Raw genomic sequence first — 72,089 nt, forward strand, 5'->3', positions numbered from 1 at the left:
AGGCAGGAGGGAGAGTCAAAGAAGGCAGAGAGGCGAAAGAAAGAGGAAAAAAGAATGACAGCTAGGAAGCAGCAAAAGGAAAAATAACCTTAAATCAGAGTAGAATAAAGAATCAGACAATACCACCAATGTCAAGTGTCTAACATGCCTCCCCTATCCCCCCCCCTTATCTGTATTCACCTTGGTATATCACCTTTGTTACATTAAAGGAAGCATAATACAATGATTCTATTAGTTACAGTCTCTAGTTTATGCTGATTGCATCCCTCCCCCAATGCCTCCCCATTTTTAACACCTTGCAAGGTTGACATTTGCTTGCTCTCCCTCGTAAAAGAACATATTTGTACATTTTATCACAATTGTTGAATACTCTAGATTTCACCAAGTTACAAAGTCCCAGTCTTTATCTTTCCTCCTTTCTTGTGGTGTCTCACATGCTCCCCACCTTCCTCTCTCAACCGTATTCATAGTTACCTTTGTTCAGTGTACCTATATTGTTGTGCTACCATCCCCAAAATTGTGTTCCAAACGACGCACTGCTGTCTTCTATCACCCTGTAGTGCTCCCTTTAGTATTTCCTGTAGGGCAGGTGTCTTGTTCACAAAGTCTCTCATTGTCTGTTTGTCAGAAAATATTTTGAGCTCTCCCTCCTATTTGAAGGACAGCTTTGCTGGATATAGGATTCTTGGTTGGCGGTTTTTCTCTTTCAGTATCTTAAATATATCGCACCACTTCCTTCTTGCCTCCATGGTTTCTGCTGAGAGATCCGCACATAGTCTTACTAAGCTTCCTTTGTATGTAATGGATCGCTTTTCTCTTGCTGCTTTCAGGATTCTCTCTTTGTCTTTGACATTTGATAATCTGATTATTAAGTGTCTTGGCGTAGGCCTATTCATATCTCTTCTGTTTGGAGTACGTTGCGCTTCTTGGCTCTGTAATTTTATGTCTTTCATAAGAGATGAGAAATTTTCATTAATTATTTCCTCTATTATTGCTTCTGCCCCCTTTCCCTTCTCTTCTCCTTCTGGGACACCAATGATACGTACATTATTGTACTTTGTTTCATCCTTGAGTTCCCGGAGACGTTGCTCATATTTTTTCATTCTTTTCTCCATCTGCTCCTTTGCGTGTAGGCTTTCAGGTGTTTTGTTCTCCAGTTCCTGAGTGTTTTCTTCTGCCTCTTGAGATCTGCTGTTGTATGTTTCCATTGTGTCTTTCATCTCTTGTGTTGTGCCTTTCATTTCCATAGATTCTACTAGTTGTTTTTTTGAACTTTTGATTTCTGCCGTATACATGTCCAGTGTTTCCTTTACAGCCTCTATCTCTTTTGCAATATCTTCTCTAAACTTTTTGATTTGATTTAGCATTAGTTTAAATTCCTGTATCTCAGTTGAAGTGTACGTTTGTTCCTTTGACTGGGTCATAACTTTGTTTTTCTTAGTGTAGGTTGTAATTTTCATATTTTTTCATTCTTTTCTCCATCTGCTCCTTTGCGTGTAGGCTTTCAGGTGTTTTGTTCTCCAGTTCCTGAGTGTTTTCTTCTGCCTCTTGAGATCTGCTGTTGTATGTTTCCATTGTGTCTTTCATCTCTTGTGTTGGGCCTTTCATTTCCATAGATTCTACTAGTTGTTTTTTTGAACTTTTGATTTCTGCCGTATACATGTCCAGTGTTTCCTTTACAGCCTCTATCTCTTTTGCAATATCTTCTCTAAACTTTTTGATTTGATTTAGCATTAGTTTAAATTCCTGTATCTCAGTTGAAGTGTACGTTTGTTCCTTTGACTGGGTCATAACTTTGTTTTTCTTAGTGTAGGTTGTAATTTTCTGTTGTCTAGGCATGGTTTCCTTGGTTATCCAAATCAGGTTTTCCCAGACCAGAACAGGCTCAGGTCCCAGAGGGAAGAAATATTCAGTATCCGGTTTCCCTGAGAGCTTGTCTTAGAAAATTGCTCCACCCTTTGATGCCTCAGGTCACTGTGCTTTTCTGCCCAGCAGGTGACGCCTGTTAGCCTATAATTCTTGACTGGTGTGAGGAGGTATGGCCGTGTTCCCCCAGGCTCTGGGGTCTGGTTCTGAATGGAAAGGGCCCCACCCCTTTCCTCCTAGAGAAGACAGAGCCCCCAGGTGGAGGTCATTAGCATTTCAATGGTCTCTCTCTCTGCTTGTGCTGTCTCCGCCCTTCCCCGAGTCACAGCCCTGGAAACTGAATATGACTGGGGCTTTCTCCACTGAGCCGAAAAAGAAACAGATAGTCCCCTTCAGACCCAGTCCAAGGCGACCCTCCGGCTCTCCAAGGTCAGTCGTCACCCAAAGCCTCTGTCTGTTTTTTGGGGCTGCGTACCTGTAGTGAGCAGTTCACACTCCCTACTTAAAACCCCAGTTGGAGCTCAGCTGAGCTATATTCGCTTGCTGGGAGAGAGCTTCTCTCTGGCACCATGAGGCTTTGCAGCTCAGACTATGGGGGAGGGGGTCTCACAACTTGGATCCGCAGGTTTTACTTACAGATTTTATGCTGTGTTCTCGGGCATTCCTCCCAATTCAGGTTGGTGTATGATGAGTGGATGGTCTTGTTTGTCCCCCCGCAGTTATTCTGGATTATTTACTAGTTGTTTCTGGTTTTTTATAGTTGTTCCAGGGGGACTACTTAGCTTCCACTCCTCTCTATGCCGCCATCTTGCCCCGCCTCCAGTGTTAGCATTTTTAATGTAACCTTAAAACTGTAAGCAAGTTGTGAATTTGAGTTTTGGTCTCACAGAGGAGCAATATGTAAAGTATGCACCCAGACTTGGAGGCACCATACCCCAGGTATCTTGGAGGATGTAAATCCTAAAGGAAGTAGTAATTAACTGAGATAACAAACTAATGAAGTTCTTCAGACCCCTGTTACTTTCTCCAAGAGGATTATGTTTCTTTGTCTCCAACATGTATTATGGGGAGGCAGATTTGGGAAGTTTCCCCTGCTCTCCTGCTGGCGTAAATAAACCTTCTTTTCTTCTAGAGCCTGTTCGATGTGTGTGTGCATTAAGCTGCACTGAGTGATGAACCCAGATTTGGGGGGGGCCTCATCTTCAAGACAGATCGTCCTGTGAACGGAGGATTGTCAGAACACTACAGACTTTGAGAGAAAGCAAGTCCTGCCAATAACTTGATGTTGACTGTCCAGCCTCCAAAACCATGAGACAATAAATTTCTATTCTTTAAGCAAACCCATTGTGACCAGGATGAAGTCTCACCAAAAACAAAAAGTTGTTCCATCTAACTTCTGCTTCTGCTTGAGTCATGCTTAGTTCCAGAAAAATAAAGCAAACAAACAGCTGCAAGAAGCTGTTAAGAGATGCAGCTCCTGCAGCCATTGCCCTAAGGCTCCTCAGTGAACCACAAGGTCCCCAGCCAATGAAACAGCAAGAATCCATCTTGTTGCTAGCCACGAGCTCCTGCCTTGCCACACCGGGGAAGCCCCTTCCTGGAGTCTGCGCACTAAGCCCCCAACCTTACTTTACCTTTCCTCATTTTAATAGTAAATTCTCCACCTCTGCACAGATTTTAGGCTCCATTTTCTTAACAGGCGATAAATGTGAAAATATGTTCTAGCATTCCTGCTTGCATCAGCCACCTGAGCATGCATCCCTGATGCCCTACAAAGAACCATAGCTTTGGGACATGAGTCTACCCTTCTCCATTCTTTGGCCAAAGAAGAAAGTTCTGCTTTACTTCACCAAATCCGGTTTTGTCCTGTTGGTGTGATCAACCCGGAACAGGAGGCTGGTTTCAAGGGTCCAACCCTCCCAGTAACACCATCATGTGTCATTTGTTATAGCAGCCCTGGCAAACTATGGACAGTTATAATGGGGCACTTGTCCATTATCTAGAAGTAAAGGGAGTCATGAAAGGATTGTAAGCAAAAAGATGACGAGATTATATAGATCTCAGGAACATCCCTGTGTCTGCCTGAATGAGAAAGATTGAATGGGGCCCAGAGCAGAGGCAGAGGCTTCAGGGAATCTTTGTAGAGACCCAAGCAGAGATGAGACAATGATCTCCCCACCCCACCCCCCATCATGGCGTCTGGGAGTGCTAACACTATAGCTGGTTTTGGCTGTTCTAGAATTTCATATCAATGGAGACATAGATTATGTATGCTCTTTTTAAAGCTCTTTTCAGGCAGCCTAGTGCTTTAATGATTCTCCCCAGTTGTTGCCTGTAATCAGGAATCCATTTCTTTTATTAACCAGGGATACCTCTTGCCCCAAGGGATCGTCCAGGTTGCATAGCCTCAGGCAGAGCAGACTGCACTAAGCTGGAGTCTTCCTGCAGAGCTCCCTCCTGTTCTGGTCTTGACTCCAAACTGGCAGCCTTGTGAGTTACCCGATAAATGCCCCTTAGCACTGCTCCCAAGGACAGCCTATGAGGCCTCTAAATTGCAAAGAAGTCTCCAAGCACCATGCCTCTTTATTTGTGCAAGAATGTGTTCCTTACATTAGAGGGAATGCCTACGCATGCTTCAAACAACTTGACCCTGTCAGATCTTCCCCACAGGGCCAGGCACTGGAGACTTTTGTGATCTCCCACCTCTGGGCATAACTATGAGTTACGAGGACCATCCACACCAGGGCCAGCACTGCCCTAGTCTCTAGGCCTGCCTTTTAGACTCACAACAGCCTACTGGTAGCTACAATGACCCCATCTGAAGTTTTAGAAGTAGGCTCAGAGGGGTCATGTAACTTGTCCCAGGAATTCCAGTACAACTTCAGGGCCTGAGATCTTTCCATGGCACCAGCACTCCCTCAGAGCAAGCTTCTGCCCTCCACTCTCTTTCTCCCTTCCTCCCAGACAAGACTGGCTCCTAGCCAGTCCTCGGGAGCAGGAGTGGTACTGGGCATCCATGCAGACAGGTCACCGTCCTCAAGCAAAGGGCAGAAACTGGAAAATGCCACTGGAGACTGTGAAGGCATGTGATGAGCCCACCCGGGTCATCTGCAGAGTCGCCCATCAATCACTGGAGTGGCCTCCAGGTCTAGAGGCCTGTGACTGTCACAAAGACCAGAGCCAGAGAAAGGCTGTGGTGGCCAGTGGCACCATTTATACTTCCTGGGCTGGTGAAGCCTGGGCTTACCTGTATATTGCCTAATTTGTTTCTCAAACAACTCCCACCTGACACATGAGCAAATGGCCCCAGAAAGGTGAAATGGCTGGCCCATGAGCAGGCAGCCAGTTGGCGGCAGGGCTAGCTCGGCTAGCTCACTCCCAGTCCCCATGCTCTCCATGACCACATGTGCCCCTTCTCACTGCCTCACCAGAGCTCCTGCCAGGCCTCACGTACTCCCTGTACAGCACATAGAGCCAGGGACACAGAGCTGAGCCAGAGTCGTTTTATTACAATCAACTTAGTAAAGCCTGAATCTCTGGGTTCAGGTGTCTGGAGTCCAGGAGAACAGAGCAGGAAGCTAGGTCTTGCGTTAGGAGCAAAGACATGAGTAGAAAGGATTCTTCTCCCCAAATGTTCAGTTTCAAAGGGCTTTCTTAACATGCAGCTTCAGTGTGCACACAGCTTGAAAGATGCCTTCCCTGCTGATGGAGACAGTGCCCTGGGAGCAGGTAGGATGAGGGCTGGAGGTGCCTTGTGGGCAGGTCCTGGTTCCACAGCAGGGTTTCTGAACCTCCCGAGAAGGAAACCTGTATCTCCTTTGCCAACCCCTACTCTCCTGTTCCTGAGATTTCCTGACTTTGGCATCCCAGAACAATGTCAAATGTCAGCAGAACATTTGATGTACATTCTTCAAAAATCAAAACATTTCCCTTAGAAGCATAGTGAGACAGATTGTTCTAGGTAGAGCCTAGAGTTTGAACATATCAGTCAGCAAAAGGCGTCAGGGCCCAAGGGGGCTTTTGCAGCTGAAGGACTAAAGAAGGCACCAGGCAAGGTCTGAGACATGAGCTTTTATTCGGGGGCTACTTACAGGAATAGAGCGGGAAGTCAGTGATGCTGCTCTGAATTTCGGCCAGCTCAGAGCTCAGTGGGAACATCCTCTGCATTTTGAGAGGAAATGGTCAAGCCAGTAATAGGGCCTTGAGACAAAGACATTCCCATGTGTATGAGAGCGTAAGTGTGGGAATGGGAGTCTTGAAGCACAGGGAAGGATTGATTGTATTCAACAGGAAAGAGGAGAAGATAATAGGTTACCTTGTAGATAACAAAAGTGATACCATCTCAGGGAGTTCAGGAAGGAGATAAGCTACAGATTACATTTAGCACAGGAGGCCTGGATTTACAAGGAGGGTAGGTTAAAACTTAACCTGTGTGCACAGTCTTCAAGGCCCTTAGGGAAGGCCCTGGGCCCCGGGCTCCCACATAAGGATTGTCAATGGGCATGCATCCAGACTGAGCTAAGTGCAGCACACTACAAAAACCACCCCAGAAATGTCACGTTATAAAACAGCTTGGAAAACCAGGAACAACACACAAACAGCACCCATGTTGCTTCAACCTGAGTTGAGGGGTCCGAGAAGACCATGAGGCCTCTAGCAGGCAAGGACTGCAAGGTTTCAGCTACCCCTTGTGAAAATGGAATGGTTAATGACTAAACGAACCATCTTGGTTTGCTTAAGGTTCCGCTTTATCCAGGGAACTATGAAGAAGAGAAGGAGGCTAGCTGAGTTGACATACCAATGATCCTTTGTGGTGGCAAAGAGACCTCTGCCCCTGTGAGGAAAAGGAGTCAAGGCTGGTGACAGAGAGTCTGCTGACATTCACCAGATGGCCCAGATTTTGTGCAAATGTCCTGCTCCTGGGGCTTGCTGATTAACTAACCATTTGCCCAAATGTCCTGCTCCTGGGACTTGCTGATTAACCAACCATTTGCCCAAAGACGTTCCATCTCAAATACCTACCCCCACCCCTCCTCTCCCCTGCAAGGCCATATAAGCCATCCCCAAACTGCAATTCTGAGCAGGCCTCCATTGTGAGAATGCTCCACATGCATGTTGCTTTTACTCAATAAAACTCTTTCCTTGCCTTTACAGCAAGTCCCCTGGTTATTTTTCACTGACATTTCTGGTGTCAGAAACAGGATCCAATTGCAAGCTCTGTTGTAATCCTCCCACTGCTTTAGAGATGAGCTTCGTACCTGCTGGAGCTCCGTCCTCTTGGAGACCATCGGTGGGATGAGTCCAAAGCTCCAAGTCAGATCTTCAAACTCCAGAATCTTTTGGTTAGGGTCGAAATCTGGTTGAGTAATAGCCTGGTAAGGCCTTTGCAGATTCATTACCTAACAACAAGGTAAGAACTCTCTGGTTGACTCTTTTATTATTCATGGGGAACATCCTGTCCAAAGGGCCGCTTATTATATGTATAAGAATTCTGATGGCAACGGTTGCAATTATATTAATAAATGAGTTTAACCTCTGGTGACCTGAAGTTTGCATGGCCACAGTGGGGATGTTTTGATCAGGCCAAACTTAATTATCTCAAGGGAAAATTCAACAGTCCCAAATTTAAAACTAAGGTTGCTGAGTGGGATGCTTTTAACAAATGGCTCTTAGAGACTACTTGAAAGGGAACACAAGGCTCAATTAGAATCAGTTAAGGAAACAATGAAGGACTTAAAGAGGCAAACCTATGACCTAGTTCAGCAAACTGAAAGGAAGATCTGTGCTACCACTGGCTGCTTCAGCTCTCCTTCCTGAGGTGCTGCCCAAACCCCTTTCTCCTCCCCTCCCTTAATCTGATCTCCTGTGCAGTCCCTGCCAGGGCCTTTGAAAACTAACCCATCTAACCCAGCCCCAAGGTCCCCATTCAAACCCAAATCCTTTTTTCCCTAGACCCAAAGCATAAGCCAGGGTGGGGAACCCGCTGGAGTAATCCCGGGGTGTCCTGCTTCTTGGATGTGGGGAGAGGTCACCGGATTGCTTGACTGCTGTGAACCTGGGAGTGAGTGTGGGGGATGAAAATGCCTGAGGGAACACAGCATGTGTTACAAGAACAGAAGATTAGCTAGTAGACTTGCTGCCACTGCAGTCAGCTGGCCCTCGTCATGTGCGGTAGGATCATCTGCAGCAGGCTGTCTTCAGAAAGACAGAACCTGAAAATTAAAGGAAAAAATATGCAGATTTCCACCTCTGCTTTAGCGACAGGCTTGTGAGAACAGCTAGATAAGAGAGATAATGATATGGAGATGTCAGCCTGTGGGTTTTTAAAAGTAAGAGGTTGGGGCGGGGGCGGGGGGGGGGGGACCCCAGCCAAAGTTTAGAGCTAACTTAGCTAAAAAGAAGTGGAATCCAAAAAAAAAAACCTTGAATTCCCAAGAGGACATCAAGAAATAACCAGTACAATTAAAGAATTGGCAAAAATGCAAATTGTAAGACCAGCACCGAGTCCCTTACTTTAATGGCCCTGTTTGACAAGTAAATGAAACTGTAATTGGGAGGCAGTACTCTCCCCCGGAATTAATTGAATTGGGAAAAACTTCTCTTCCTGGTAATTAATTGATGCTTTAGCCTGTATCTGCCTAATAAGTCCCACACCTGTTGAGGAGGCTACCTTATGATTCCATAAAAAGAAGAGGCCTAGAAGAGGGCAAAAGCATTAAGCCTCCCTCTCAAATACTCTGACTTATTAACTGTAATATAAGATTGTGAAGCTTGTTTCCCCCTGTGCCTTCTTCATTCCGTGCCCTATAGTACAGTGGGCATATACATGAAGCTAACATGCCCCTAAGGGATTCAACAGAACTGTAAGGACAAAATACCTTCATGGACTTCAAAATTCACATAAAATTAAATCATTTTTTGGGGGGGGGACAGTAATACCCTATATATGCCATCACTTCTTGTTAAAAATTATATATTACTGTTTCAAAGATGCATTGACTAAAGTGTTTTAAGTATTTAGCATTATCCTAAGAAGTTTAATTTTTATGGTAATTGTATGTTGTAAAATGTTTGCTTACAAATTGCTTCCAGAATCATTTTAGTAACTAAAGTATGTAAGATATACAAGATGTGTTTATTAAAGGAAAAAGAGAGTACTTTTTTTGGTAAATGACTGGTTGTTACAGAATAAGAAAGAAGAAACTGTAGGGCAAAACCTGAATAGATATAGAAAATTGCAGAAAGTTCATGGAAAAGGATATTTATTTTTTATGGTCAAGGTTGGTGTGCCAGTTTGAATGTATTGTGTCCCCCGAATGCCATTATCTTTGTGGTCTTGTGGGACAGACGTTTTGGTGCTGGTTAGATTTGCTTGGAATGTGCCCCACCCAGCTGTGGGTGGTGACTTTGGTGGGATACTCCCATGGAGGTGTGATCCCACCCATTCAGGATGGGCCTTGATCAGTGGAGCCATGTAAAACATGCTGACTCAAAGAGACTGAACGGAGTGCAGCTGTGAGTGATGTTTTGAAGAGGTGCAAGCTTGCTAGAGAGGAATGTCCTGGGAGAAAGCCATTTTGAAACCAGAACTTTGGAGCAGAAGCCAGCCACGTGCCTTCCCAGCTAACAGAGGTTTTCCAGACACTATTGGCCATCCTCCAGTGAAGGTACCTGATTACTGATGTATTACCTTGGACACTTTATGGCCTTAAGACTGTAACTGTGTAGCCAAATAAACCCCCTTTTATAAAAGCGAATCCATCTCTGGTGTTTTGCATTCCGCAGCATTAGCAAACTAGGACAGTTGGGTAAGAGTTATTGAGTCTATCTGTAAAATTCTTAAAGCCTTAGTATCAAATAATATCCTGATGCAAACTAAAATTTAATTTCTCTCTATTAAAGTAACAAAGTTTTCTTGGATTAGTCTATTTTAGTAAGCAGTTATTTTTCTGAATAATCAGTGTAAAAGGCAAAAAAATCTGTTTTGTCAGAATAACTTCTTGTACTTTATCTAACTGTATCATGTCTGTGTGTTTAGGAAAAATCAGATTTTCTTACTTTTAAAAGAACTGAGTTTTTCCTTAACTTTAGTTAAATAAGAAACCACATATTGCTTCCCAGTAACCCTTTTCCTAGTTAATATAATATTCAACTCAAAGCCAAACTCTAAAGAATGCTTTTTATTTCAAACTGTTTTTGAGATTGTCTAGGAAGCCCCTGGGGAATCACAGATTTATTCTTGCACCTTGAAAAATGAGAAGTGCTAAAAATAATTAAGTTCATTTAATATGTTATGAATTGTTTAGGAAATGTCAAATTAAAAAGGATTTTCTAACCTGACAGTTAAAATTACATTGATAAAATATTGTTCATATAAATATTTAAAGGTTATATAAAATTCCTAAAGGCTTAACAATGTTTTCACTGTCCATGTTATGTCCTGATACTGATCTATATAATATTAGACAACAATATAGTATTGCTAGTCATGGTTTTAATTATTTTAAAGAAGTTGTATGTCACAAAAACAAAAAACTTTCCTTATCAGTCATATTGTTTTACTCTATGCTTCTCTAAAAGTGCTTCTAGTCAGCTACAGGTCAGAGCTTCATCTTCAACAAAAAAGGGACTTTTAAATGAGAAGCAAATCAAATACATAAATTATGTTCTACCTGTTAACTAACATAACCCTAGTAGAAATATGAAAAAGAAATGAGACCTCTGTTTTAACTAAAATGTTTACATATTAAACCAGGCTCCAGATGCGACACATGTGTCTCCCTGAGTTACTGGCACAGTTGATTTCCACAGCCCCCAAAACTATAAAAGTATCAGCCGCATATTCTGGTCATGCCCCAAAGGTAGATGGAAACACCTTACTACTACAGACAGCTGTAGCTCTGCCCTCCAGAAAGGGCTCAGTTGCTTTGGCTTCTCAGTGGACACTACCTCCAGACTGGCTCTGTTGCATGGTGCCAGAGGGTGCTGGGAGACAGGCCAGTGGAACCCTGGAGCCCATCTTCCTGTTCTCAAGAAGACCAACAACGCTACAATATGAAAGATGCACAAGAGATACATCCACTGGGGAAATAACAGCCAGAACTATGGGGTTGAACCTAAAAAGACACAATTGGCACTGAGGCCTGCTCCTATGGAGAGATGACTTGTGTGGTACTGTAAGCCTAACACCCACCCATTAGCAGCAGATATCCTAAGCCCTATAGGAGAAAGTTCTACAGTAATTTTACCCACAGGGGAAGATGTTCCCATTGGAGTATTCACTAAACATTTGTGTCTGTGCCTCTAGGCTTCTTTTCCTGCTTCATCTAAATTCATCTAATATCTTCCTTAATTGACTGCGGCCATAACAGCATTCTACAACCAGACTGACTTGGGTATGCAGATATGCACCAGGTTCAGGTAGGTCTGGACTCCCAAAGAATATTCTGCCACTGTCTTTAGTTAATTAGAGTAATTGGATAATTAACTGTAAATCACCTATGTCCCCCAAGGTGGCAGCTACCTAATTCTAATACTCTTCATAACTATTCTCTCTCTGTTCAACATGTTATTTCTGTTTTTAGAGAACATCTAAATAAGACCCACCAGTCGTGACATATTTGGAATCAGCCTGGATAGTTGCTGAATATGGCATCCTAAGCACCAGAACTCCTTTGTGTATCGAAAGACATAATGCTTCTGATTTAGCTAGCTGTCCACATTAAAATGTAACTGAAACATCATTGTGTAGCAGAACAAATGAATGAGAAAACAAAACAGCTCTAAATGATCTGGAGCATACTTGCCTCTGCCAGTTTCTAGTTATCTAGAGCACCCTTTTGGCCTACCTCCCTTACAACTTGTGATGGTTAGGTTCATGTGTCAACTTGGCCAGTGATGGTACCCAGCTGTCTGGTCAAGCAAACACTGGCCTAACAATTGCTGTGAGGACGTTTGTGGCTGGTTAACAAACCAACAGGCTGGTTTATTAAATCATCAGTCAATTGGCTGCAGCTGTGACTGATGACTCACCAAAGGGCGTGTCTTCCACAACGAGAGAATGCAATTGGCTGGATTTAATCCAATTAATCAGTTGAAGACTTATAAGCAGGACAGATAGAGGACTTTCACTTCTTCGGCTGCCCAGCGAAGTGTTTCCTGAGGAGTTTGTCGAAGTTGCTGGTTTGTTTCCTTAGGAGTTCACTGAACATGTTCGTTGAAGATCCCAGTTCATTTCCTGAGGAGTTAGTCAAAGTTGCCAGTTCATTTCCTAAGGAGTTCATCAGACATCTTCCTTGGAATTGACAGTTTGCTGACTGCTCTACAGAATTTGGACTCGTGCATACCCACGGTTGCATGAGTCACTTTTACAAATTTTATAGTTAGAGACACCTCTCATTGATTCTGTTTCCCTAGAGAACCCTAACAAATACACAACTGGATAGGCAGATGCACCTTAGAGTATCCTATTTTGCCAGGAAGCATTCATAAACTTTTTCCCAGTACATCCCAGAATCTTCCTGCCTTACAAGATCATTTAGGCTTACGAATAAAATGCTCTGTAAGAATGGTCCCTTAGTATTTTTCTCCCTAGTACTGGAGATTCAGATGCCTTAACACAAGTAATAACTAGCTAATTTCACTGCTCATGCTCTTAAAGATACTGAGTATGGTATAAGTCTTTTAAATGGAGAAACTAAATATATGAGAAAAGTAACTTTGCAAAATCACACGGCTTCAGATATGCTTACCACTGCCCAAGGCAGCACCAGTGTCATGATTGGCACCACTTGTTGCTCTTATATGCCAATGAACATGCACATGTCACTGACACCTTAACACACTTACAAAATTCTATAAACCATATCCAAATGTTAGGATTTATAGGCTCCTTTTGCCTCTTAGCCCACTCACCTACCCTTGCATTGGAGTTACGCTCTTCTTATTGGCACATTGACTGTATCGATTATTTGTCTATCTGGTTGCTGTTTATGTTGTAATCGTGGCCTCATTGCTCAATTTCGCAGGCTGTAAACATGTACCCTCCCATTACTGCACTCAGGGACTTATGTGGAAGAGGTGGTAGAAAGATTGTAAGACTTATGGGATGAGGTAGACTGTAATGTAGTAATGCTTTCCCAGAGTCATGGGATAAGGTAGATTGTAACATAGAAATTCTTTCCCACTTTCTAACATGCCCCACCTTTTCCAGCTTTGTTAGTAATTATGCACATTAGCTAAAAGCCACAGGACTGTTTTTTGTTTTACCTGTGTCCCTAGGTTACCAAAGCCTTAGTCAACAAGATAATCCCCCTTGTCTTCAGGGAGTCCTGAGACCCCCTCAACCAAAAGGAGGGAATGTGAAAATGGAACAGTTAATGACTATACTAATTTTCACAGCCCAGCTTAGCTCTAGGACCAAGAACATGCCAGGCACGGAGTTAGACATGAGTTTAATAGGACTGACTGACAGCAGCGGGCTGGGAAAGATGGAAGTTAGCACTTCACAAAAGCAGGCATTGCTGGGGGGGTGGGGGGGTGGTCTATAACGGTTAAGACAAGGAGGGTGTGAGAACAGGGCTTTCACAGGGTCTTGTGACAAGGGTGTGTAGATGTGTTATCAGCTAGGGAAGTCACTATGGAGGGGAGGGGACCAGGGCCTGGGTCCCCAATCCACCCCCACATGGTGGACTATCTTGACCATAGGTCAGACATCACATCCATAGACCACAGAGCGCTAGAAGTCTCCCCACCCCACCCCTGCCACAGAGTCACAAATTCCAAAGAGATGCTGCTGTGGCCAAGAAAGGGAATTAAACCATTTGTACAAGGGGTCTATCGATAATTCTGCCATGCCAGCAGGATATTCCACGCAGTCCAATTTGTGGGGTCACAGTCTCAGAAAGGCCAGTAGTACCTAAAGGTGGCAAGTCCATGTAAACCCAACATTGGGTTCAATTTGGGCATGAGTTTCTGCTGAGGCCCACTGCAGGAAAGTGTTTGCTAGGTGAAAAGAAAGATGTTTATGGGGAACAGTAAGGAGTAAATTTCTGCTGATTTAACAATACACATGCTGGAGTTCGATCGGTTGATAACAAGTTATCATGCCAAGGAACATTACGGGGAAGTTTCAAGTACCAGATATTCTCCCTCTGCAAATCTTGAGAGTTTTCTACCATTACATTAATTGTTAATCTGGGCATAAGAAGGGTCCACATAACAATGCCTAAGGTTCCCGTGGGAATAGGAGACCCTGGATTGGTGATAAAGATTTTAGCAGGTGTTTAGGTCTTACTACAATATTTCAGGTAACTCCTATTCTCCAGGGACTTAGGATTCCTAAACAATGCGGCTGCATAGGCCAGCACCTAAGCCAATTGACCTTGTTTTCTTGTTTTGTATGGTCTGAGGCACAGGCAACAACAAATTATTACTATGGCCCTGTAACTTGGATTCTCAAAGCTTGCATTGGTCCCGCCATTAGCATTTCAACAGGAGATTGGGCTGCAGCTCTAGGGATGGAGTTCAGGAGGATCAGGGCCTGATAAAGACTTTTGTTGTAGAGATTTTATAGTCTAGGGCTCATGTCATGCTTGGGTCAATTGTTCAGTGAAAGGGGTCCCTCATCACTGTCTGGTTGTGAAGGTATGCCATACAGAGCACGTGCCTTTTCCAAACAGCTGATGGTGGCCCACTGGTTCGCCTACCCCACCAGGAAAGCTAACACAAGTTTTGTAGCCATGTCCATGGCAGTAAAGCCTACCTCAAGAACAGAAGGTAACTGATGTGGTCCACGTGTCCCAACTGGTATGGTAGCCTACATGGTTGATGCAGAGAGCATGAAGGACACTTTTTAGTGATGTCCACTAGCTGCTGGCAACAGTTAACTTTTATTGTTGGCAGCATCCCAGATGTCTTTCCACAATTCTTGGCATTTCAACAGCTACCTCAGGTGCAGCAACTTTAGCTGCTGAATCCTCTATATAGGTCCGAGAATCTCTTGCATTTCTACATTCAGAGGGCTGGTTTTGAAAATGCTGTGCTGTAGCAGGTATGCTCTCCACCTGGCCAGTCTGCTCAGCTGGGCACTGCCAGAGTGTGGCTTACAGGCTGTGTCAGTAATCTACCCCTGAATAGGGATGACTGTTTTTAAGACGACCAGGCATCTTTGCATCAGTCCCCCTACTTGCAATAAGGCATTATATGCAGCACACAACTGCCTTTCTCAGGGGGCTGATCTCGGTTCTGCCCCTTTCCTTAAGTGTGACCAAAGCCAAGGGGCATTTGTTTAGAATGTTGCCTCTGCCACAGACCCCACCCAAAGCCAATATTAGTGCTGGCTATACCCAATTCACAGGGCAGGTCTGAATCTAGGCCCCCCAGTGCTTATGCCTGCGTCATTTTTGCCATTTAAAATGTTCTTTGCCTTTGAAATGTTCTTTTATTGTATGTTTTTTTTAAAAAATTTTTTTTCATACAGTTGATTTAAAAAAGAAAAAAAAAGTTAAAAAAAAAAAAAAAGGAAAAAAAATATGTAGTGCCCCCTTGAGGAGCTGTGGAGAATGCAGGGGTATTGGCCTACCCCACCTCGATGGTTGCTAACATGACCACAGACATAGGGGGCTGCTAGTTTGATGGGTTGAGCCCTCTACCATAGGTTTTACCCTTGGGAAGACGGTTGCTGCAAAGGAGAGGCTAGGCCTCCCTATAATTGTGCCTAAGAGCCTCCTCCCGAATGCCTCTTTGTTGCTCAGATGTGGCCCTCTCTCTCTAGCTAAGCCAACTTGAAAGGTGAAATCACTGCCCTCCCCCCTACGTGGGATCAGACACCCAGGGGAGTGAATCTCCCTGGCAACGTGGAATACGACTCCTGGGGAGGAATGTAGACCCGGCATCGTGGGACGGAGAACATCTTCTTGACCAAAAGGGGGATGTGAAAAGAAATGAAATAAGCTTCAGTGGCAGAGAGATTCCAAAAGGAGCCGAGAGGTCACTCTGGTGGGCACTCTTACGCACACTTTAGACAACCCTTTTTAGGTTCTAAAGAATTGGGGTAGCTGGTGGTGGATACCTGAAACTATCAAACTACAACCCAGAACCCATGAATCTCGAAGACAATTGTATAAAAATGTAGCTTATGAGGGGTGACAATGGGATTGGGAAAGCCATAAGGACCACACTCCACTTTGTCTAGTTTATGGATGGATGAGTAGAAAAATAGGGGAAGGAAACAAACAAACAAACAGACAAAGGTACCCAGTGTTCTTTTTTACTTTAATTGCTCTTTTTCACTTTAATTATTATTCTTGTTATTTTTGTGTGTGTGCTAATGAAGGTGTCAGGGATTGATTCAGGTGATGAATGTACATCTATGTAATGGTACTGTGAACAATCGAATGTACGATTTGTTTTGTATGACTGCGTGGTATGTGAATATATCTCAATAAAATGAAGATAAAAAAAGAAAATGTAAAGAATGTGCAAAGAATCATATTTTCTTATCACCTAGATCTACCCATTGTTAACCTTTGTGCTTTGATCCCAACTTTTAAAAATGTATATAAATTTTAATAAAATTGGGATTGTATACAAAAAAAAAAAAAAAATGCAGCCTATTGGGAGGTGTTCCGTTACCAGGGATAAAGATTTTAACAGGCATTTAGGTCTTATTACAATATTTTGGGTAACTTTCCTAATTAAGACAAACAAATGTTTTAACATTTAGGCTAAGTGAGGAACAAAGGCCTCCAATACCCCCAACAACCCTAAGAAAGCTATTAGTTGCTTTGGCATTTGTGGCACGGGGAAACATTGCACCTTAGGGTTACTGGTTAGTAAAATAGAGATACACCTGCAGAACTTTTCCACTTAGCCAAGTCCTTTGCCACAAGACAATGGCAAATAGTCAGGCTATGTACATAGCTTTGGGGAAGCACAGCAAAAGTCCATTTTGGGCCTCCCCAGGAGAAGGCTTATGCTAGCTGATTTTCCTAAGGAGATACTTAAAAAAAAAAAATTAGCAAGATCCAATGCAAAATGATATTGACACAATTGGGTACAAATTTCTTGTAATAAACCAGCAATGTTTGGGACTGTGGCATACAGTGGTGGTGTTACCTTGTTTAAACTACACCTCGCCCATCGTTCTGCACCCAGCCCTTCCCTCGTAGCTGCCTTAGGTGCTTAAGCCTTGGAGGCAGCAATAGGTGAGACAGAAAGAGGCTTATCTTGTTGAACTTAAATTTAAAAGTTTTAAGTCAGGACCACAGTATTTGGGAGTTTCTATGCCCTACTTTTAGTTATTTCCAATTATTAGATCTACTTCACTTAAAGCTGTGATCCTGACAATTGGGAAAGGTCTTTGCCTTTTCCAATGGCAGCCATCTGGCAGCCTTCTGCTGCCTTAGGGAAATTCCAGGGGTGGTTTCCTTTTAATGTCCAGGTTTGTTTACAGTGATTGCTGAACGAAAGCGTTGAACCCTGCTGCAAAGAGGGTTTTTTTTTTTTCCTTTTGGGATTCCAGGAGTACCAAATATACATAAAAGCACTTATTTATTTTTAAGCAAAACAAATAGAACTCTTTAAGAGTTTTTGTTAATTTGTTATTACCATCTGGAGGTATGCGAATATACATTAAACAGGCAGACCAAGACAATACATTAACAGGCAGACAAGACACAAATAGGAAATTAGTCACACGAATCACTGCCCTCCCCTCTACGTGGGATCTGACACCCAGCGGTGTAAATCTCCCTGGCAACGTGGAATATGACTCCCAGGGAGGAATCTAGACCTGGTATCGTGGGATGGAGAACATCTTCTTGACCAAAAGGGGGATGTGAAAGGAAATGAAATAAAATTTCACTGGCTGAGAGATTCCAAAAGGAGCCAAGAGGTCACTCTGGTGGGCACTCTTAACGCACAATGTAGGTAACTCTTTTTAGGTTTTAATGAATTGGAATAGCTAGTGGTAAATACCTGAAACTATCAAACTACAATCCAGTAGCCTTGAATCTTAAAGACGATTGTATAACAATGGCACTTATAAGGGTGACAATGTGATTGTGAAAGCCTTGTGGATCACGCTCCCCTTTATCCAGTGTGTGGATGAATGAGTTGAAAACCAGGGGCAAAAAAACTAAAGGAAAAATAGGGTGGCGGGGGGTGGGGTGGGTGGACAATTTGGGTGTTCTGTTTTTACTCTTAGCTTTTTATCCTTACTTTCACTTTTTCTGGTACAAGGAAAATGTTATTAAAAAAAATAGACCAGGGTGATGAATGAACAACTATATAATGGTAATGTGATCAATGGATTATATACTTTGGATGATTGTATGCTATGTGAATAAATCTTAATAAAAAAAAGAAAGTCACAGGAAACAGAAACACAAATACTTTTGAGAGGGGCAAATACAGGATTGACTATACATCATTTCATCCCATTTCTACCTTTTTTCAGAACAATTCTAATTCTAATAGTGTTCTTTCCATAGAGCCATTTCTCTCCTGATTTTAAATCATATTAAGGCCAGATTGTGTTACAGGAATAAACTTTTTTTCTCATAGGCTCATAACTAAAATCTGTCCAATTTTAAAAAAACTCAGCCAAAAGGTTCCCATTCTTCCTCCCCTTCCTCTTTCGAGGAGGAGTCTATGGGGTCCCACACTCTGGGGTCCTATCTCAGAGTAGCTAAAATTCTCCAGACTTGAGCCGAAGGCAACTCACAGCCTTTGACTCATGCATATCTGCTGGAGTCTCTAGCTCATTGTCCACTGGGAGCAAATGGCGCAAGCAAGCAGTCAGAGTCCTTCATTTCAGCCTGGACAAGGCACATCTCTCTCTCTAGTTTTACTTTCTCTTCCAAACCACCTGCTATCTGTTGCAAAACAAGTAGCAACTCTGCTGGAGTTTTCAGGGCACTCTCACAGTGGTCTATATTCATCCAGGAGGGCAGCCACCCCTCCCCACACAGACAATATGGGACAATTTGGGATTCCCCCCCATGGACTCTCCCTTCCTATAGAATTCATGCTCACTAGGGCTGGCAGCTCTTTGGTCCTCCTGGCTGTGCTCATCAATTGTCACAAACCAGTTTAGCCTTCGGACCAAGAACACACCAGACACAGAGTTAAACGTGAGTTTAATAGGGCCTACTTACAGCAGCAGGCTGGGAAAGATGGAAGTTAGTGCTCCACAAAAGCAGGGGTTGCCAGGGGTGATTTATAAGGGTTAGGACAAGGGCGGTGTGAAAACAGTTTCAGCAGGATCTTGTGACACAAGGGTGTGGAGATTTGTTATCCACAGTGATCAGGGGAGAAGAGTTTCAATGCTTTGTTAACAATACACTTTTTCCTCCCCTGGGGAGGTCTGATGACTTTTAATGTCTGCCCAGGTCACGTAGGCAGCTAGGTTACCTGAAATCACTGTGGAGGGAACGGGACTCGGCACTGGGTCCCCACACTAACCATCTTGGTTTGTTTAAACTTCTACTTTATTCTGGGAATTATGAAGACGAGAAGGAGGCTAATTGAGTTGACATACCAATGGTCCTTTGTGGTGGCAACAGAGAACTCTGCTTCTGTGAGGGAAACAAGTCAAAGCTGGCAACAGAGAGTCTGCTGACATTCATCAGATGGCCCAGATTTTGCGCAAATGTCCTGCTCCTGGAGCTTGCTGATTAAGCAACCATTTGCCCAAAGATATTCCACCTGGAATGACTCATACCTACCCCTCATCCCGCCCCCACCCCTGCCCCCACCCCAAAAAGCCATATAAGCCATTCCCAAACTGCAGCTCTCTGAGCAGGCCTCCATTCCGAGACTGCTCTGTATGCATGTTGCTTTTGCTCAATAAAACCTCATTCTTGCCTTTATAGCAAGTCCCCTGGTTATTTCTTTTGTTGACACCCTTAACCCAGAAGCTGTGGTCACAGAGCAGAGTGTGAGCTGGAAGGGAAAGACCTGTATTCCAGGGCCTATTTTGCTGCCATGGCTGGCGGTTGGACCTCTGCAAGGCCCGCAAGGATCATTTCATTTTGAATTAGGAAGAAAACATTTTTCCTGAATTCTTCTGTTAAAATGTTTGCTCACCATGAACGGAACAAATATACAATTTAGAAGAGGAAACTTCTACAGCTGGAAAGGCCCCTAAAATTATGCAAATTTACCAAAGTCAGAAGAGAAAAAAAGGTTGCTAATGTGTCACTACTCTCTTTTTTTTGCATATGAGGGGAGAGGGTGGGGGAGCAGGGCCAAGAAATTGCAGGATTTCAAGCCATCTAAGAAGGCCATTGCTGAAAGGCACAGATAATTTTTAAGGAAAAAGAGACAGGTTTTCCTGACAATTATGAACTTCCTATTGTAATGCATAAATAACTTTTTTTCAGTCTATGGGGAACTGGAGAGTCAGGAGTAAATTGAAAATGGGCTGGAAGCGATCACACTGGAGAAGGGAACTTTGCTTTTAGTAGGCAGCTGGTAGTGCTATGGTTTGGTCAAGAAGCCAAGTGCCAGGAAAAAGGGTCTTGAATTGGCATCATATTATTCTCCTGTCTACATACTAAAGGGTCCTATCAACTTTTACAAAGAATCTGAAAAGAGGAAGCAATTTGGCTTAAAGTTGAGGATATGCAAGCATCTGCTTTGTCAAGGGTTAAGTTCATCCCAGGAGGCAGAGACTGTCCTGGACGTTCCTCCCTTGTTCTGAAAAAGATTTCATCCTTGATCCCTTGTGTGTCAGGACAGGCTGGGACCCCTGCCTCATGCATCCTGGAGTTGTCAGGAGTACACTGAAAGAAACAAAAGGAAGTGGGAACTCAAGGTTCTTGTGCCTGAGCCATAGAATCAGCCCTCCCTAATGTGGGTGTGGAGAGACCGGTTTGGCCTGCTTAAATTTGGGGGGGTGGGGAGGAGAATACTAAGCTTGCATAATTTTGGGGGTAGGGGGTAGGAGGCAGTGCCAGAATTCAGCAATTTTTTTCAATGAGACAGGAAAAAGAAATGACGCTATACCCTGTCAGCCAAAACTGCTTTCAACTTATGATAGCATGGCAGGAGGAAGACTAGGGTGGCCTCGCAATCGCCTCTTTATGAACTCTTGCAGGAAGGGTTCCTCATAGCTGGTGTGCCTGGTGATTCTTTCGCACTGGAATATAGTGTTGCTTTCTGGATTCTCCAGGATGCCGGAAAATTTCAACAGCGGCTTATCCATTAAGTACTCTGGGGAGAGGATCTTGGTGGGTTTGTGGTAAAGCAGGTACTTGTTCAAGTGGCTCTCATCTTGCCACACAGCCTCAATGCCATTGGCTTTGTCAACCATCATTGCCTGGTGACAGGCCTTGGTGAGCCTGTAAACCTCCCGTACTGACCCGCCAAAAAAGGCCCGTATGTAATAAAAGTCCCCCTCACTTTCAGGAATATAGGCTTGTGAATGTGGCCTGTGTTCATAGCTGAAGAAACTCCGAGTGAGCCCGAAGAAGCCAGGATGGAGGGTGCCAAACAAGGAGGAGAGGATCTCCACACCCACATGGTTGCTGAACTTCACGTTCACATCCGCACACACCAGGTAATCCACCTCGTGGAGGAAGCGCTGTGCAGACAAATTGCTGATCATCTCCATGCGGTGCATGGAGATGTCATACAAGCGGGAATAATTCTGGACCTGGAGGACCACCATCTGCCTGTCTTCTTTGAGGGTGAGGCGTGGAACTGAGTCTGGCTGGTCAGTGAAGATGTAATAGTTCACCCTGTGTCCCACCATGAAGTTCTTCTCTGCAGACTCCAGGAACAGTCTTAGGAAAACCATATGTTTTTGGATGGCAAACACGGTTAATCCAATGGTGGTATTCTGGAGCAGGAACTGTTCGTTCAGGATGTCAATGTCAAAGGTCCCTTCCCAAATTATGGGAGCCAGCCAAGGGGTGAGAACAAGGACATCACCCCTACTGGGTAATAGCAGGTTTGGCTGGAAATGTAGCAATTCTGATACTTTTACAACTTGCTGGTTGTCCAGTTCTCCCCTTGATAAATTTACAACTTGCTGGTTGTCCAGTTCTCTAACAACCATGCTTGGCCCAGATAGCATGGTTTCTAGCTTCTGCATTTTCAGTTTCAGGAATCGATAGCCAAATAAGGCCAAGGCCAGAGTTAGTAGGAGAAGGAAGGACACACGAAGAAGTGAATTGCATTTTAGTTTCTTGGTCAGTGTCCACAGTAGCTCAGCCATGGCTCCACCTTGGACAGCCGCAGCCTTGTGTCTTTTCCAGGCTGTGAGGTCACCTGTTCCTGCAGGACCTTCTGCCCCCAACTACTTGGAGGGTGCGAGGGGGCTGGGTGAGGGTAAATCCGTGGGCCCCAAGGTGTCTCCACTCCCCCACTGGGCCTAATCCTCCTGCAGCCTGGATCCTCCGAGACCTGACCCCAGAGGAGCAGCCAGCGGGGCCAGGGGGCTGTTCCAGAGCTGTCCCGTCAAGAAAGACTTAGTGTTCCGCCAGGCCTGATAAATTCCGTTTTGGTTTGAGTTACTATCAGAGTAACCAGGTGGCAAGTCTCAGTCAACAGGCAACTAGGATTTCAGGACAGTGAGAGAAGTCAGGGCTCCAGGAACAGGCTCAGGAGACTGGCTCCAGGGAGGCCACTGAGCAGGTCAAGGACAGAGATTGTGATGAAACCAGGGCAGGGAGGAGCCACCAGAGAGCCTGAGCTGGAGGTTGGAGGGTGTGTGCTGTGGCCTTCCTGACACCTCCTGGCTGTGAGACCTTTACCTGAGCACTGAGTTTCCTGAGAAATCCATAAAGTTGAGGCCAGAGTGTCTTCAAGGTTACATCCAGTTGTGACAGGTTAGTATGGGTCACCGTTCACAAGTCCTAATCGGTGGCCATGGGAGAGAGGACAGATCTACAGATAAGGTTTGTTTTCTTTTATTCTCCTAATAACCACTGAAAATCCACTGAGCATTGATTGGCTCTGTGCTCTTACACTGTGGTTCGGATTAGGCTGCTAAGCTTTGATGTGGTTCCCTTGCTCAGTCCTCACGGCAAGTCTGGGAGATGGATGCTGTGCTTTCCTCCTTGTTCAGATGGGGCCAAGGCTCAGAGAGTGGACTGCCAGTGAGCACTACTCACTGGTAAGTGCTGAGGCTGGCTAAGTGAATGGACTCCAGGACAGGGCTCTCAGCCACGCTGCTTTCTTTCTGACCCTCTGCCTCACTGATTTATTATTCAGGGTCTCTTTGTTCTGGCCCCCTTTCCAATCAGGTTATTTGATTCTCTCCCTTAGGAGTCTCCTGTCAAGACACTGAAGTGAGGCCAAGCCAGTGAGTTCCCTTTTTTGCATCAAGGGCTTATATCGTCAACATACACACCTACTTCCCCTGCAGTCCTAGGCAGGAACAAGCATTTGCCTTCTGGAAAATGAAGCCTGAGACACAGTAGGGACCAACAGTAGGTATAAAAGTGGGAACTGAGCACCTGCCACCTGTGCCATGAAGCTGCCTGGGGTTCTTGTGCTGGCTCTGGGCCATCTTGTTCCTGCCCTTTTAGAGAAGTGGGTACCTGGAGACATGGATTATCCAGGTGTTCTTAAACCTTCTCAGAGCAGTTCTGAGAATGTTGGGTGGGTTCCAGTAAGTGTCTCTTAAGGGACTGTCCACTTGCCTTTGTCTTCCAGATTGTGACATTCACCCAACTGTGCCTGAGGATGTCAGCAGCCTAATCCTGAAGGGTACCCTTGATCAATATGCTCATGTAGTGGCAAAATACTAAGATAATCCTGGGATATTGCAAACGCCAGAAAACTGAAGACCTGTGTTGATGACACCAGGACACTAGAAGTTAAGCGGTGTGTGCTCAGCGGGCTGGTGAGGGTGGCTGTGTGTGCCTGTGCGTCTGGGGCCTGCCTGGGGAGCCTGCTCATCCCAGAGCAGGGGGAGAGAACACATTCCCCTCCCCACCATGGCTCTCATATAAATAGGTTATGAGGTGGGGGTAGATGGATAGCAATGGCTTGAGGAAGGACCAGTGAGGGAGACTCAGGGAGCCCCTGGAGGCCAGGTCCCCAGCCTGGTACCCTCCTGGCTCTCCTGTCCCCAGGGCTCCACCTGGCCTCTGTGTCAAGACTTGGGCCCTGGCCAACCTGACCCCAGCTTCTCTAGCACATGAGCCTGGATCTTCTTCAAACCATTAACACCTGTTTTCCCTTCTACAAAAATCTTCCTTTATCCTATCACCATGACTCCCTAAAAGCCTGAGTTTTCCTCTTACCCCAGAACCCAGGGGGCCGTTTTGTGGCTCACGAGTCAGGACCGTAAGCCCCACCCCCACCCCCAGGCCTCAGCAGGCCTGGGAAGCCCCAAGGGGCTATTCAGGGTAAATCCTCTCTCAGCTGCCCCCACTGTTGGTAGAGACAACCTCCTGCTTTTGCAAGTGTCCTAGGGTTGGGAAGTAGGAAGCAGACTGCAACCAATTCATTCCTGGAGCCAACTTGGGCCCCCCGCCCTCTCCTAGGTACTCACAAAATCATCAGGACCCTAACAACTCCTCCTCAGCAGCTTCCTTCTGTTCTGTCTCAGACTGCCCCACCACATCTACAAGACTGATCCCACCTCCTCTTTTGCTCTATCAGTGGGAGCATTTGAGAACATCTCAGGCACATCCTGTGATACATTTACAATGAATGAGATTATGAGAAATCCTCATTTACCTGCTCAGATGTAGGAGCCACACTCCAAACAAGGCTGCAGGCCCCTCACCATGAACAGTCCAACGAGGGTTCTGTGTGATTTGATGTCTCTTTTCTTCCTGGAGTCCTCGTTAGGTTTGCTGACCTACTCCTTGCAGGATAAAATATGCACAAGTCCTTTGTGTTAATGGAGCCTTCTTGCTAGGAGCCCAAGACAACCTGTTTATTAAGTAGTTTCAACAACCTGCCAGGTACAGGTGTCAGACTAGGGGATTCCAGCAATAAAGGACTTGTACTTTATGGCAGAGCATGTACTCCTGGGACTGGACTTTGGGCTTTCTCGGGATGGGGAAAGGAAGATGGAAACCACAACCGTGTCTTCCAACTGAGGCTGGATTTGAATGCAGTCAGCTTGTTATTCCTCCACCAAACTCACTGATAGGAGAAGGGGATGATAGCAATTACAGCATCTAGAAATGCCAGAGCACATCCCTTGGCTGGATCCACAGGATACACGCACATGCATTACCTACCAAATTTTAGCCTCCCAGCAACCTTGAGAGATGGGAGTAATTATCGTAGTCTCACAGGTGAGGAAACTGAACCTCAGAGAGGCATAGTGTCTGCCCAAGACCACGTTTCTCCTGGGCAGCAAATCTGCTTCCACTGCCCTCAGGTGGGGAGACCAGCTCAGCTTCCTTGTCTGGCTGTGCAAGTATTACCGTCCTTGTTCAGCCTCGGATTTCCACCCATAAAATGGGAGCAACATCTCCCATCTCCAGAGCTATGTTAGGTCAAAGTAAAATAATGGATGAGAAAGCCCCTGTCCCAATAATCTGACGGAGAAAAATAACAAAGGTGGGATTCCAGATTAAGCTTCCTTTCTGAGCCTAGAAAGGAACAGGAATCTCCTGTTGTGCCTCGGTTTATCCTAAGGCCCCAGGGGACTCAGTGGGTCTTACGCACAGGGTGGGGTCCTGGGTCCTGGAGCTTCAGAAGCCCTTCGGTGGCTCTGCTCACAGTCATGACTCTGGAGCCTTTCTCAGGCCCTGCTGCTACCCTGCTGTCTCCTCCGGGCCTGACCCCTCCGCCTCTTTTATGGCTCCATCACAGCCCACTAAGAGATACCCCAGAAAAGAGCCTGTTGGGCTTACATCTCATGGCCTCACTCAAGATGGAGACCTCATGGCAAGTTTTATGGGAGGCTCCCTGAGCTGGATGCCAGGGCAGCTGCTCATCTCCATGTGGTGCCTACTCTGTGGGTGGCAGGGGAAGGCCACATTGCCCAGGGTGAGGTCTAGCTCTTGCGTCTGTGTCTCACTGCTCAGAATACCTCACTCCTGCATCTGGCTGAAGGGTGGCTGGGAAATGAGGTGCTGCTCCCTCTGTGGGAGCTGAGGGGAGGGAAGAGGGCAAGAGGAGGTTGTGGGGCAGAAAACCTTCTCTCCAGGAGAGGGAGGTCTGTCTACTGGGAAGCAGAGGGGACAACCAAACTCCTGTAAACAGGGTGTGCCAGTTTGAATGTATTGTGTCCCCTGAAATGCCATTATCTTGGATGTAATCTTGTGTGGGCAGATGTATCAGTTTTGATTAGATTGTGATTCTTTGAGTGTTTCCATGGAGATGTGCCCCACCCAACTGTGGGTGATAACTCTAATTGGATAATTTCCATGGAGGTGTGGCCCACCCATTCATGGTGGGCCTTGATCAGTGGAGCCATATAAATGAGCTGACAAACAGAAGGAACTGAGTGCAGCTGTGAGTGACATTTTGAAGAGGAGCTACAGTCAAGAGGGACACTTTGAAGAAAGCACAGGAGCTGCAGATGAGAGACAGTTTGAAGACGGCCATTGAAAGCAGACTCTTGCTCCAGAGAAGCTAAGAGAGGACAAATTCCCCAAGAGCAACTAAGAGTGACATTTTTGAGGAACTGCAGCCTAGTGAGGAACATCCTGGGAGAAAGCCATTCTGAACCTAGAACTTTGGAGCAGACACCAGCCATGTGCCTTCCCAGCCAACAGAAGTTTTCTGGACACCATTGGCCATCCTCCAGTGAAGGTACCTGATTGCTGATGTGTTACCTTGGACAGTTTACGGCCTTAAGACTGTAATTGTGTAACCAAATAAACCCCCTTTTTAAAAGCCAATCCATTTCTGGTGTTTTTGCATTCTGGCAGCATTAGCAAACTAGAACACAGGGGAACTCAAAAACAACTGATAAGCAAAAGCCCAGGACAAGACAGAGGCCCAGGAAGATGTAAACATACTGCATTTACCTTGGGCAGGCCTTGATAGGAAGGCTGATGCTCAAGAAAATCTTTGTCTTATCACCAGCTGGTTACAAAACCAAGAAACAGACATCACAGAGAGTAAATCCCAGAGTGAACATTTTAAAAGATTAAAATGTATGGTGTGCAACAAAAGATTACAAGACAAAGAAACAGGAATTGATGGCCCATCCAAAGGAAGAGGATAAAGACACAGAAAACACCAAAGAAGATGATGAGAATGTGGACATACTAAACAAAGCCTTTAAAAATATTATTATAAAAATCCTCAAGACAATGAAAGAAAGTACAGAGAAAGAACTAAAGGATGTCAGGAAAACAATGAAGAAGCAACATGAAAACTTAGTAAGGAGGCAGAAATTTTAGAAAGGAACCAAACAGGACTACTGGGGTTGAAGATCACAATAACTGAAATGAAAAATGCCCAGAAGGGTTTCAAGGGCAGATTGGAGCTGGAAGAAGAAATAATCAGTGAAATTGAAGACAAGACACTTGAAATGAGTCAGGCTGAAGAGACGAAAAAAGAAATATTAAAAGTGAAAATATCCTAAGGCAGCTATGGGATACCATCAAGTGCACCAATATATGCAACATAACCATTCCCAGAAGGAAAAGAAAGAGGAAAAGGGGCAGAAGAAATAGTCAAAGAAATAATGACAGAGAACTTCCCTAACTTAGGAAAAGATGTGAATATGCACATCGATGAAGCTCCAAACAGGATAAACATGAAGAAAAATTCACACCAACATATATTGATTATACTATCAAATGAAAAGAACATGGAGAGAGTTCTGGAAGCTGCAAGAGAAAAGCAACGTGTTATGTACAAGGGAGTCCCAATTGGATGGAGTCCCAATTTCTCATCAGAAACCATGGAGGCAAGAAGGCAGTAGGTTGAAATACTTAAAGTGCTGAAGTAAAAAAAATTTTATCCAGTGAGACTGTCCTTCAAAAATGAGGTAGAGATTACGACATTCTCAGACAAACAGAAGCTGAGGGAGTTCATCGCCACTAGACCTGCCCTACAAGCAATGCTAAAGGAAGTTCTTCAGAGTGAAAGAAAAGGACTCTAGACAGTGGTTTGAGCAGCATAAAGAAATAAAGACCTACAGGAAAGGTCATCATTTGGGTAATTTTAAATGCCAGTACTATTGTATTTTTGGTATGTAACTCCACTTCTTAATTCCTACAGGTGCTAAAATGCAAACGCATAAAAAGTAATGATAAATCTTCTGGATATAATGTACAAAGATATAAGTGGTAACAAGTACAGAAACGATGGAGGAACAGATGGGTGTAGGAAAAGTATACATGCATGCTGTTGAAGTTAAGTTGGTATTAAACCAAATAAGACTGTTATATATTTAGGATGTTAAAGGTTAACCCCATGGTAACCACAAGGAAAACAGAGGAAAAATATATCCAGATAGAAATGAGAAGGCACTCAATATGCTATACCACAAAAAAGCAAATAAATATAAAAGCAGGCTTTAACAGAAGTGAGGGACAAAAAAGGTATAAGACTTACAAAGGCTAAATAGCTAAATGGCAGAAGAAAGTCCATCAGTAGTGACTTTAAATGTAAACAGATTAAACTCTCTAGTCAAAAGGCAGAGATTGGCAGAATGGATTAAAAAATATATATATATGACCCAACTATAGGCTGTCTGCAAGAGACTCTCCTTAAACTCAGAGATACAGGTAGGTTGAGGGTGACAGGGTGGAAAAAAATATATATGCAAGTAGGAACCAAAAGAGAGCTGGGGTGGCTGTACGAATATTGGATAAAATAGACTTTAAGTAAAAAACATTTATGAGGGATAAGGATGGTCATTATATACTGATACAGGTGAGAATTCAACAGGAAGATGTAACAATTATAAATATATATGCACCTAACAGCAGAGCCCCAAAATATATGAAGCAAATACTGACAGATTTGAAGGGAGAAATCGATGATTCTACATTAAGAGTAGGAGACTTTAACACTCAATAATGGATAGAACATTTAGTCAGAAGATCAGTAAGGAAGTACAGGACTTGAATGATACACTAAACCAACCAGACCTAACAGATGTATATAGAACACTGCACCAACGAAAATGGAATACACATTCTTCTCGAGTGCACATGGACCATTCTCCAGGATAGACCATATGTTCAGTTACAAAGCAAGTCTCAATAAATTAAAAAATACTGAAATCATACAATGTATATTCTCTGACCACAACAGAATGAAGCTAGAAATCAATAGCAAAGGGAGAAATGGAAAAGTCACAAATATGTGGAAATTAAACAACATACTTTTTTAATGCAATTTTATTGAGATATAATCACATAACACAATCAAAGTGTACAATCAGTTGTTCACAGTATCATCATATAGTTGTGCATTCATCACCACAGTCAATCTTTGAACATTTTCATTACTCCAAAAAGTAAAATAAAAATTAAAATAAAAACATCCCAAATAACCCATTCCCCTCCTTCCCCCATTGTTCATTCACATTTTTTTAAAAGGTAGTTTTATTGAGATATATTCACTACCATACAGTCATCCACATTGTACAAACAATTGTTCATAGCACCATCATACATTTGTGCATTCATCACCAGAATCAATTTTTGAAACTTTTCCTTACTTCAAAATAAAAATAAAAGCAAAAAAGAACACCTAGATCTTTCCAGCCCCTCCATTCCACCCTATTCTTCATCTAATTTTTGTTCCCATTTTCCCACTCATCTGCCCATACACTGGATAAAGGATTGCAAACCACAAGGTTTTCACAGTCACACAGTCACACTGTGCATGCTACATAGTTATACAATGGCCTTCAAGAATCAAGGTCACTGGGTTGCAGTTTGACATCTTCAGGTATTTCCCTCTAGCCATCCCAACATACTAAAGACTAAAAGGTAATGTCTATATAGCACATAAGAATACCCCCCAGAGTGACCTCTCAACTCCATTTGAGATCTCTCGGCCACTGGAACCTTATTTTGTTTCATCTCTCTTCCCTGTTTTAGTCAAGAAGATCCTCTCAATAACACAGTGCTGGGTCCAGGCTTATCCCCAGGAGTCATTTCCCATGTTGCTAGGGGGATTTACACCCCTGGGTGTCATGTCCCACGTAGGGGATAGGGTAGTGAGTTCACCTGCTGAGTGGGCTTAGAGAGAGAGGGGGTCACATCTGAGCAACAGAGAGGCTCTCTGGTGGGGACTCCTGGGCACAATTATAAGTAGGCTTAGCCTCTCCCTTGCAGCAACTAGCCTCACAAGGGGAAGCCCCCAGATTGAGGGCTTGGCCCACTAAATTGGCAGTCCTCAATGTTTGTGGGAAAATCAGCAATAACCCAAGTGAGCAAGTCCAACATTTCTGCATTTCTCCCCACTTCCTCGGGGTTCCCCACAGATACACTTTTACTCAATGCCCATATCACTCAGATATGTTGGGATTTCACCCCAGCCTGTACAAACTCACCAAATCCCACTTCCCATTCACAGCTCCACCTATGGTGTTCAAATAAACTGATTGTACAAGTTAAATTAGATCCCGCACCAAATAAACATCTCCTCCCTTGGTCTCACACAAAAGTTATAGTTTTGAAACCCAGTCTGTATTGTTCTTTATCCTTGGGCCTAATTTGCCTTAGTCCCAACCAGATCCACTTCGTTCATATCTCTAATTGAAGTCTGAACTCTTTTTCAGCTCTTTCAACGGTTATCATACGGGGTAATACTGACATTCATAGCTGCCAAGCTCTAGCTCCGTCTCGGGTGTCACACAGATACCCAAAGTTCCAGAAACCACCCAGGTTATACACAAGGAGCTCAGCATCTCAGGATTTAGAAAGAACCATTACCACTCAGGAATAGATGTGACTGCTGTAAGAGCTTACAATCTAGGGACTATTACAATAAGCACTCTCCTGAGAAGTTGTGCCCTAAGATTCAGTTCTCTGAGTTTACACATTATTGTTAGTCCATATTAGTAAGGCATTATAATATTTGTCCTCTCTTTTCTGGTGTACTTCACTCAAAATGCTGTACTCATAAACAAAATACTATTAATCAACCAAGGGGTTGAAGAAAAAATCAGAATTTCAATTCATTGAAGTGAATGAAAAATGAAAATACAACATACCCAAACTTATGGGATGCAGAAAAGCCAGTGCTGAGAGGTAAAGTTAATAGCTCTAAATGCTTACATTAAAAAAGAAAAAAGACTTCAAATATAAGACCTAACCTCAAAACTGGAAGAACTAGAAAAAAGAAGAGCAAATTAAACCCAAAGTGAGCAGAAGGAAGGAAATAACAAAGATCAATGAGGATATAAATGAAATAGAAAACAAACAAACAAAAAATAGAGAGAACCAACAAAACCAAAAGTTGGTTCCTTGAAAAGATCAATAAAATTGGCAAACCTTTAGCTAGACATACAAAGGAAAAGAGAGAATATAAATAATGAAAATCAAAAATGAACAAGGGGACATTACTACCAATTCCGCTAAAATAAAAGGACTATAAGAGGATACTATGAACAACTGTATGTCAATAAATTAGATAACCTAGATGAAATGGACAAATTCTTAGAAACACAGAAACTACCTACATTGACTCAAGAAGAAATAGAAATCTCAACAAACCAATTACGAGTAAAGAGACTGAATCAGTAATCAAATGCCTCCCAACAAAGAAAAACCCAGGACCAGATGGCTTTACAGGGGAATTCTACCAAACATTCCAAGGAGACTTAATTCCAATTTTGCTCAAACGCTTTCAAAAAACTGAAGAGGAAGGAATGAACACCCCCCCCACACACACACTCACTCTATGAGGTCAACATCACTCTCATACTAAGGCCAGATAAAGATACCACAAGAAAAGAAAAATACAGACCAGTAGCTCTTATCAATATAGATGCAAACCCCCTCAAGAAAATACTAGCGAGCCAAATCCAACAGCATATGTTCTAGTTTGCTAATGCTGCTGGAATGCAAAACACCAGAAATGGATTGGCTTTTATAAAGGGGGTTTATTTGGTTACAAAGTTACAGTCTTAAGGCCATAAAATGTCCAAAGTAACACATCAGCAATCAGGTACCTTCACTGGAGGATGGCCAATGGTGTCGGGAAAACCTCTGTTAGCTGGGAAGGCACGTGGCTGGCGTCTGCTCCAAAGTTCTGGTTTCAAAATGGCTTTCTCCCAGGACGTCTCTAGGCTGCAGTTCCTCACAAAATGTCACTCTTAGTTGCACTTGGGATATTTGACCTCTCTTAGCTTCTCCAGAGTAAGAGTCTGCTTTCAATGGCCATCTTCAAAACGTCTCTCATCTGCAGCTCCTGTGCTTTCTTCAAAGTGTCCCTCTTGGCTGTAGCTCCTCTTCAAAAGTTCACTCACAGCTGCACTGAGTTCCCTCTGCCCATCAGCTCATTTATATGGCTCCAGTGATCAACTTAGACCCACCCTGAATGGGCGGAGCAACACCTCCTTGGAAATTATCCAGTCAGAGTCATCACCCACAGCTGGGCGGGGCGCATTCCAAAAAAACACTCAAAGAATTACAATCTAATCAACACTGATAACGTCTGCCCACACAAGATTACATCAAAGATAATGGTGTTTGGGGGGACATAATATAGTCAAACTGGCACAGCATATTAAAAGAATTATACACCATGATCAAGTGGGATTTATCTCTGGTATGCAAAGTTGTTTCAACATAAGAAAAGTCAATTAATGTAATATACCACATTACCAGAATGAAGGATAAAAACCACAGAATCATTTCAATTGATGTAGAAAAGGCATTTGACAAAATACAGCATCCTTTCTTGATGAAAACAGAACACCAGGAGTAGAAGGAAACTCTAACATGATAAAAAGGGCATATACAAAAAGCCCACAGCTAACATCATGACTACTGGTGAAAGTCTGAAGCTTTCCCCCTAAGACATGGAACAAGATAAGGAAGTCTGCTTTCACCACTGCTATTCAATATTGTACTAGAAGTTTTAGAGCAATTAAATAAGAAAAAAAAAAATAGAAGGCTTCCAAATTGGAAAAGAAGAAGTAAAACTCTATTTGCAAACAACATGATTCTATATGGAAAAAATCTCAAAGAATACACAATAAAATGTTTTGAACTAAGAAATTCAGCAGTTACAGGCAACAAGACCAATACACAAAAGACAGTTGGATTTCTACACACTAGGAATTAACAATCTGAAAAATAAACTAAGAAAATGATTCCATTTACAATAGAATAAAAAATACTAAAATACTTAATAAATTTTACAAAGGAAGTTGTGCTGGTTTGGATGTATTATGCCCCCAAAATGCAATGTTCTTTAATGCAATCTTGTGGGGGCAGACTTATTAGTGTTGATTGGGTTGGACCTTTGGATTAGATTGTTTCCATGGAGATGTGACCCACCCAACTGTGGGTAATACCTTTGATTAGATTATTTCCATGGAAATATGGCCCTGCTCATTCAGCATGGGTCTTGATTAGTTTACAGGAGTCCTGTACGAGCTCAGACAGAAGGAGCTCACTGCTGTAGCTTAGAGAGACATTTTGGAGATGGCCACTGAAAGTAGACTTTTGCTGACGCTTTGGAGATACTAGCCCAGAGTTTGCCCTGAGAAGCTAAACCTAGAGACATTTTGGAGAACGCCATTTTGAAACACAACCTGGGAGCAAGCAGACACCAGCCACCGGCCTTCCAAGCTAACAGAGCTTTCCCAGACACCAATGGCCTTTCTCCAGTGAAGGTATACTCACGTTTTTGTCTTGGTTTGGACACTTTTATAACTGTAGAACTGTAAATTTGTAACTAAATAAAATCCCTTTATAAACACCAATCCATTACTGGTATTTTGCATAATGGCAGCATTAGCAAACTAGAACAGAAGTACTAGACTGTCCACTGAAAATACTGCTGAAAGAAATTATACAAAACCCAAATGAATGGAAAGCCATCCCATGTTCATGAGTTGTAAGAGTTAATTGTTAATATAGCATTACACCCCAAAAATGAATTAAGTATTCATTGCATTCCTATCAAAATTCAACAACCTTTTTTGCAGAAATTGAAAAGCTGATCTTCAAATTCACATGGGGTCCTGAACAGCCAAAACGGTCTTGAAAAAGAAGAATAAAGATGGAAGACTCCACATCCCAATGTCAAAACTTACTTGAAAGCTACAGTAATCAAAACAGTGCGGCCCTGGCATAAGGATAGACATATAGATCAATGAAATAGAATTACGAGTCCAGAAGAAAACCCCCGTATCTATGATCAAATAGATTTTTGACAAGGGTGCCAAGACTATTCAATGGGGAAAGAATAGTCTCTTCAACAAATAGAGCCAGGACAACTAGATTTGTAAAAGAATGAAGTTGGACCTCTACCTCACACAGTATACAAAAATAAACTCAAAATGGATAAATTGCCTTAATGTAAAAGCAAAAAATATAACACTCTTAGGAGAAAACTGTTATAACTATTCATTTTTTGTGTGTGCTGCCTCAGCATTCAACTTACTTTGTCTAAGTCACGTACCTCAACACTGAACTTTGGCCTAGTTAATAAGCACTTCTCTAGCCCTGGGGCATCAGCTCCTGTAAAGCCCAAACTCACATGTGTGGCCACCACCCACCTTATCCAAAGCCTATAGCTGGTCACAAATAATAAGCTAACCATCCCCACCACCTTCGGAGCAGAGTCATATTATCTTTTCTGTGCACTTTTGCTTTAAACTAACCATTCCTTGATGCCCGTGGGAAATCTAACCTCCACCCCTGGACCACAGTAAAGGCAGAAACCCATGGGTCCCTCTCGCTCTGCTTGCACGGTCCCCACCTGCTGATTGAGCCCCCTGAGCCAATCATGCTTCCTACCAACTTCATATGGTTCAACCTAAATTAAAGTTTGTGGGAAAAGTGGACTGTATACTCTAAACTGTTACTTCAGTACAGTGTGATTTAAGTAAATTTGTGAAAAGCAGGATGGGAAATGGCAAAATGGAGATGTCTGTATTTGGTTCTGTTTTAGATGGACCTTTTTCTTTAAAAAACTGCATGTTCCTTTTGTATATATAATTTTCCATCAAGAAAGAGACATTTACAACCTAACTGCTATTTGGAAAAATATTAACATGCCAATTTGAAATGAGGTCAGAGAGCAGGGACCACAGCTGAGAATGTTGAATGTATAGGAGAAAAAATAAAATGGCTATCTGTGGACCAAATTGATGGATTGTGCATGAAACTGGCTAGGTGCTCACCAATGCTATTTTCTCTTTCTGGTTGCTCAGGAGGACACATGTCCAGTTTCTCGTACACTTAATTTGGGACCATGTGAATGACTTGTGGTAAACGGAATATGGACAGAAGTGATTGTAAAATTGTATCTTCATTATGTTTTATCTGTGCTCTTCTTGGGGTTGCCACCTTAACCTCAGTGGTTGCAGTTTTCAAACTTTCTCATGATGTACTGCTCCTTTGGGGTCTTCAGTTTCAGGTCAGAGACTGATGGTGTCTTGATAAGGATGGGACCTGGGGACTTTGAGCAACTAGATATGTGTCTGGGCAGCATCATAGTTGCACATTTGTACGTGGGTCTGCCTGCCTGTGGGGCCAGAGAGAAGGGAGGAGCAAGTCCTTGCTCCTGAGCATTAGAGATGAAGACATGTCAGCTTCTCTTACAAACCTGCAACCATGTCAACTCCACTGTCCTCTAAGGCATGAAGGCACTTAGTCTGAATGTTCTCATTGTTAAGGATATATCCTTTGGTAATAAGTCTACCTGCAGGTTATGGAAAAATAGATAAATGAAATCATTACATTATCTGCGAGGCTACTTGCTGCTTCAGTGAGTCATTGTATTTTATATTTAAATATAGCCAGTAACTGTGCAAAGAGGCATCTGTGAATTACCCTCCCACAGCAGTATATGGGAGATCCTTTGGTCATGTTGCTGATAATAATAATGGCTTCATTATTTAGCACCATGTGCCAGGCCCTGTGCTAAGCATCTTTTATGTCACTTCTCATAAGGAGGGTAGTACTATTTTCCAATTTTAGTCTATGCACTTTTATTTACAGTCAGATGTATACCTTGAGCGAGCATCAAGGGCCTGTTAAAGAACAGAGTGCTGGGCCTCAGCCCCAGAGCGAGACCCAGGTCTAGGGTGGGGCCTAAAAACTTGCCTTTCGAAGTTCCCGGGTGATACTGATGCTGCTGGTCTAGGGACCATTATTGGAGAACCAAAGAATTAGAGAATCATTCAGTGTAAGTAAACAAAAGCCATGCAGCGAAGTAGTACCTTCATTATTCGTTTTACATCTCGGTTCCCGGGGGAGCTCAGAAGGCCTAGTCTACTTGCCCAGGGCCACATAGCCTGGAAAGAGTGAAATTCTTTAGAGGTTTTGACTACCCAAACCCCGTAAGGACTCGTGCGCCCATGTCACCGGTTACCTGCTGGAGATCCCCAGGGCCGGTAATGGCCCAAGATGGCTAAAGAAAGCCGGGAACTGTCCCTTTAAGAGGAAGCGAAGCCCCGCCCCCTCCCGAAAGCTTTTGAGACCTTCTTCGCTAGCGCCCCTCGCGGTGCCTCCCGTCCGTTTCCAAAGAAAATAGGAATGTCACCTCTAACTGGCCGAATGCCCGCACAGCGGGCACTGGGTTAATTAAAGACCGCTCCGGAGAGCAATGTTGGCTGCGGCCGCAAGGTCGGGGGCGGGACTTCCTGCGTCGCCTTCTTAGGGCGTCATCTGGGGAGCCGTGGATCGGTTCACCTCGGCTGTGGAGACCCGAGCGCTGGGCGGCGCGCGGTTCTCAGGCGGCTCTTCGGAGCCCGCAAGGAAGGAGAGTGAGGAGGGTGGGACTCACCTCTGCGCCTTTGTACAAGCCGTGAAACCCTGTAATGGAAGTGTCGGGCTGGGGCCGCGCTCTCCCCGGCCTCCGCACCCGCCCTCCTTCCCCGCAGCCCCGGAGGCGGCGCCCAGAGCGTCGTACGCATTTTGCACTGGGGAGACTGAGGCTCGGCGGGCTACCCTCAGCCTAAAGTCACACCCGTCTCATGGCTGGCCACGGTGCGGGGTCGGCTGAGTCCGCTGGACTCTCCCTGTCGCCAGTGTCTCCCGGCCTTGCTTCGCCCACAGGTTCCTATGGCCGCGAGGGCGCTGATGGACGCCGCTCAGGTGCATGGAGAATCAGTCACAGTCCCTCCCTCCCTCGGGACCCCCAAGCACATGGTCCCGGCCCCTCCGATATACAGGATGAGGCTATCTTGGGACTCTTTGCCTTCCCCACTCCCAATCCTGAGGTCTGTGGGCCTTGGGTGGGATCATTTTCATCCCGTGGTCCAGAATCCAGGCCATGCAACTATGGGCTGGTTACAGTTTTTGGTAACCAATGAGATGCGGACTCTCCACGCCAGCCCAGGAACCAGAATGCAGAACCGTCGGAGGTGAGACAGAGTTAGGAGTTCAAGGAATCGCAGGGCTCCCTTCTCTGGTGGGAATAAAGAGCTGAGGGGCAGGCATCATGCCTAAAAAGAGAGGCTGAGGCGCTGGGCCACCAATTTCTGGGTAGTGGGAGCCATAGAAGATTGGAACAGAAAGAACGTGATCCCAAACAGGTTTCAACAGGCTCCCTCTGGTGGCAGAGAGGAGAACTGGCTGGTGCTCAGAGAGGAGGCTACTTCGACAACCTAGGAGTGTTGGCGGCTGAACTAGAAGAGGGGTGGCTATGGAGGAAGAAGTGTTTAGTTTCTGGATGTATTGTTTAAATACGGCCAACCGGATCTTCTGATGTGCAGGATAAGCAAGAGAAAGGGAGACATCAGGGATGACCCCAAAATTTTTTGCTTTAGAAGATAGAAGATAAAAGTGCCATCGCGTGAGGTAGAGAATTCAGTTGTAGGAGTAAATTTCAGAAGACACATTAGGAGTTAGGTTTTGGCTATGTTGAGTCTGAGATATTCCAGAGGCACTTGAGTGGAGGTGTCAAATGTACAGCTGGGCACATGCATCTGGAGTTCAGGGAAGGAGTTCAAGCTGGAGACAGCCACAGGTGGCGGATGGTGTGAGGACTGGGATAGAGCTGTGGGTCACATTTAGAAAGGAGACTTCAGGTCATGGTGGCAATGCTGCTACCAGGCCAGAAAGGGGAGAGTGGGAGCCTAGAACTGGGTTTCTTTCTTGGGTACCCGGTTGGGGGTGGTGAGAGTTACAAAAACATGTGGGGGAGAGGAGGGGTGGTATACATGGGGGAGAATCTGGCAGGCACTTCCAAGAGGGAGTAGATGTGAAATGGCTGCAAAGCATAGCAGTAATGGAGGTAAGACAATAAATAATGAGGCCAGTGCCAGTGCTTATTCCTCCATCTGTGGACTTGGCAGGCTTTTGTGGTGATCCTTGATGGGACCTGGGGAGTTTCATTCGGCTGGCAGATTAGCTCAGGCATGAATGGAGTCAGCTGGGAGAGTCGCCTGGGGTGGGGATCTTTAGGAGCTGGCCTTGGAACAGTGGAAGAGGGCTGAGGTTATCTGAAATTTGCATGTGGGTTTGCTGAGGTTGAAGCACAGATTAGGGCCTGACAGAGGACTTCAAAGCAGGAATCAGATGCCCTTGGTAGTGGTGGCCATCGGAGATCTGGATAGTACTTAATCTTGGTTGAATTTGCCAAGCACTTTCTAGATGCTGTGTGCCAGGTGGCATGTGGAGAGGTCAGGGAGATTGCTATGGTATGGGCCAGGGAGTGTGATGATTGGCCTGAGTTGGTGGTGATGGGGTCCAGGGAAAGAAGGAGGTGTTGTAAGAAGACTCACGGGGATGGAGTGTGAACTGAAATGCCTCATGTGTGCTCTTCTCTCTCTTGGATCCTGCATCTCTTGGTAAATATCTTCATTCCTATGAGAAACACTGGCTCATTGAAGAGCAAAAACATAAGTATGAAAAAAAATTATGCATATTGTTCTTTGGGATATTCCAGATAGATTGAGAGGCTGATGAAATATAGTCATCATCTCTGTTATTGATGTGATGTGTTTGGACCTCATGGCTCCATGGTATTTGTCCTACATTTCCCCTGGACCTTTCCATAAGGCTGGAACCATATGCACTATGCTGTTCCTGAGAAGCACGTGGTCTCCTTTACTCTCTCTCCTAGTTTGTCGTTTGGATATCCCTGATTGCCAGCCCAAGCTGTTGGCTGAAAAACACCTCCACGCTAGTGTCTTCAGGCTTCCTGACATTCAGCCCCTTTGTGCAGTGACACCCACCGCTCTCAATTCTGCTTTCCTTTCCTTATTTTTTTTTCAGTTATAGAATCTGGGCTCTAAGTTCTCTCCCACCATTCAATCACTTATTTAATAACATTTCCTTTTTGTATTTATAGGCTCATAGACTGTGCCCATGAACCTGCCAGAAATTTGTGATTCAGTATTGAATAAAAATTATCATAACCCTAACTTGGTGCTTACTGTGTATACAAAAACAAACATTGTTTAGATAGTTATTCAAGATTGAGTTCTAAACAAGTGTAATGTTATTCATAAGAGACATTCAAGGAATTTCATAAATATGTAATGTAGAGATTTTTTTCAGGATTTGGGAGTTTGGAAGCAGAAAATCCACTGCAGATTTGACTTTTAACCTGACACCCATCTGGAGGTTGCAAGCCTGCTACTGCTAAGGGACCCTGTGAGGAAGCTCTGGGGTGAAGGGGGTAGCTCAAGCCTGGGCCAGGCTCCACCCACAGAAGACCCTGAGCTACTTGTTTCTTTTGTGTGGAACTTAAAATAATAATAATAATTATTATGATAATTATAATCTACATGGCTCATTCCTCACTTCCTTCAAGTGCTTGCCAATTGTCGTGTTATTAAGGAGGCCTCCCTTACTGTACTGTAACATTACATCCCATCTCCCAACTTCTCAGCACACTCATTTGCTTCTTTCTATTGTGCCTATGACATTCCAATATATATTATATAATTTAATATTTCTTCTTTCATGTTTCCTGTCTGTCTTCCTTGAATAGAATTTAAGCTCCATGAGGGCAGGTATCTTTGTCTCTCTTGTGTCCTGATGTGTCCCATGCCCCTACAGTAATGTAACTCGGTAACTGCATCGAACATTTGTTAGAGCAGAGAATAAACATGACACCACAGATCCCCTGTTCACTTTCAGTATTCTGGCAACTCTAAACGTCCTTTTAAATCTTCCTCTAAGCTGGTATTGCTCAAAGTTTTCAAGAGTGAAAAAGAATCACTTCTGGAGTAAAAAGCCTCAGTGTGACCAAGGTTTCAGCATAGTCACCTGCTCAGCTTAGTTCTAGCTCTTCTTAGACTTTCTAAACTTTACTGAGATCTTAGCTTTTTAACCCCTCTTACTGGTGTCCCTCCAGAGCGATTTCTGCCACTATCTTTGAATAGCTACATAATCATTATTAATACTTTCAGTAATTTGCACTTCCCAACTGTTCTTCTTAGATAATCATAACTCACCATGCAGATACCCTACAATTATAGGTAAAATATCAGATAATCACTTCCCAGCAAGGAGATGAGATCATGATGTCCCAATCTTTATCTCAGGGTTCATATGCCCCCTTTGCGCATGTTCTCCAACCATGAACACTGCAGCCACTGTCTCATACCAAGATACCATTTGGGAAGCAACTCTTGGTTTGAGGTAGATGTCAAATTTCTAACAAAAATATATTTTGATACATGGAGTAAAAATACTATCTGGATAAAATGACTTACTATAGAGGTAGGAAAAGTGTTTTCTGTGGGAAGCAGAGGCAGAACACTACTGTTGTACACCCTTGCTTCAGCGCAACCCAACATCTATCTTTGTTTTCCGTCATGGTTCTGCTTGGAATCTTTTTTCTATTATTTCTGCCTGAACTTCCTGAAATTCACAAAACTGGCTCAGGCTACATGAATTTGAAGAACACGGTAATGAGCGGACACATTTTGGATCTGGGTGACTGTGGAATGAAATTCCATTTGAATTTATAGCCTTTGGGAGCATCAGAAATAATACTTTTAGTCTCTGGCAGCATGCTGAGCTTGATGGAGTCTGAAATGCCATGCCTCTATAAACTTTAGTAATGGGTTGCTGACAACACTCCACTAGCGATCTGGACTCCGCCCCTTTAACATGCAATGAAGTCCCTTCTATTCTGTGAGCGCCAGAGCACACTTCCCGGATGGGGGGACCCTGTGCCGCAGTACACCGAGTTGTGAGAACCGTATTACCCAGCATGCTCTGCACGGCGAGGCTGGGGCGCTGATCCAATGAAGGATCAGGAGAGGGCATAGTCTGTGTTTGGCGCGAAAACTAGGGGGCGGGACTTCCGGTCTCACTTTGTGGGAGACATTTTGGCTGCTTTTGGGTCAGACTCCAGAAGTTGTTCTGCAGCGCTTGGTAGGATCTGAGGCAGGGAAAGGCGGAAGCCGCCAGAGGAGGCTTTGTTCCTACTACACAGAGGTGGGTCAGAGGTTCGGCGGGGGCGCCTCCCGGGGTGACCCAAGCCAAGGCCGTTCTGGAAAGGCCTCGCCTGCCCACAGGTTCCGATAGCAGTGGCCGCACTGATGAACCCTGCAAGTGGGTGCTGCATCCCTTGGATCCTCCTGCTTCCAGACCCCCACTTTCAAATCCTAAAGCCCCAAATTAGGGACTCCTGTTTAGATCACTGAAACTTAGGCCAGTGTCCAGCCAGGGGGGTGCTTATGGGTATTGTCCCCGTTTCTGAAAGCTAGTGTGATGAGCCACGGGAGACTGTTACAGGCAGAGGGACCGACAAGTGCAAAGGCTTGGAGGGGAGACTGAGCTGGGAGCATTCTGAAAACCTGGGGTCCATGTTGTGTCAGCACAGAACAGAGAGTATACAGAGAAGTCACGCAGCAATGGCCAGCTGAGGAGTTGTACCTTCATTCCAGCAGTGCTTGGAGCCATGGAGGGTTGCAAACAGAGGAGGGACATGGTCTGTTAGGATTTTGAAAGTTACCGAAAAGCTTCTCAAAGGAAGTACGGACTGGAAGGGGAATGATGAGGACAGTGAGGTACAGGGAGGTTGAGTTCTTTCTCCAGGTTAACACAGTTGTTAAAGAGACAGTACTGAGAACTGAGGTACAGAGGTCACCTGGTTCTAGAGCTGAGCAAGGTTGCCTGCCTTTCATGGTCTCTGTCTTCCCACAGGTTCCCATGGTCACGGAAATGCTTATGGACCCTACACAGGTGAGTGGAGGGCATCTCAGGCCCTCACCAGCCCTTACTCCCACCACATGGTCTCCAGGAATTTGGTGTTTTGGAACTCTTAGCCCACCACTTTGGAACACTTAGGCCTCAGGACCTTGATAAAACCCAAGCCCAAGGTTTTAAGTACAGGCCAAGAGTTATGTCTGGCTACCAGTGGAATGAGGTATGGAAAATTATTTCAGGCACAGATAACAACACGTCCAAATGCCTGAAGGCAGGGTTAAGCTGGGAGCGTTCAGGGAATTGCAGGTCTACTTCTTTTTTGGTGGTAACAGTGAGCAGGAGAATAGGGGTTATCCTGAATAACAACCTGAGAAGTTGGACTTTTCCTGGATGGAATGGGAGCAATGAAGGGATATGACCCAGGTCTTAAAACTCTGGCTGCAGAGTGGAGAGCAGACTGTGGGTGAGAGTAGAGGCAGGAAGACCAGGGATGAGGCTACTGTAATAGTCCAAGAGACTGTTGGTGGTGTATGACTAGTGTGGTGGCCAAGGAAGTGGGGGAAGTAGTTGGATTATGGGTTTTTCTTAAAAGTAGGGCTGACTGGATTTTCTGCTGTTAAAGGTGAGAGAATAAAAAGTAGGAGTCGGGTCACCCCAAGGCTTTGCTCTTAGCAGCTGGAAAAATGGGAGATGGAAGGAAGAAAAGGGAAATTGGTGGTAGGAATAATTTTCTGAGGATACCAGGAGTTTTGTTTTGGCCCTGTTAAGAGTCTGAGATGTTTCAGAGAGCACTAAGTGAAAGCATCAAGTGTGTAGTTGTTTTGGGGAGGCGTTTAGGATGGAGACATCTAAAAGGTAGTGGTCATGTGAACTGAGGTTGAGTTGTGGGACACAGATAAGAAGGCAAGTCTTCAGGTCATGGGTAAAGCTATTAGCAGACCAGGAAGGGAGAGTTTGTTTTGAGAACTAGATCTCTTCTTTGGGCACCTGGTTGGGGGTGGTGGGATGGGGAAGAAGATGGCCTGACAGGTAACCAAGGCTTGCAGGGGAAGAGTGGAAATGAATAGAAGGATGCAGAGGCATAGGAGGATTTGAGGGAAGATCACACTGAGGTTGGAGCTGGTTCTTATTCACCACTCTGTAGATTCACCTGGATTTTGTAGTGACCCTTGGTAGAGCCTTGGGTGTTTCATTAAGGCTGGTGGATTAGTTCAGGGCAAATGTGTTCTACTTGTGGAGTGGGAGTGCTAGGGCTGGGCTTTAAATGAGGATTTAGTGGCAAGAGGAAGCTTGTGACTGATGAGGGGATACAAGTACAATACTGAAGTACAAGAAGGCCAGGGGCATTTGAAGTCCACATGTGATTCTGGGTGACTGAGATTGAAGCAAGAAACAGGGCCAGGCAGGGAGGACTTCATAGCTGGATTTGGGGCTCCCTTGGCAATGGGAGCCATCAGAGGTCTGGGTAGTACTGGATCCTGCTTGAATTTGCCAAGCAGTCTCTTGATGCCATGAGTGGGTAACATGAGGAAGCCAGGAAGATACCTATAGTATGGGGTGGGGGTAGGGAGTGATGTCTGTGGGATCCAGAGACGTGAAAGAGTTACTGTTTAAAGATGGATGTGTGCATGAAGAGGAAGTATGAACTAATATTCCTGGGGGCCTCGTATGGGGGGCCTAAGGGTGAAGAGTGGGCTCAAATTTGGTTATATCTGGGAGGCACCATCTAGGAGACTTCAGAGAATTGCCTGACAGGAGGGGTGGGACCCTGCTTGACAAGCTCAGATCTTAAATAGCATCTATCTGCCTGCTTGTGTGTTGTTGCTAGGGGCTGGACACAGAAAGCAGGCACCAATGACACCAAAGCCTGATATCTCTGTGTTTTGGAGCTTGGGAGAAGTATGAGCATGGGGGTAGATATGTGGGGATATCAATTGGGGTCCTTGGGAGAGAGGCTGTTCACGGTTTCATCTATCTCCATCACGGCAGGGCAGTGTGACCTTTGAGGACGTGGCTGTGTATTTCTCCTTGGAGGAATGGGGTTTCCTTGATGAGGCTCAGAGAATCCTGTACTGTGATGTGATGCTGGAGAATTTTGCACTTACAGCTTCACTGGGTAAGGCCCTAATACCCACCTCAGTGCCCTTGGTGGGGTTCTGCCTTTCACCTTTTCCCAAGGGCAGCTCTGTCCTCACATCAGGGCTGGGAACACTGCTTCTTTACCCAGTTCCCTGAATAAGTACTGAGTTGGGGTTGGGCTGTTTGCACTGCCCTCTCCTCTCCCTGTGCAGCCCCAACACCTGCCACTCCAAAGCCTTGCAGGGAAGGAGTCAGGAGTCCTACAGTCAGCCTTATGGATCCCATCTTGCTTGCCATCTCGCCAGTCTGGTGACTGCATCCAGATCCATGGGACCTCTTTGTCCTTCTTCTAGCTGATATTTCCCCACATCTATGTCAGAAATTGTAGTCACTGACATGTATACTACTTATGTAGTCCATGGGCTGGTCTTGCAAGATCCTTTTCTAAGATTCTTTTTGTAATATTTAGTTTTCTTTCCACTGGTCTGTCTTGCACTGTGTTCCTCTGGGCACTGTCCTGTCCAGGAGTTGCATCATTCAGGTACCATGTAGTTGCTCAACTGGGGGGTGGGGTAGGGACGGTATGGGTTCTTCTCCAGATGGACATGATGCAACATGTAAGATAGGCTCAGAGGGGCCCTGGCCCTACTGGGTGGTAGATGAGAAGACATGACAGCAGGGCTCTGTTCACATCATACCAGGGACCTGCCCTGTTCACACCACTGTTTTGGTGCCTGCCAGTGGCCACACCTCATGTCTATCTTTCCTTCCCCATTCTTGACACTTACCAACTTGTCATTTCTTTTCTGACTTCTGTCCCAGGGCTAATCCCCAAATCTCTGGACTCTATATTTCACCCATTCCTTCCCACTGCTCCCTCCTTGCTCCCTCTCATGGTGGTCTCCAACATTGGCCCACCATATTGGGTCAGGAGATATGCACATGTCCTTAAATAGTCTTTGAACACACAGTATTTTGTCCCAATTGGATTTTCTTGGGCCTAGACACCATTCTTCATAGCACTCACATGTCTTCAGCAACTAATGTCCTGAAGAAAGCCATTGGCAGAGGAATAAGCTGTAGACCCTGCCTCTCCTCTTTGTGCTGCTTCCCCCATTATCTAACCTTTATTCATGTGGGGCCCATTATTGCTTCCTAAACCTAATTCCAACTCGCTCCTCCTGAAAACAATTGTTTGGGTTTGCTATAAAGAATTCTTATAGAGAGTGCAATATACCAGAAATGGGTTGGCTTTTAACAAATGAGGATTTATTAAGTTACCAGTTACAATTCTAAGGCCATGAAAGTATCCAAATTAAGGCATCACCAAGAGGATACCTTCTCTGAAGAAAGATTACTGGCATCTGGGGTTCCTCTGTCAGATAACAAGGCACATGGCTGGCATCTTCTCGTCCTTTACTCCTGGGTTCCTCTGTCAGATAGCAAGGCACATGGCCAGCATCTGCTGGTCTTTCGCTCCTGGGATTCATTGCTTTCAGCTTTTGATTCCAGTGGTTTTCTCTCTGAGCATGTGTCTGTCCTCTCTTAGCATATCCGGGGTGTTTCCCTCTCTCTAAAGTCTCTCCAAATGTCTCTGCCTTTTATCCTCTCAAAGGACTCCAATAAAGGATTAAGACCCAACCTTGAATGGGCTGGGTCACATGTCAATTGAAACAACCTAATCAAGAGGTCCCATCCATAATATGTCTGCACCCACAAGAATGGATTAAAAGAATATGGCCTTTTCTGGGGTACATAACAGCTCCAAACCAGCACAACAATCCAGTGGACTCAAATAGACTCTTTCATTAGTGGGTCAGACATCCATTTATGATGATGTTGCTCTTTCCCATCAAAGTTAGCATGCACTTCATATGCATTTCTTTGATTTCAGGTTGTTGGCGTGGGGTGGAAGATGAGGAGGCACCTTCTGAGCAGATTGTTTCTATAGAAGGAGTGTCACAGGTCAGGACTCCCAAGGCAGTTAGTTTTTCCCAAAAGTCCCACCCAGTTTTGAGAGACTTGTATTTTGCTGACCACAGGGGAACACACCCTAGGCAGAAATTGTATATATATGGGGCATATGGGAAATTATTCTGTTTCAGTACAAACCTTCAGTAGAAGCAGAAGAGTAGAAAGAAATCCTTCCAATGGGACATGGATAAGGCTTTGTGAAAAGCTACAGATGCCATGTGTCAAGGAAGCTCTTTAATTGTGGGGAGATTTGGAAATCCCAGTTTGGGCCTTCTCTTGACACCAGGCCACTCACAATGGGAGAAACCACAAAGCATGTGGGTGGCCATGCACAGAGGAAAAAATCATTACTTTTGAAGACAGGAAAGCCTTCAACTGCAAGCACTTACTTGTTCAGCATCAGAGTTAACATTGGAGAACTTTATGAGTGCAGTGAATTTGGGAAAGCTTTCAGCTGCAAATACAGATGTTCTTCACCAAAAAGTTTACACTGGATAAAGGCCTTAGAATGCAGCAAATGTGAAAAATTCTTTACCCACAACTCTAGTTTTATTCAACACCAGCATTCCAGCAAATGTGGAAAATTATATAGGCAAAGCTCCAGCCTTATTGTATACAAGAGAATTCACATTGAAGAAAGAACTTACGAATGCGGTGAATGTGGGAAATCCTTTAGACAAAGCTTTAGTCTTGTTAATTGTCAGAGAGTTAATACAGGAAAAAGTCTTTATGAATGTCAGGAATGTGGTAAATTCTTTGGTCAAAATATCTATGTTACTCAGCACTGAAAATTTATACCAGAGAAAGTCTTCATGAATGCAACAAACATGGGATAGCCTTCAGTTCAAGGTCTACTCTGATTCAGCACTGAAAACTATGTACAGCTAATATGGGAAAACCTTCAGCCAAAGGTCTAACCTTGTTTTAAAAAAGAATTTACTGTGGACCAGAAAGTCCACAATAGAGAACAGCATTGAGTGCAGTGAATGTGGGAAAAATCGTAAGTCAACTGCTCTGATTTAGTGCCAGAAAGTCCACAATAGAAAAAGGCACTGAGTATGGTGAATGTGGGAAAACCTTCAGCTGGTCTTCCCTCACAGGGCACCAGAAAGTTCACATAAGAGAGTTGCCTTAGACATTCAGGGAAAGTGCATATTTTTCAGTATAACACTGGAAGAGAACATGTGAGGGACACATCTGTCCCATAAGTTCCAGGTGTATGGAAAACTTTCAGGAGCTTTCAGGGTTCTTGTCAGATTTATGTCACTGCAAATTTCTGTGGGAGAAGCCGTCTCACCCCTACCAAGTGGCAAGTCTACCACTGTCCCAGTTTTCTAATGCTGCCATTATGCAGAATACCAGATATGGATTGACTTTTATAAAGGGGGTTTGTTTGGTTACAAAGCTACAGTGTGAATGCCATGAAAATGACCATATTAAGGCATCAACACAAGTTGATTCACCAAAGGAAGGCCAATGGCCTCTGGAAAACCTCTGTTAACTGAGAAGGCATGTGGCTGGCATCTGCTGATTCTAGGTTGTGTTCCAGCTTCTCTCTCAGCTCCTTTGCAGTCTTCAAAATGTTGCTCTTGGGGTGTTTTGTCCTCTCTTAGCTTCTCCAGAGCAAACTCTGGTCTAGCATAAGTCTGCTTTCAGTGGCCATCTCCAAAATGTCTCTCTCAGTTGCTTTCCAAAATGTCACTCACAGGTGCTCTGAGGTCCTTCTGTTTGTGAGCTCTTTTATAGGACCCCATTGATTAAATCAAGACCCACCCTGAATGGGCGGGGCCCACATCTCTGTGGAAATAACTCAAGCAAACGTTTCCCCCACATTTGATTGACTTATATCTCTGTGGAAACAATCAAAGGATTCTAACCTAATCAACACTGTTCTGGTTTGCTAATGCTGCCATTATGCAAAATACCAGAAATGGATTGGCTTTTTAAAGGGGATTTATTTGGTTACAAAGTTACAGTCTGAAGGCCATCAAAATGTCCAAATGATGGCATCAACACAAATACACTTTCACTGAGGGAAGGACCAGTGGCATCTGGAAAACCTCTGTTAGCTGGGAAGGCATGTGGCTGGCACTTGGTGATCCCAGGTTGTGTTCCAGCTCCACTCTCAGCTCCTGTGTGTTCTTCAAAGTGTCTCTTTTGGCTGCAGCACCTCCTTCTGTTGTGAACACTTTTATAGGACTCCAGTGATTCAATTAAGACCCACCCTGAATGGAAATTATCCAATCAAAGGTCTCACCCAAGTTGATTGAGTCACATCTCCGTGGAAACATTCAAAGGCTTCCAACCTAATCAACACTAATACATCTGTTCCCACAAGATTGCGTTAAAGAATATGGCTTTTGGCAGGACATAACATATCCAAACTAGCACAGCCACCTAATCAATTTCAAGCTTCCAACATGATGTCACTGAACATGGAGTTGGAAGAGAAGCACAGTAGCACACCATTATATTGTATTTCCACAATACTGAAAAAGTAGCCATAAATAACCCCAAAGAAAATAGATAAAGCAAAATGTAGTAAAATAATTAGGAAATGACAAGATTTTAGTATTTATTACTTTTGTTTTTTTTACATTTTTATTGAAGTATAATTGACTTAAAGTGAATTTAAAGTGTACAGTGATTTTCTGATACACACTTACTCTCCTGAAATCAAAATGTTTCCTCCTTCCCTTTTTATTCCATCCTTATTAAGATGAAATTATTGATACAAGGACATATTCTACCTTTTGCAGTGGATGTTTTGAAATATTTACAACAATAGAAAGGCCTGTGTTATGAAGCCCCATGAACCCTTCTCAGTCTTCCACTGTTATTTATCATTTCATGGCCTTTCTCATTTCATCTATTTCTACACACATTACTGGGTTATTTTGCTTATAATCCCAGATATCATGTCACTTAATGCATAACCTCTTCAGAATGTATTTAGAAAATGTAAGGCCTCATTATCATACAAAATAAGAATATTTTAAAATATGATAAAATATGTTGTTAGTGCTCAATTTTCTCATTTGTCTCAAAAGTGTCTTTCTTTAAGGTGGATTCATTGTAATTGGGATCCAAAATGTATCCATATGGCTTTTAGGAGGCATGTCTCACAAGTCTTGCAACCTGTATATACCAATTGCATCCTTTTTATTCTTACTATTTATTTGTTGAAATTCTTCAGTCATTTGTTCATTAGGATTTTTCACATTCTAGATCCAGCTTATTGCATCTCTCTAATGCTATTTAACATGCTTACCATTCCCTATATTTACTGTAAACTAGATATTGCTTAGGTGAGTAATTGGGGTCTTGTCCTGGTGGACGGATGTGTGAGGTAGCATACCTGGAAGCACACGAAGTATAACAAATGTGTGATCGTGACACACCTGGAAAGTTGTGATGTGACTGTGTTTTGGTAGCACAGTCTGGAAACAAACATTTCAGGTAGCAGATGTGATGGGTGTGTGATAGGTGTGTAATACTGACACCTAAGCACAACCTGGGGGACCCCACACACAACCTGTATGACCCATGGTGGGGTGCTAACACCCCTCAACACAGGCTAGACACACAAACACACACACACAACACATCAACAAGAGAAAAGATGTGTGACATAAGACACACACAGCTGACAAAACACAAATGTACCAGAGCCCTGTGAGACAGGATAGAGCTATTGACACACCACAGCAAGTATGGTGATACCAACACACAAATACTCCATAGAGGCTTGTGAGACAGGAACACATGATAGGGATGCCCCAAAACCTGGTGTGTAGATCACATTCACACATATAGTCCCCATGGACCAAGTGTGATGAGGCAGGAATAGTCTGTCTTAGAACACTCCCCCCATCCCTGCAGGTTTTATGATGCACTAATGGGGGTCAGAACAGAGAGCTGAGGTGCACATTTTGGCACAACCTGGAAGCTCACCTATATTTGATAAATGAATGTGAAGACACATGGTGAGAAGAAATCAGCCCAAGCCAGGTAACAGAAGCCTTTACTTGGAAACACTGACAGAGAAAACTCAGGAACAGTGGTTTGACTATGGCAGGAGCTTTATGAGCTTTACAGGAGAAGCCAGTTTGCATTCAGCCATTTAGGGAATGATTGGTCAAGGGTGGTTCTCAGAAGTGGTGGAGAGGCTGTGGATTGGCAGCCATTTTTGGATGATTCATGTTTTATCTAGAGGAGTTAGGATAAGCAGTCAGGGCTAAGGTCACATGAAAGAGGGTGTGGGGTAAAATAGCTGCAAGCATGAGAACATGTGAGGGCCACAATGGAGATTCCCAGTCCTTTAGAGCCTCTCACAACATCCACAATAGCGATAGTGGTAACTGGGATAGCAGAGTATTGAGACATGGAGAGCAGGGGCCACCCTAAAGCAGTATTTAGAAGAATGACTGACATGACCTTGGTGATAAATCATTGCATATGGCGGTGAGGGCCAGGGGTGTATCTGGATGACACCAATAACCCTGTTAGGGATGCAAGGGAAGTGATAAGAGTGTCCATGGGAGTAGTGTTCAAGGGAGAGTAGCAAGTTTGGGGGGAAGATGCCACACACCTATGCAAGAGAGGCTGGAGGGTCCTCAGGTGGAATTGTCTAGGTGTGGTTAGTTGATGGTCAGGTGTTCCGTAGATAGTCTGGACAGGAGAGGAATCTGGGAGTTCCAGATGGGGGACAGGGTCTTGGGACAAGAGGGAGGATATTTACAGCTTGGGGACCCTCCAGGACCTGCAGGTCTCCTGGTTCCTCCCTACTGCATTCATTGCTTTACTCTAATCCCTGTTGGACCACCCCAGCCTAGTGGGTAATGGTTGTGCAAGGGCCACATGGCCAGGAGATACTTTTGTGATACCCTAGAAGTCCTAGGTAAGGGGCAACTTCATCTCATCCCCAAAATTTGGTCCATTTGCTGCAGAGAGGCTGCAACTGCCTCCTCTGTAACCCATGCCCTAGCCCCTTTCATCCTCAAGGACAATGAAATAAATGGGGTTTCTCAGAATCCTGACTGCACACCTTCTGCAGGGAGTGAGCTGCAGAGAGGAGCACAGGCTGCAGAATCTTAACACCTTAGTATAGATTCCAGCTGTGCCCCTTTCTGGGCTGTGACCTTTAGCAAGTCTCCTTTCCACCCCTGGCCTCCAAGACTAAGCTGTAGAGACAGTAAAAAGGTCAATGGTTGCCATGCATTCAGAAGAAAGTTGGAGGCATGAATGGGTGAAGCACAGAGAATTTTTGTGACTGTGAGACTATTCTATATGAGACTGTAATGGATATATGATATTGTGCATTTTCAAAGCCCATAGAATTGTACTACACAAATTAAAAATAGTGTAGGATAATTATATCCCAGGAAATAATGCAGACTGTGACAAGAGAATTTAACTGTATTACAAATACATGAAACAACCTCATTGAAAGGGATGGAGGAAAAGGTGGTGACCTAAGTAACTGTGAAAATGAATGGTATCTGTAAGACTAAAAGCAAAGGAACATCAAACTGTACTCTAGTTGATAAAGTTGTACCCCTCAAGGGTACAGGTTAACAATTCTGCTACTGCTATATGTATATAGTGGAATTGAATTATAAAGTAAATGGATTATGGATGGTAGAAGCCATTTTTCTCACTGTTGTGGTAGGAATTTACAGAGAAGCAAGGGAGGAGACTAGAAAAATCCATTTGTTAATGGATTGATTTGGAGATATCAGAAAAACTAATATTTAACTTAATATAGATACAGATAGGTACACATAGAAATATTTATAGATATGTGTATATACGTGAGATAGTATATACACATATATTTCTTTGTTCTGTCAGCTGAGAGAGCCCAAAAGAAACTACACCCCAGTAGCAATGAGCATACTTTATACCGTCCTCTAATAAAAATGGACCAGAGCTCTTTGCAGAAATGGGTGACTGTAAGACTGGGACAGAAAATACACTAGATGAGTCTGGAACATCTTTTAGGGCCAAATAGTAAGGAAGTGCTCAAGAGAAAATCATGCACATACATACACCACATAATGATAGGGGCGTGTCAAAGGTTACACGGGAACCAACTGGAAAATTTTGAGCAACAAAATAAAGTAGTTGTGCTAGTTTGAAGCTGTTGTCGATCTCAGAAGAGACATGATCTTTTAATCTAGTCTGGTAGGGTGAGACCTTTTGACTGAATGTTTCCATGGAGATGTGACCCACCCAACTAGGAGTGAGAACTTTGATTAAATTATTTCCATAGAGATGTGAACCCATCCATTCAGGGTGGGTCTTGATTGGTTTACTGGAGTCCTTTAAAAGAGCTCACAGAGAGAAAGAGCCCAGAGAAGCTGAGAGAGACATTTGGAGAGAAGCTAATATATGTAATCCACAGTTTTCCCCTGGGAGAAGCTAAGAGCCAAGACAGATCCAGACGCTTGGAGACACTCACAGATGCAGACAGAGAGATGTTTGAAGATGCTAAGCTAAGAGATGAATCCCAGAGTTTGCCCGGAGAAGCAAAGAAAGGATTCCCAGATGCTTAGAGAGAAATACCCTAGGAGAACAAGCAAAGATGCACAGGAGCTGAGAGAGAGGGGCTAAGGCAGAAGCCCAGAGACATTTTGGAGAAAGCAACAGAGACCAAAAGTTAACCCCAGGAGAGGCCCAGCAGACTGCAGCCATGTGCCTGTGCATTTGACAGAGGAACCCCAGATGACAATGGCCTTTCTTCAGTGAAGGTATCCTCTTGTTGATGCCTTAGTTTGGACACATTTATGGCCTTGGAACTGTAAATTTGTAGCCTAATATAAATCCCCTTTATAAAAGCCAATCCATTTCTGGTAGTTTGCATAATGGCAGCTTTAGCAAACCTGAAGAGTAGTATTGCATTATAATCCAAAGTATAAAATAATATCCATAAGTAATACTGATATTCCAAATAAATTAGGTAGATACTTCACCCTAAAGGAGGATGAGCATAACTCCCCACTTCTTAAGTATGAATTGCACATTGTGACTTCCTTTCAAAAAGTACAGTATGGGAAGGAGAAAAAAAGTAACTTTATAGTGGAGAAATCTGACTAATAGGTGATAAGGTCAACATCAGCAGTCATAAATCATGTTGATAGTATGTACCTTTGATATGATATGATGAAAATGGTACTTACTTCTGAAAATGGTACGTACTTCCTCCCCCAAACCTGTAACCTCAGTCTAATTATAAGAAAAATAGCAAAACAAAACAGAACAACAACAACAACAAAACACCACACAACAAATTCCAATAGAGGAACATCCTACAATACACCTGACAGTGTTTTGTTATGATCTTTAAAACTGTCAAGATCATAAAGAATAAGCAAAGTCTGAGAAACTTACAGATAAGAGGAGCCTAGGGATACCTGACAACTAAATGCAATGTGGTTTCCTGGAACAGAAAAAGGAAATTAGATAAATACTAAGGAAATGTGAATAAACTGTGAACTTTAGTTTATAATAATATATCAATATTTGTGCATTAATTTTAATAAATGCCCATGTAAATATAAGATATTAATAACAGGAGAAACAAGGGGTGGTGGTGGAGTGGTAATATGGGAACTCATAATCTGCTGAATGTCTCTGTAGATCTAAAAACCATTCTAAAAAATAAAGTCTATTAATTACAAAAAAGAAACTTCTAAACTCATCAACACTCACACACATTCTTTTATGACCCAGGCACTCCAGCATTTGCTTTGAAACATTTTTTCTTTAATTCTCACAATATCCTGATGAAGTGGGAAGCATTATCGTATCAATGAGGAAATTGAGGCTCAGAGAAATGACATGACTTCCTCAAGGCCTTGCAACTATCAAATCTGGATATGTAGAGGCAAGACTGAAACCTGGGTGTCTGAATCCAGAGCTGGGACTTTCACATGCTTTTAACACAGATTGTAAAGCCCCTGCTATGGGGCTAGCACACAGTGAGGACCAGTGAGGCTCAGCTGCTGCTACTGCTAACATTGTTGGATTTCTTGTTATTTCCCCATTTCTCTGATGTACTGGAGCACTTATTGTCTACACCTTATGGTACCCATGGGCTTGTCCTAACTTTGTCATCCTCCAATGGCTTCCCCCAATGAAGGCTTTTCTCTCAGATAATTGCATTATGTCCAAAGGCAGCCTCTGCTTTCACGTTGAGCGCAGCACAGAGCTTCTTGGTGATTTGGGCCTCTGTGCACCTTTAACCATAACCAGCAAGCTCTGATCTTATTCAAAGATCTCAAGGCCAATGCAGCTGTTTCTCTTTGACTTTCCAGATATCATTGTCTTTCAAGTACTTGGCCATGACCTTCACCTGGGAGGAGTGGGGGCAGTTGGACCTGGCCCAGAGGACTCTGTATCGGGAGGTAATGCTGGAGACCTGCGGGTTCCTGGTCTCACTGGGTAAGCGTTCACTTCTCTCCCATGTGGGGAACCTGTAGTCTCCTTCCTCCTTCCACCCTCTTGCTCCAGGCCTTGCTGTTTGAGAAGCCCTTTAGAGTTCACCCTCTATCCTACATACCTCTGCTGTGTTCCTGTCTCACTCCCACTCTCCTGGTCTCCCTGTGTTCAGCAAGGCACCATAAAGGACCAAATCAGGAAATGAAATCAAGAACTGAAAAGAACCATGATTATGCCGTGGCTTTCTCTGTGTGGATCTGCTTCTGTCACTATCTTTTCATAACAGTTTTTTATGCCTCACTGAGGTTGTGTCAGAAGTATCCTCCCTAGTCCTTTCTCTTGGAGGCCCCAAGATTCCTTGTGTCTGCTTTTCTCTGTGTGTTTTTATCATTTACTCTTTCTTCACCTGACTTTCTTTGCAGATGCACCCTTATTCCAAGAAACAGCAACCCAAGCCCATACTTCACCCACTTTTTCAGTCTAAAACCCACCACAGACTGGCCTTTGTCTAAGATTCTTGTTTCAGAATCCCATCAGAGGGAAGCTAAATAGCCAGTTGGATTAGTTGATTCCACAACCCAGTTTGCAAGGGCTGTAGGTGATGAGCTGTTCTCCAAGAAGGCCATGAGTACAGTAGGCCATCTTTCTAAACCACACAATGTTAGGTAAAGTCTTCTTTTATTCTCTGATGCCTACGTGATCATCCCTTGTTTCCTAAGGCCTGTGCCACGATCCTCTGCTATCATTGTTTGGACATCCTGAGACAGCCGTTCCTTTTTCCCTTCTCTTTCTTGCTTTCTGATTGTTGTCAGGAAAAGTCTTGGTTTAGTGATGAATATTTGATGACTATCCTAACTTTTGCTAATTTCCCATTTTAACAGAAGGAGCAGCCCCCAACCCATATCACAGAGCAGGCCACATGAGCATGCTGGAACTTAATGATGGTGTTTTGATTTCATTATTGCATTTTTATAGTAACCTCTTTCTCATTTACAAGTGATACAAGTTTCTCTTTTTGAAGAAATCAATTTAAGTAAACAAATGGTGGGCAGATTTTAGGAAAAGTAGTTTACAATAAATTGTCACGGCTAACATACCCTGATCACTGACCCCAAGTCAGGCCCTATTCCAGAACTATCCCTATACTACTGATTTAGTCCTTACAATGTCCCTGTGAGGATTTTCCCCCAAAGCTGCCTGACTCTGAACCCCATTCTCTCCCCTCTCGGAAGCTGCTGCCCGAAGACAACAGTGACATGTTTGAGCAAGAGTATTATTATCATTATCATCATCATTTTATTTTGCTTGTTTATTGAAGTATAACTTAAATTTAGTAAAGCACACAATCCGAAATGCCCAGCTCAATGCCTGTTTTACCTGTCTACCCACTCATGTGACTTCTACCCTGGTCATGCTATGGAGCATTCCAAGAGCTCCCCCTGCCCTCTACATCAGTTCCCTTGAAAGACACCACTCTGCTGACTTCTGTCCCCATAAATTGGGTTGGCCTGTACTTAAATGTTATATGAATGAAATCACACAGTGTGCTCTGCTTTATATCTGGGGTCTTTTACTCAACATCCTGTTTGTGAGATTCATAGAAAAAGGATTAATTTCTGTCCTAAGACTGTTGGTGCTGATGTCCCTGGTTTATGCAGATTCCTTTTACCTCAATTTTCGTACTCACAAATCATAGCTCCAGAATAGCAGAACAGTCAGCATTTTCCAATGCCAGGTATCCATCCTGGGCCTTTGGGCAACTCTCCCGGGAATGGGCAGCATCGGTGTGACTTGTTCCATGAGTCTCTGTATCGCCCATATCCTTAAGTTCTTGATCGCCCAAAAATCACCCTTCATCTTTCTCCAAGAACAGTTCCCCATCAGATAATGTCCATCTCCTACAGACAGAGCTGAAAGTCAAGCCACTCCTGGCCCATGTGCTCAGAACCAAGAGTTTACAACTTGGAAATCCAGCTCATAGACTCTGTTTTAGTTCCTCTGGCTGCTAAAGTAAATACCATGACTTAAACAACAGGAATTTATTGGCTCATGGTTTTGAGGCTAGGAGAAGTCCAAAATCAAGGTGTCATCAAAGTGATGCTTTCTTCCTGAAGACCATGGCATTCTGGGGCTGGTTGCCAGCAATCCTTGGCCCTTGGCATTTCTGTCACATGGCAATGCATATGGCAGCCTCTCCCAGCTTTTCCCTTCTCTTCTAGGTTCCATTGACATTCAATTCTGGCTGCTCCCTGTGTGGCTTTCTCTATCTGTGTGTAACCTTCTCTGTAAGGTCTTCAATAATAGCATTAAGACCCATTGATTCAGTTGGGGGTACATGGCTCCAAATCGCCAGACTCCCAATCTTTGATGTTTCTCCCATGGTCAATGATGGTTTGGATCATTTGCTCCATATACAGCTTTTATTCTTGTTTGCCAGTTAAAAGTTCCATCTCTGAGGAACCCAACTGACAAACATATTTAGGGACTCAGAGCCTCCATCACTTAACTTTTCTACCCTATGTTTCCATTTTGTGACATATATTAACAGATCTAAGTGTCTAGAGACTCCTTCCTGGAATTGGGGCCTATTGAGGTCTTTCTGAGGGAGAACTGGGTCTGATGGATGAATCATTGAAGTTGGTTTATAAACACTGGCACTTAGATCAGCACATACTGTTGCCACCTTGTTCATCAGTCCTTAGCAGAGTAAGGAAAATAAGGGTGTTTTGGTTTGCTAAGGCTTCTGGAATGCGATATACCAGAAATGGGTTGGCTTTTAACAGCGGGGATTTGTAAGTTACAAGTTAACATATGAAGGTGTGAAAATGTTCAGATTAAAGCATCAGTAGGAGATTACATTTTCAGAGGAAAGGCTGCTGGCATTTGGGGTTCCTCTGACACATGGGAAGACACATGGTGACGTCTGCTGGTCCTCTGCTGGACTCTGGTTTCAAAATTGCACTCTGTCTCCAAATGTCATTTCTCTCTTAGCTTCTTTCAGCTCTGAGCTCTCTCCAAAATGTCTCTCCCTTAAAGAACTCCAGGAAGCTAGTTAAGACCCACCTTGAATGGTTGGGGTCAGATCTCCATGGAAGCAGCCTAATCAAAAAGTCCCACCCAACAATAGGTCTGCCCTCACAAGATTGGATTAAAAGAACATAGGCTTGACACACATTGTACACCAACCTTGATTGAGTGGAATGGCTGAGACTGCAGCATAAAATCTATAAGTAAAAACTGCATAACTGCACTGCATCCCCCGCCCCAAGCTGAGCTGCAAGACCTCACTGTGGGAGAAAGCAGCATTTCCAGAGCAAGTGAATATAGCTCAGCCTAGCTCCAAATGGGGTTTAATTAACAAACGTGGACAGCTGAATACAAGCTACAAACATAGACAAACCCCTAACAAGCAGCAGAGTACCCCGAGGTCACTCCCAGTGGAGAGGAGGTAGGGCTGACAGAAAAAAAATTTAAAAAAAGAAGGAAAAATACAGAAGCTTTTAAAGACAACTGACCTTACGGAGCCAGAAAGCACCTGTGCCCTGGGAAAGGGAGCCCAGAAGACCAGGTGCTCTCTCTGACTGACAGGCAAAACTGGGGGGCCATGGACTGACTCTGAAAGGGGGCTTTCTTTCCATTTTTCTTTCTCTCAACCTGAGTGACTCAGTGGAGAAAGCCTCAGCCATTTTCAGTTCACAGTGCTCTGACCCAGATAGGGGTGGCATTAACAGAGTCAGAGAGAAAAGGAGTAATTCAGATGCAGAAGATAGCTCCCTAGGAGGTGTATCTTCGTTAAGAGGAAGGAGGTGGGGCCCAGCTCTCATGCTGGCCCTCCCTTCAGAACTCAGACCCCAACGCCTGGGGGAAATAGTCAAAACAGAAACAACCTAAGCGGAGAAGTAAAGGGGCCACACCTCCATACACCAGTCAGGTGTGACAAGCTGAGAGGCACCTCCTGTTGGGCAGGTTAGGAAAAGCACAGTGGCTAGAGACCTCACAGGAAAATCTGTCAATATTCTAAGATACACCCTCAGGGAACCTTGACACTGAATGTAGCCCCATTCTGAGACCTGAACCCGTTCTGGTCTGGGAAAATCTGATTGGGGTAACCAAGGAAACCAGATGCCTAGACAACAGAAAACTACAAATTATACTAGGAAAAATGAAGATATGGCCTAGTCAAAGGAACAAATTTACACCTCAATTAAGATACAGTTGAGAAGCTGTTTCATTTTAATGAAACAATCAATTAAAGATTTTCAAAGAAGTACGCTAAATCAATTCAGAAACCAAGTCAACGAGTTCAGGGAAGATATGGCAAAAGAGATGAAGGATATAAAGAAAACACTGGACAAACATAAGGTAGAAATTGAAAGTTTGAAAAAATAACCGGCAGAATCTATGGAAACGAAAGGCACAACACAAGAGATGAAAAACACAATGGAGACATATAACAGCAGATTTTTAGAGGTAGAGGAAATCACTCAGGAACTGGAGAACAAGGCACCTGGAATCTTACACACAAAAGAACAGATAAGGAAAAGAATGGAAAAATATGAGCAATGTCTCAGGAATTGAATGACAACACAAACCACATGAATGTACATGTCATTGGTGTTCCAGAAGGAGAAGAGAAGAGAAATGGGGCAGAAGCAATAACAGATGAAATAATCAATGAAAATTTCCCATCTCTTATGAAAGACATAAAATTACAGATCTAAGAAGTGCAGCATACCCCAAACATAATAGATCTGAATAGACCTATGCCAAGACACTTAATAATCAGATTATCAAACGTCAAAGACAAAGAGAGAATCCTGAAAGCAACAAGAGTAAAGCAATCCATCACATACAAAGGAGCTTGATAAGACTATGTGTGGATTTCTCAGTAGAAACCATGGAGGCAAGAAGGCAGTGGTGTGATATATTTAAGATACTGAAAGAGGAAAACCGCCAACCAAGAATCCTATATCCGGCAAAACTGTCCTTCAAATATAAGGGAGAGTTTAAAATATTCTCTGACAAACAGACAGTGACAGAGTTTGTGAACGACATACCTGCTCTACAGGAAATACTAAAGGGAGCACTACAGACAGTAAAAGACAGGAGTGAGGTTTGGAGCACAATTTTGGGTTATGGTAGCATGGCAATGTAAGTACACTGAACAAAGACTATCAGTATGGTTGAAAGAGGAAGGTTAAGAGCATGTGGGACACCAGAAGGAAAGGAAAGATGAAGACTGGGACTGTATAACTCAGTGAAACCTAGAGTGCTCAACAATTGTGATAAAATGTACAGATATGTTTTTACATGAAGGAGAACAAACGAATGTCAACCTTGCAAGGTGTTAAAAATAGGGTGGTATTGGAGGAAAAATAAAATCAATGCAAACTAGAGACTAGTTAACGGAAACACTGTATTATGCTTCCTTTACTGTAACAAAGACTAAATGCCTAAAAGGGGAAATAAGGGAGGGGTGTGGGACTCTTGGTATTGGTGATGTTGTCTGACTCTTACTGTACTTTAGTTTAATTCTATCTTTCCTTTTGTTGCTTTTAGCTGTCATTTTTTCTTTTTCTTTTTCTTTTGTCTCTCTACCTTCTTGGACTCTTCCTCCTTTCTGTGGAAGAAATGGAGATGTCCTCAGACAGTGGTGATGGTTGTAAACGCATAAATACATAATTATACTGGGAACCATTGATTGTTCACTTAGGACAGAATGTGTGGTGGGTGAACAAAACTGTCTTAAAAAATGGGTTTATGAAGAAATCTTGAGGACACTCGAGTGAAATAAATCAGACACATAAATAGAAATATTGTATGATCTCACTGATATGAACTAATTATAATATGTAAACTCATAGGCATGAAATATGTTACCAGAATATAGAATGAGGCTCAAGAATGGGGAGTTGTTGCTTATTATGAGCAGAATGTTTAACTAGGTTGAACTTAAGTGTTTGGAAATGGACAGAGGTGACAGTAGCACGTTATTGTGAGAATAACTAACAGTGCTGAATGATGTGTGAATGTGGTGGAAAGGGGAAGCTTAGTGTCATGTATGTCACCAGAAGGAAAGTTGGAGGTTAAAAGATGGGAATGTATAGAACAGTGAATCTTGTGGTGGGCAATGTCTGTGATTAACTGTACAAATATTAGAAATCTCTTTCATGAACTAGACGAAATGTATGACACTATAACTAGAAGTTAAACTAAAGTACAATAAAAGAGTCAGACAACATCACCAATGCCTACCAGCTTCTGGTCCCTGAGGATTAACTCCTCCTGTTAATTTCTCCCACATGTACATAGCCTGAGAGATATGTAGGGAAAAATATACCTACTGCAAACTATGTACTACAGTTAGTAGTATTTTAAAATCCTTTTATCAACAGTAATGAATGTAATATACCAATACTATGAGTCAATAATGGGAGGGGGGTGACTAGGGGTATGGGAGGATTTGGGTTTTCTTTTTTGTTTTTCTTTCTCTTTTGGAGTAATGAAAATGTTCTAAAAATTAAAAAAAAAATTAATTGTGGTGATGGATGCACAGCTGTATGATGGTACCATGGGCAACTGATTGTACACTTTGGATGATTGTATGGTATATGAACATCTCAATAAAATTGAATTTAAAAGAAAATGAAAAAGAACATAGGCTTTCTGGGTATATAACAGATTCAAACCAGTACAGTGGCCATTGCAGTGAGTTTCTCTTGAAGCTGAATTAGCTCAGATTAGAAGACGCACATTCATATTTTTAATGCATTTTTTAGTATGAACTTTAACATATATACATAACAGTGATAGCTTCCAAAGTACAATTTAATAAGTAGTTAGCAAATTTCAGAGAATGTTATGGGTTACAGTTCCACAATTTCAGTTATTTCCATTATTGTAAAATATAACATATGCAGAAAGGTGTTAACTTTCAAAGTACAGTTCAACAAGCCGTTATATAGGTAATTTCAAAAAATGTTATGGGTTACAGTTCCACAATTTCTGTTCTTTCCTAATTGTGAAATATAGAATATATACAGAAAGGTGCTAACTTTCAAAGCACTCAATTCAACTAATAGCTATAGATTAAATTTCAAAGAATGCTACAGTTTTAATGTTCCACCATCTCAGTTCTTTCCTTCCAGTTATTCTAATACCCTATAATCCCCTATATATAATACCCTATATATATAATACCCTAGCATCATATATATATATGAAGTTTCAGTATTCATGATCCTTTATTAAATCCTGTATTGTCTGTTGCTACCCCTTCATCTTGACTTTCTTAATCTTCAGGGGTGTCTAGGCAGGATGCACATTTATTTTGAATGCTATTCTCTGCCTTCCTTGTTGGCAAAAGTCCTTGGTTTGGTGAAATGATGCTGAGGGTAAGTGATAGTGGATGCCTGTGTAAATGTCTTCATTCCAAATTTCTAACTTTTTTTTTGGTTCCTGAAATGCCAAGTCTGGAAATCACCAACTCAGCCCCTCCTACCAGCTTCTGGTCCCTGAGGATTAACTCCTCCTGTTAATTTCTCCCACAAGTACATAGCATGTTTTTCCTATTCTGGCCCCACACAAGACCTATGAGCAATTTTCTACTTTGTGTAGCACTCAGGATTTGGAACCAGACTGCCTGACATTGAATGCCAACTCAACTGCTTAACAAGCTTTGTGGCCCTGGGCAATTTACTGATGCCAACTCAGCTCTCTATTTGCTTGTTCCTCTACTGGTCCAGGTGTCTGTCTTGTCCTCAGGTAAGACCCCATGCAGGAGTCCCAGAATTATGCAGCAACGAATGGAGCAGCAGTCTCTACTTCTTCAACTGTTTCTCTTACCCAGTATACTTTACTTCTGAATTAGCAGTCAACTTAGGTCAACTGCCTGCCTCAGACTACTGATGATTAGGAGACACCATTAGCCAACTGATTTAGTCCATTTCTTTTTAGCCCTCCCTGGGCACCTGAATTACTTGGAGAGCTTTTTTTTTTTTAATTTTGAAATAAATTCAAAGTTATAGGAACAGTTGAAAAAACAATACTAACCCCATACACAGAATTCCATCATACCCTGACCCCCCTCCCCTGATAGCTCAATCCACCAACTTTAACATGCTGTCACACCGCTATTTCTTTCCCTCCCTATCTATCATCCATCATGTATTGCTCTGTCTTCTGAACATATGAGAGCTAGCTGCACACATCCTTGAACATACACTGTAATTCACGTATACACTTCCCATGAACAAGAACATTCTTTTATGCAATCCCATTAAGCGCAGCTAAGAAGTACAAGAGATTCAACAATGATACAAAGCTTACATTCTATATTTCCTTTTCCTTATGTCTCAACTGTGTCCCTTTGATCCACCTGTCCTCTATCCTCCAATCCCATCCAAGTTCATCCTTGGCATTCAATTGTCATCTATTTAGACTGTCTTTTTTTTTTTTCAGTTGTGGAAACATATATACAGCCTAAATCTAAATCTTCCCATTCCACCCCCTCCCTAGCCTTCCATTAGTGGGATTAATCACATTTAGAATGTTGTAATGCTCTTTCCCACCATCCATTACTAGAAATTTCCCTTCACCTCAAACAGCAACCCTACACTCATTTCTTAACTCCCCATTGCCCCTTCCCCCATTTCTCTTAACCCAAACTCTACTTTTCACCTCTATGGTTATATTCTCTGATAATTTCTTTGTGTTTACTGTGGGGCTTAAATTAACCTCTTAAATCCCTATCAATCTTGTTTTTCTTTGATACAACCTTCACTTCAGTAGGACACATAAACTATATTCCTATACTCCTCCATTCCCCCACCTTTATATAGTTGTCTAAAATTACATATTTTACATTGAGTTCAAAACCACTGATTTGTCATTAGAGTTTGTGTATTTTATATCATGTAGGAAGTAAATAGTGGAGTTACAGTTAAAAAATTATTGACTTCTATTTGTATTCCATTGTGGTTGGAGAATGTGCTTTGAGTATATTCAATTTTTTTTTTTTTAAATTTCTTGAGGCTTGTTTTATGTCCCAGCTTATGGTCCCTTCTGGCGAAAGATCCGTGATCACTAGAGAAAAATGAGTGTCCTGGTGATTTGGGATGTAAGGTACTACATATGTCTGTTAAAATTCTCTATATCTCTTTCTCCTTTCTTTGTTTCTCTGTTGGTAGGGCTCCCTTTAGTATCTGAAGTAGGGCCGGTCTTTTATTGGCAGACTCTCTCAGCATTTGTTTCTCTGTGAAAAATTTAAGCTCTCCCTCAAATTTGAAGGAGAGTTTTGCTGGATAAAGTATTCTTGGTTGGAAATTTTTCTCTCTCAGAATTTTAAATATGTCATGCCACTGCCTTCTTGCCTCCATGGTGGCCGCTGAGTGGTCACAACTTAGTCTTATGTTGTTTTCTTTGTATGTGGTGAATTGCTTTTCTCTTGCTGCTTTCAGAACTTGCTCCTTCTCTTCAGTATTTGACAGTCTGATCAGAACATGTCTTGGAGTGGGTTTATTTGGATTTATTCTATTTGGAGTTCGCTGGGCATTTATGCTTTGTGTATTTATATTATGTAGAAGGTTTGGGAAGTTTTCCGCAACAATTTCTTTGAATACTCTTTCTAGACCTTTACCCTTCTCTTCCCCTTGTGGGACACCAATGAGTCTTAAGTTTGGACGTTTTATTTTGTCTGTCATATCCCTGAGATCCATTTTGATTTTTTCAATTTTTTTCTCCATTCTTTCTTTTGTTCTTTCATTTTCTGTTCTGTGGACTTCTTGGACACTGAGATGTTGTTCAGCTTCCTCTAGTCTTGTATTGTGAATATCCAGAGTCTTTTTAATTTGGCCAACAGTTTCTTGTATTTCCATAAGATCTTCTATTTTTTATTTACTCTTGCAATGTCTTCTTTATGCTCTTCTACGATCTTCTTTATGTCGCTTATATCCTGGGCCATGGTCTTCTTGATGTCCTTTAAATCCTTTGCCATGTTTTTGTTCCTCGATTGTAGTTCTTTGATTAATTGTGTGAGGTACTGTGTCTTTTCTGATATCTTGATTTGTGTGTTTGGTGTTGGATTCTCCATATCGTCTGGTTTTATCATATGCATTAAGATTTTCTGTTGTTTTTGGCCTCTTGGCATTTGCTTTGCTTGATCAGGTTCTTTCAAGTTGTAGAAAGAAAAAAATACTGATCTCATTTTTCGGAAACACAGTTTGGTGGCATACACTTTCTCTAACTAACCAGCAGATGGCGTCTGTGAGTCACCTATACCCCTCAAGTCAGTTCTCCACCTTGTCCCTGCAGTGTGTTGGGAAATGATTCTTGTGGGGCTCAGTTGGAGAACTCAGTTTGGGTGTGTTGCTGGAGTTGTCTGCCCTGAATGCGGGGCGTGTGTACAGGCGGCCAGGGAGGAAGGACAGCTTTAATATTCAAATTCCCCAGGTTCCTGGAGATTCAAGGCCGCCGCAAGAGTCTAAGCCTTCATTTCATTTCAGCCCCAGACCCACTCTCTTTCTGTCCCACAAACAACTGGACTTGGCGTAGTGTCCCTGGGTTTTCCGAGCGGGTCCCTCTGCCCAGCCACGATCCTCCAGGACCTCTGCCAAGGGAATGCCATGCTACGTCACCAGTGTGCGCTGTCCCTCAAGGGAAGCCCCGTGTTGCCGTGCCGTGCCGGGGCGCTTTCAGCGTGATGCAAAGATGGCCGAATGGGGCGTCTCAGCACCCCCCTCCTTGCACAGTTCCTCCTTCCCAGCTCCGGGACAACTGGTGGGGCTCTGGGCTGTGGGCATGGTCCCAGGCAGGAGTTTATCCAGCCCTCCTGGGAGCGAGCTGCTAGCCGTGGGGTTTCTTTCTGCTTCCGGCTCTCCCCTCCATTCCCCCGGCCTCGAGGGTGTCTGCAGTGGGCAATCTTCCAGGCCAGACACCGAGAGGCCGGCCCAGCCCCCTCTTGCTGTGTTTTACTGCATGGTTCCCACTGTCGCAACTGCAGCCACTCCTGGGTTTTTCCCCTTTTTTTTTTTTTTTTTTAAAAGAGCCAGTCAGTCTCCAAACGCCAAACCCTGGCTTCCCCAGACCGCCGTGTGACTGCGAGTCTTCCAGCCAGCTTACTCACTTGTTTCAGAATGCAGACTCCCGATTTCACCAAGTATATGGCCCCTGTGGAACTAGCAGACCTTGTCCAGCTGGTGCATCGCTGTAACCGGTATTCTGGGTCACTTTCTGGTTTTTATGTAGTGTTTTTCACAGAGGTGTTTTTTTGCCCTGTCTCACCTAGCCGCCATCTTAGTTTCTCCCCTCTACTTGGAGAGCTTTTGAACCTATTAATGTCCATGCTTTAACCCCAGAGATTTGGTTTCATTTGGTCAATGGTTGAAACCAGGCATCTCCAGGTGGTTCTGATGCAGAGAGGCTGAGAACCACTGATTTAGGTTAATCAACAAATAACTACTTCTGGAATGAGGTCCTTACCTCTCTGGGCTCTTATGGCTTTATATAAGAGGGGTGTACTCCGAAACAGTGCTGGGTTCTATAGGATGGAGATCAGGGGGATGGGTGTTGTGTAAACAGTCAGCACTATTCTCAATAGCCTTTGAGCCCAAAGATGGCATTTGTGCACTTTGTTTTCAAGTCATGGGTCACCATTTTCTTTGTGTGATTTGAAGTAGCCTCATTATGAGATATTTTCCCTGTCCCGACTACCATATTGAATTCAGAAGTTCAGTTTTGTCTTTACCAAAACACTTCTGTCCTATTTCTCCATGAGCAGGGTATCCTATTCCCAAACCAGAACTGATCTACCTGCTGGAGAATGACCAAGAACTATGGATGGCAGGGAGAGGCCTCTCCTAAAATACCTGTCCAGGTGGGTGGTCAAGAGCTCGGCAGGTGGGGGTCACCATGCCCTGCAGATCAGGAGAGGACCACTGTCTCTGGAATTTCATGGGAGGCTTCTACTTATGATCTCCTTGGCTTCTGGGTGGACATGGAGCCCTTTGACTGTCCTCTGACCCCATTACATTCTTCCCAGCTACTCAGGGAGGAGCAGATTTTGTTAGGCAAAAGTCAGGCTCTGGGCTCCTTGTCTTTGGGCTTAATATCTGGCTTTGCCCATCTCCAGTCTCGTGACCCTTGGGATGTTGCATGATATCATTGGGCCTGAGTGTTCAAGATAGACCAGGTTAAAGTTAGATGCTGTAACAGAGAAACTCCATAACCATGGTAGCTCAGCACAGGGAGAGATTTTTGGTTTTATTTTTTCTCATTCATGACAAGATCCATGTGGGTCAGTGGGGAACTCTGTACCATACAGTTATTCATGGAACAAGGTACCTTCTATTGTCAACCTGTGGCTGTAAGGCTTGCTTGGCATCATCCAGCTGGTAGAGGGAAAATGAGCGAGAAAGAGTAGAAGTCACACCCCTTGCATATATACATCATTGCTACTTACATTCCATTGACAGGAGCAAGGCATTTGACCATACCTTCATTCTCGAGGCTAGGAAATGGTTTAGCTGTGGGCACAAAGAGAAGAGCAAATGGGTTTAGTGAATATCAACTCAATCTGCTACACTAAGCCTACATTTTAAACTGATAGTAATAATAGTTTTCATGTCATTGGATTGTTTGAGGATGTAATTAGATAATGTATGGAATTGCATAGCACAATGCCTGATACCTAGTCCATGACTCAAAAAGAATTAACTATTTCAACTGATGTTAAGCATTTAATGCAGTAATAATATTAATCATAATGAATAAGGAATAATAGTAATATGATACATTTCCTTCTGGACTCAGAGGGAAAAGGCCCTTCCTCTACCAATTACTGTGTCCATTTACTGAGTCCCCACTTTTCCCACCTTCTTCCATTCATCCATCTGTCCATACATAAATACATTGTTCTGCTCATCAGTCAGACACTTAGAAGCAGTCTGTTGCCCCATGTTTCCCTACTCCTCCTGTTCCGTAAAACCTCAAGGTGTTCCTTGGCTTTGTTTACCCCACATTGGGGCTACCAAGGGCACTTACACTACTGCAGAGTCATGATCAGTTCCTCTGGTGGGACCAGACTGCATAGCCGGTGGTATGTGTACATGTTTCTGGCCAACTCATCCTCAGCCTCTTGAAGTATATTCCAAAACTTCACCCTCTCCTCAATCCAACATCTCCATGTGAGAATCTCAAAGGTGCTTCAAATTCATCGTACCTAAAGGAATTCATGATCTTGTCCACTCTTCCCACCTCCCCAGTTGTATTCAATGGCCTTGCCATCTCTTCCAGTTTGGTAAAGCTGCTAGAAATGCAGTGTACCAGAAATGAATTGGCTTTTACAATGGGGGTTTATTAGTTCACAAATTTACAGTTCTAAGGCATGAAAATGTCCAAATTAAGGCATCAACAAGAGGATACCTTCACTGAAGAACAGCTGATGGCATCCGGAACACCTCTGTCAGCTGGGAAGGCACGTGGCTGTTATCTGCTGGTCCTTTACTCCTGGATTGTGTTGCTTTCACTTTCTGATTCCATTGGCTTTCTCCTTAAGCATCTGTAGGTTCTTACTTAGCTTTTCCAAAGCAAACTCTGGGCTTCATCTCTTAGCTTAGCATCTCCAAACTTCTTTCTGTCTTCAGCATTTGGGTTTATGTTGGCTCTGAGCTCTCTTAAGGACTCCGGTAAACTACTTAAGACCTACCTTGAATGGGCAGGGTCATATCTCCATGGAAATGATCGAATCAAAAGGTTCCACCCACAATTGGGTAGATCATATCCCCATGGAAACATTGTAATCAAAGGGTCCCACCCACAGTAGGTCTGCACGCACAAGATTGGATTAAAGGAACATGGCTTTTAATAGGGGTACCTAATAGATTCAAACAAGGACACCATCCAATAAATCAAGAAGTCAAGAAACCTCAGAAAACCCCTCAACACCTCCATCACCATCAAGCCCGACAACTAGCTATCTCCAATCCTGTAAATTTTACATCATACATGTTTCTGGAATCTATTGCCAGTTCCATCAGCTCTACCCTAATACCCTGGTCCATGCTGTCATCATTTTTTGCTTGCCTAATATCTACAGACACTTAACTGGTCTGTGTACACCTGCTCTTGCCTTTTGGGCAGCTCTGCTTATTGCTCAAGTTCCTCCAAATTCAGAACCAGACCATATTCCAAACCTTTACCACACCTACAGTCACTGATGTCTCATATATGCCCAAATTAATGTTGAGAATAAAGACTATGAGCTTATTTCTTGTTTTCAATGCTTACACACTTATCTGCATCTAATTCTTCCCTGCAGCTTCTATTCTCACATCAGCAGAAGAGTTCTTGCCCCTAGCTATGACCAGTTCTTGCACCAGGTCTAGATCACCTGCCTTCTCAGGGAACTCTTTTCTACCTTTTTTCCATCCTTAGTTCTATAATGGCCTCTCAAGTGTTATGCCTCTACTTGTACAATAAAGCTTTATAGAAGAGTTGTTTCCTTCTTGGGAAATATGTCTACACTTTGACTTCTGTTTCAGTTTGCTAAAGCTGCCAAAATGCAATATAACAAAAAATGGGTTGGCCTTTACAATGGGAATTTATAAGCTTACCGATTGACAGTTCTAAGTCCATAAAAATGTCCAAATTTAGGCATCAACAGGACAACACCTCCTCTGAAGACTGGTTACCCCAAGCTTGAGCTCCTCTGTCAGATAGCAAGGCACATGGTAACATCTGCTGGTCTTTCTCTCCCAGATTTTATTGCTTTTGTTTCTGGCTTCTCTGTCTGTGGCTTTTTTTTTATAAATTTCTCTGTGTGTTTCTCTGAATTTCATCTCTTAATTCTGTGTGTCCTTTATCCTCTTAAAAAGGACTCCAGCAAGAGGATTAAGACCCAACCTGGGGGAGGTCTCAACTGAAATAACCTAATCAAAAGGTCCCACCTACAATAAGTCTGCACCCACATGAATGGATTAAAAGAACAGTTGCCTTTTCTGGTACATAACAGCTTCAAACTACCACGACTCCCCTTCATTCACTCTTGCTTCCTTGCTTGCTTGCTCTTGCTCTCTCTTTTGTTCTCTTTCTCTCTCTCCTTCCTTTATTTATTCATCTATTGCTTCCTCCCTCTCTCCCTCCCTCCCGTCCTTATTTCCTTTCTTTTTTTCATTCCTTCTTACTGAGGTCTAATTTACAAACATTAATGTACAAAAACTTAAGGGTTTAGCTTGATGAATTTTTACACATTTCAACCTGAGTAAGTCCTCCCATTCACTACTGTCTCCTACAAAGCTAACCAGTGTTTAGAACCTGTCAGCATTGACCAATTTTGACTGTTCTTGATGGGATATAAATGGAAACTCACAGTATGTTCTCTGCCATGTCTTTCTTCTATTGATCATGTCTGTGGGATTCTTTTATATGGTTATTGTTGGAGTTGCTATTTACCTCTTCACTGTCTGAAGCACTTTAATGAGGTTTCTCAGCACCGCTACACTGAAACCATTCTTGGTGAGATTGCTGCTGTGATTCTAAATGTCAAATGCACCAATGACAACAATAATAATAATACAGGCTCACAATTTACTGAACACTCAATATGCCAGACACTGCTGAGGGATTTACAGGATTCTTCTCATTTGACTCTCAGGACATTTTAGACAAGAAATGAGAATTTCCCAGTTTTTCAGTTGAGGAACTTAAGACTTAGAAGAGTTAAATAATTCATACAAAATCACTTACATTGGTAAAGGCAGAATTTGAAACAAAGCATCGTGACTGCAGAGTCCACACTCTTAACCAATTTGTTATACTTCCTCTTGACTCAGCAGAAACTTTTCACACCTTACTGTCTTGAAGGGTAGCATTTGGCCCTCTTGGTCCCTCTTTGCTTCTTCTCACTGGACTTTCACTCTCTTCTTACTCTGAACACCCTTCAGCGTTGGATCACACAACACTTTTTTCTTTTTACCCTAGGTACTCTTTCTAGGTGAGCTCACCCATACTGTGCCTGCAACTTACACTCATGCAAGATGGGTCCCAGATCTGTATTATTTAGCCAACCCATAATATAAAAATAATAGCATGCATGTATTGATGATTGCTTATTTGGAGTCCAACGTCATACAGAACATTGTATATCCATGTCACTTCATTCTCACAGCAGTCCTATAAGGGAGGATTATGGAGTTTAAGTGACTTGCCAAAAAGCTCGGTGCTAGGATAGAGTGCTGCTGGGATGTGAGATTGAGGTGTTTTTTTCTCAGAGACCATGAACTTAACCATAATACTGTTGGGCTGCTAACTTTAATGGACCCCAGATATACTGAGTTAGATTCATCATAAATCTTGATTTATGACACATTGTCATCACTGGTCAGTGCATAGACCTGTTTTTTCTTTATTCATTTAAATTTTTTACTGCTTTAAAAATAATATAAATATCACTGAACCCATTACCCAACCCAAGAATAAAAATGTTACTAATACCCTACGTCAATCAATATGCTTCTTTCCTTTCCCTGTGCCTCTCCCACAGAGATGATAACTTTCCTGACTTTTGGGTTTATTATTCCTTAACATGTTCGGTGGGGAAGTTTATTACTACAAATCAATTTCATTGGTAGATGTATGGCTATTCAGATTTCTATTTCTTCTTGAGTCAGTTTATTCATTTGTGTCTTTCAAGGAGTCAGTCCATGTGCCAGTTTGGATATATTATGTCCCCCACAAAAGCCATGATCATTTAACCCAATCTTATTGGGTTGAAACTTTTGATTGAGTGTGTCCATGGTGATATGACTCACCCAAATGTGGGTGAGGCCTTTTGATTAGATTCTTTCTATGGAGGTGTTACCCTGCGCATTCAGGATGGGTCTTGATTAGTTCACTGGAGTCTTTAAGAGAGAAGCTAAGAGCAGACACAGACCCAGATGCTTGCTGATGTTTAGAGATGCTTGGAGTAGTGGACAGAAGTATGTTCGGAGATGCTAAGCTAAGAGATGAAGCCCAGAGTTTGCCCCAGAGAAGCTAAGAGAGGACCCCCAGACACTTAGAGAGAAACACCCTGGGAGAAAGAATCAAGGATGCACAGGAGCTGAGAGAGGGGAGCTAAAACACAACCCAGGACCAGCAGATGTCAGCTGCCTGCTTCCCGGGCTGGCAGAGGTGTTCTGGAAGCCATCAGCCATTCATCAATGAAGGTATCAACTTGTAGATGCCTTAGTCTGGACACTTCTATGGCCTTAGAACTGTAACTTTGTAACCTAATAAATCCCATTTATAAAAGCCAATCCATTTCTGGTATTTTGCATAATGGCAGCATTAGCAAACCAGAACAGTTCAATTCATCCAAACTTTCGATTCATTACTTTTAAAAATTGTTTGATCATACCTGTGTGTGTATACACCTTTTCCCAAAACTTTATAAAAAGGGCATCATGTAGTCTTCTGGGACTTGGTGTTTTTATTCAGCATTGTGTTACTAAGATTCTTAATGTATATAGCTGTAGTTCCCTCATATTTTTTTCTGCTGTAAAA

General features: G+C 43.3%; 1 protein-coding gene across 1 annotated transcript; it reads right to left on the reverse strand.

Annotated features, from left to right (window-relative positions):
* Window positions 1-20,978: 20,978 nt before the first annotated feature.
* On the reverse strand, window positions 20,979-22,090 carry LOC119521200 (histo-blood group ABO system transferase-like). Its single transcript, XM_037819238.1, is given in 2 exon segments — window positions 20,979-21,032; window positions 21,035-22,090. Coding segments are annotated over 2 exon segments (1,110 nt in total).
* Between the last annotated feature and the right edge of the window lie 49,999 nt (window positions 22,091-72,089).

The sequence above is a fragment of the Choloepus didactylus genome, chromosome 27 (assembly GCF_015220235.1).
Source record: "Choloepus didactylus isolate mChoDid1 chromosome 27, mChoDid1.pri, whole genome shotgun sequence".
Taxonomy (NCBI): domain Eukaryota; kingdom Metazoa; phylum Chordata; class Mammalia; order Pilosa; family Megalonychidae; genus Choloepus; species Choloepus didactylus.